The 58,472-nt window shown below is 51.0% G+C and overlaps 1 protein-coding gene and 2 long non-coding RNA genes across 6 annotated transcripts; 1 reads left to right on the top strand and 2 right to left on the bottom strand.

The window, feature by feature from the left end:
- Positions 1-14,885: 14,885 nt before the first annotated feature.
- On the bottom strand, positions 14,886-33,772 carry ST6GALNAC1 (ST6 N-acetylgalactosaminide alpha-2,6-sialyltransferase 1). The gene is made up of 9 exons (XM_047081321.1): positions 33,282-33,772; positions 17,898-18,549; positions 17,316-17,484; positions 16,976-17,147; positions 16,611-16,749; positions 16,263-16,366; positions 15,981-16,070; positions 15,795-15,894; positions 14,886-15,556 (listed from the first exon to the last, which is right to left on the bottom strand). Exons 1-9 carry the CDS (start codon positions 33,410-33,412, stop codon positions 15,365-15,367), a joined length of 1,749 nt encoding a protein of 582 aa, XP_046937277.1. The 5' UTR covers positions 33,413-33,772; the 3' UTR covers positions 14,886-15,364.
- A 554-nt stretch (positions 33,773-34,326) lies between these two features.
- On the top strand, positions 34,327-40,839 carry LOC124513380 (uncharacterized). 2 transcript variants are annotated; one of them, XR_006962372.1, is made up of 5 exons: positions 34,327-34,571; positions 35,292-35,367; positions 35,464-35,567; positions 39,439-39,514; positions 40,351-40,839. It is a non-coding gene; the product is annotated as an uncharacterized LOC124513380 (long non-coding RNA). The 2 variants fall into 2 exon arrangements; XR_006962371.1 differs by having other exon boundaries at positions 34,327-34,575.
- On the bottom strand, positions 37,283-58,179 carry LOC124513381 (uncharacterized). 3 transcript variants are annotated; one of them, XR_006962375.1, is made up of 4 exons: positions 57,980-58,179; positions 39,388-39,518; positions 38,805-39,194; positions 37,283-37,962 (listed from the first exon to the last, which is right to left on the bottom strand). It is a non-coding gene; the product is annotated as an uncharacterized LOC124513381 (long non-coding RNA). The 3 variants fall into 3 exon arrangements; XR_006962373.1 differs by lacking the exon at positions 57,980-58,179 and adding an exon at positions 39,667-40,274; XR_006962374.1 differs by lacking the exon at positions 57,980-58,179 and adding an exon at positions 39,667-40,274 and having other exon boundaries at positions 39,392-39,518.
- Between the last annotated feature and the right edge of the window lie 293 nt (positions 58,180-58,472).

The raw sequence follows: 58,472 nt of genomic DNA, 5'->3' as shown, positions 1-58,472 counted from the left end.
AAGAGATTAGGACCTGTATGGTTGAGAGGTTTTGTGTGTGTGTGTGTGTGTGTGTGTGTGTGTGTGTGTGTGTGTGTGTGTTTTGTTTTTTTATTGTTTTAGTAAGCTCCATGCCCAGCATCAAGCCCAATGCAGGCTTCAACTCATGACGCTGAGATCAAGACCTGAACTGAGATCAAGGGTCGGACGCTTAACCAACTGAGCCACCCGGGCACCCCAGGACCTATGCAGTTTATAACCTGCTTCCGTCTCTGGCCAAATCTCTGAGCCGGGGCTCTGGAGCTGGGGTGGGGGGCGATGGTGTGATCATCTCTCTCTGAGTGATGCCCTTGTTTAGGATTTGAGCACGTGACAGATGGGAGGCAGGAGGCCTCAGGTCTTCTCAGCTTGCCCCTCCTGGCATGAAACCATCACCGTATAAGCCAGGACGGGGACAGCCAAGCCCTCTGCATCCTCAGTGACGTCACGCTCAAGGTAGAGTCTCCATTCCGTGAGTGGGAGCTGAGCAGAAGGGAGTCCCCACCGCTTGGCCACACTTGCCCAGAACTTAGCCTCAGCCACAGGTGGCTGGTGCAGGGTGACAGATGCTGATGGCCTGCCCTTCCCTGGAAGAAAGCCCCGTGACAGGGAGCTGAGGGGAGAGGAGCCCTGTGTTCTCAGCTGCACCGATCTGGAGTGGGGGTAGGGAGAGAGGGAGCAGTTTGGGCTCAAATACCACACACCCTTCTCAGATTTTAGTGGCTTTTCTTGAAGATATTTTATCATTTGTGTATACCCTTAGGACCACTTCTAGCTACTGTAAATGGTTGTCTTTTTACACTGTTCACCCATTTCATTGGAACTGGATCTGTGGAGTCCCTCACGTCATGCTGAAATCTTTATTTTTTTTTAATTAAAAAAAATTTTTTTAGTGTGTATTTATTATTGAGAGACAGAGCATGAGCATGGGAAGGGTGGAGAGAGGAGGAGACACAGAATTTGGAAGCAGGCTCCAGGCTCTGAGCTGTCAGCACAGTGCCCAACGCGGGGCTCAGACCCACAAGCCATGAGATCATGACCTGAGCCGAAGTCGGACGCTTAACCGACTGAGCCACCCAGGCGCCCCTAAAAATTTTTTTTTAAATGTTTATTTATTTTTGAGAGAGAGAGAGAGAGAGAGAGAGAGAGAGGCAGAACGTGAGCAGGGAGGGGCAGAGAGACACAGAATCCGAAGCAGGCTCCAGGCTCCGAGCCATCAGCACAGAGCCCGACGGGGGGCTCAAACGCACGAACCGCGAGATCGTGACCTGAGCGGAAGTCGGACACTTAACCGACTGAGCCACCCGGGTACCTCTACAGTCTTTGTTTTAAAGTCTGTTTTGTTTGCTGTAAGTACTGCTAGCCTGACTTCTTTTCCTCCTTTCCATTTCCGTGGTAAATGTTTTTCCACCCTTCGCTTTCAGTCTGTCTGTGTCTTCCATCTTGCAATGGTTTTGAACTTAACGTTGGCTTCACTGTTGATTTGTTACCCCAAAATTCTATTGCCGAATCAGGGAAATATGAAATACAAACTGGGTGTTTGGTGGATCTAAGGAAAATTGTTAACGTTTTTAGATACGGTCATAGTATTGGGCTTATTTTAAAGAGTTCTTACCCGTTCGTAAGACATACTGAGGTATTTACAGACGGACAATATGGTGTATGGGGTTCGCTTAAAATAATCCCGTCTGAAAAAAAAAAAAAAAATCCCGTCTGAGCTGTAAGTGGGGAGGGCACGAGAGCACCGGTGAGAGAAGATTGGCCGTGAGTCGACAATTATATTAATAACTACATTAATTTTTGTTAATACGCGTTACGCAATAGGGGTTTATTCCACTATTCTTTCTACTTTTGTGTATGTTTGAAATTTTCTAAAATCGGTTAATTTATTTTGTCTACATGTGAAATATACCTCATTAGATTTTGTTTTCTACAAATATAAGGTCATCATTAAGTTGAGTTAAAATCTTGAAAAGTCGGGTTGCCTGGGCGGCTCAGTCAGTCGAGCGTCTGACTTTTGATTTCGGCTCAGGTCGTGATCTCATGGTTCGTGGGATCGAGTCCCACATCAGGCTCTGTGCTCAGCTCTCTTCCCCTCTCCCTCTCTCTCTCTGCCCTTTCCTCCCTCTCTCTTAAGATAAATAGACTTAAAACAATCTTGAAAAGTATGTATAACATACTTTTCACTTACGACGTGGATTATGGCTTCATAAAACCAAGAAGACTTAAAAACTTCAAGTACTCTGTGTTCTGAAACAGTCTTGTGTAAGCATCTTTGTAAAAAGACATTCTTACCAAAAATCAGTTTTTATTTTTCGGTATCTGAAGTGGCATGCATTTCAGGCAAGTTTCTAATCAAAATTTATTAGATATTCTAATTATGCATCAGAGGCTGGTTTGTCATTTCAATCAAAACCACTTTCAGATGATTAAAGTGTTTTATGGAAGAAAAAAAAAAGCCATGATGAAAATTGCCCCAGTTGTATTTCAAGAATTTATAAAAAGACAAATTGATGCACTGAATTGAAGCTGAGTAGAACCGAGCCTGCGAAAAGAAAACACATTTGATGACCAAATTTTAAACATCAGCCGGGATGTTCTGAATCAGTCAGAGTATGAATTAGCACTCGTGACTCAAACAATTAGAGCCTAATGCTTTCCGAGAGTTAAAAGGTTTCTTTTTTTATATTTATTTTCTATAGACCTATTAATGGGAAGGGTTGGGGTTTTTTTTCCAACCTCTTGAAAATGTCAACTTCTTGAAAAAAACAAATGTCATTTTGTAAGAAGTGAGAAACTAGTTTTGACAATAGATAATTTGCCCACTTGTATCGCACAGCGCAACTGATAAAATTTTGCACAATTGTAATTGGTCTCAGTAACCGTAGGAAACAAAAACGTTAACATCACAGAACTTAAAATGATTTTATCATTCATCTTAATTGTGCTGCCATAATATTGTTTTTTTTTTTTAATTTCTTTCAACGTTTATTTTTGAGAGAGAGAGAGAGAGAGACAGAGCATGAATGGGGGAGGGGCAGAGAGAGAGGGAGACACAGAATCCAAGGCAGGCTCCAGGCTCCGAGCTGTCAGCACAGAGCCTGATGTGGGGCTCGAACTCACAAACCGCGAGATCGTGACCTGAGCCGAAGTTGGACGCTTAACCGACTGAGCCACCCAGGCGCCCCAATGTTGTATTTATTTTAACCCATTAACTATTTCAAGATAGATCATAGTGATTCATGACTTTTCTGTCCATCATGTTTAAAACTGTTCGCAGCGACTTTTTTTTTTAATTAGTTTGGAATCCAGATGGAACTCATTCGCCATCTTGATGCTAAATATTTTTGCAAATCTCCGCTCCTTTCTCCACCTCCACTGCAAGTGGCCAAAAGCCGTTTGGATGATGGTTGGCTTCTAATTCACTTCCCTGCCACCCACTTTCAACCGTTCACTCAGCTAGCTGCTGATGTGATTTGTAAAGTCCACTGGTGTGTTTGCTAATACCTGACATCAGTGCCACGGTGGCGTTGGCCCTAATGGACGGTTCCGGGGGGCAAGCTTTGGACACGGTCTCAGCTGCCTAGCAACGTGACCACCTATTTGGACTTAACTGTATTTGTTGGGAGGGAACCTTCTGAGGGCTGGGCATAGGAAATGAAGATACACTGAAATGGAATGTGTGTGTGTGTGTGTGTGTGTGTGTACACATAAGGTGTGTGGTGAGGGAAGTGGGAACCAGTGGCCTTCAGTCTGTCCCTCGGAACTGCGCATGCCTGCCCCGTCCTCCTGTCTCTGGCAGAATCCTCTTTGGGAACCCCTGTGGGGTGCTCTTTCTCCCCGAGCACAAGATCAGGCGAGTTCTCTTTGAGGCCGGTCCCTGGAGACAGCTGGCACCTCAGCCCTGAAACAAATCAAACGCTTCCTTGCTTCCTTTCCCAGTGAACCCCAGGGGTTCAGATGTCCTTGCCAAGCCTCGCCTCCTGGCCTCAGAGTGGCAGCTGGGGAGAGAGAGAGAGGCAGGGATGTGTGCTCCCGCCTCTATCCCCCCGAATTCCACGGAGTAGACAAGGAAGGGAGGGGGAAATGCCAGAGAAGGGAATACCTCCGGATGCCTAGAACGTTCCAGAGGGTGGATCGCAAAGCCACGATCTCAGTTCTGCTGTGTGGACTGGGACGAGTGCCTTAAGTTCTTCATTGCTTTATGCCTTGGTGTCTTCATTTGTAACAGGGGAACGATGACAGTACCGACTTCGTAAAGCTGGCTGTGCCTGCTAACTGTGCCTGCAGCGGTTTGAGGAACGGAGGAAGCCCCGTGCGAAAGTGGGCTGTTCCCGCCCTGCGCAGACTGTTGGGGACCGACACCGGGCCATGAGAAAGACCGAGTCCCTCTCGGGGAAGCCCTGCGTCTGCGCATACCGCCAGGCACCGGACGGCGTAAGAGCAGCGCTGTACGCCTGGGATGCACACACTCCCTCCCCCCCTCCCCCCCCCAACGAGAGGGCACGTCTGTCTCCCCGCGCCTTGACTCTGGCCTGGCCTTGTGACTTTCTTTGGCTCATAGAATGTGGCCAAAATGACATCTGCCTTCTGATAATGGGCCTCTAGTGGCCTTGCGGCTTCTGTTCATGTGCTCTTGAGTCCCCTGCAATCACGTCCAGGAGCTGGCCGTAGCCTCCTTGAGGAAGAGGACGGAGACGCCCAGCCGGGAGCCAGCATGACCTATCAGACAGGGGAGAGAGGCCATCGTGGACCGGAGCCCCAGTCCAGCCCCCGGAAGTCCGCAGCTGCGTGGGTCACCGCGGGCCAGAGCCGAAGGAAGCTGGTCCCCAGCCCCAGTGGCCGGTCCATAAAATCATGAGCAAATATGTGGCCATCTTTTAAGCCTTCGGATTTTGGAAGACCTGGAAGGCGGCTTCACAGGCAGGTGTGATAAGGCTCGGCCTTTGGGATGGCGCCACTGAGAGCCCCGGGAGCTGTGTGCTTCTTCCCTGGGCTTCAGAAGAGGGCTGGTGGTGTGCTGGCGTTTCTCCCCTTGCCCCCAAATGTGGAAACTGTCATTCTTGCCTCACTTCTCAGACCCTAGATGGCCGGCCTGGTCGCTGAGAAAAGACAGAGCTCCACGCAAGCCGAAGAGAGCGGCTAATTTGGAAGAAGGATTGCACAACCAGAGAGGGAGGAAGGTCAAGCTCAACAGCTACCACCCACAGCAGGAGAGCGAGGGAGGGGCCGGTGGGAGGGCTAACTCAGTGGTAACACGGTAACATGAGGCTTTCCATGGAGATTCTATTAGAACATTAAAAATAAATAAATAAGTAAACAAAGTCTTGGGATTCAAACCAAGCAAAACAAAACACAAAACCCATGATTTATAAATTTAAAAATTCACTAGAGAGTCTGAAAAAAGATGCTAGTCTTTGCTGAAATGCAAATAATTAGTACACAGGGCAGAATCCTCCGCCCCCGTTTTTAAGATGTGATTTATATGGGGGCGCCTGGGTGGCTCAGCCCGTTAAGCATCTGACTTTGGCTCAGGTCGTGATCTCTCGGTTGGTGAGTTCCAGCCCCACTGTGGGCTCTGTGCTCAGAGCCTGGAGCCTGCTTCGGATCCTGTCTCCCGCTCTCTGCCCCTCCCCCACTTGTGCTGTTTCTCTCTCTCTCTCTCTCTCTCAAAAAAAAAAAAAAAAAAGACGTGACTAACAAAGAGCACAGAGGTGGAGGACAGATCTGGGGGAGATAGCACCGGAGTAGACAGCGAAAGGTACATTAGCCGGTGAATGATAAAGTGTTTCCGGATCTGATAGAAAGGGAGCTGGGCTGGGCTTGCAGATTAGAAGGGCTCTCAGACACCCAAGTGGGATTGCCTCTGCGAACATAGGCATGGAAACCTCCCCCCTGGCGACACTCCGGAATTCCAGGGACAAAGACGTTCCCAACGACGACACGAGAACAGGTTGTGCCCAAAGAAGAGAGAGTTAGCCTAACGTGGATTCTCTAGTTGCCAGCCCCCGGAGGCTGGGAGACAGGAAGACAGGAGAAGGAGGCTCCCGAGGGCTGTGGGGGTGTATTCGCAAGTCCATAAATACCCCCAGTGAGAGGTGAGGTGCATGTCTCTACATCCAGCCAGGCGCTGTGATTGACGCTCTTGCTTGTCGAAGTCAGAACCCTACCTGTTCCCTCGCCCCAACCACCTTTCTGACAAATCTCTCTTGGCAAATCCTATCACCCCAAGTGATTTTTTTCGTTAGCCCCCGACTCCGAAATACTGACCATCACTGCAGTTTGGTGAAACCCCCAAACCACAAAGCAGTGCTAGATCAGTAGGCCTGCCTCCGTGGGCGAGAAATTCCCCATCCATGACAAGGGTTCAGCTCTGCCAAGTTTGTCTTTCATTCGAACGGAACGCGGTGCCCACACGAAGTGCAAAGGCGTGCAGGGCCATGTTTTTTCCTGCACTTACGATCAGCTGATGGTGGAAACTGTCATGCATCACCCCGGGTGTGCTATGGGCTTTGAGATCGCGAGGAAGCATGTGTGTGCATGCATGAGTGCGTGTCTGTGAAAGGGGTTGGCGCGAGGCCTGTGGTTTCCTGCCTTCCAGGTAGGAAGTTGCCCAGTGTGTCTGCCCAGGATGTGACGACCCAGAGAACGCCATGTTTCCGTATCAACCGACTTGCCCACGATTTTTGTGGACAAGTGTAAATCCTTAGGCGCGGTAAGGTGTACTTTTCTCCTTCTGGGAACACACGTGTTTGACTTTAACCTTTGCATACAGGTCAACAGGATATGTGAGGACCACTGTGGGGAGAAGCGCCAGGAGCCGACCGTCCTCTCCTAGGTAAACGTCAGACCCCCCCATTCCTACGCGAACCTCCATCCTGCTTCTTAATCTCTCCTGATCTCTGTAGCAAGGGGGTGGAACAGAGGTGGACAAAGCAGAAAACGGTGTGCAGCGTTTAGAGTTCCCCCTTAGCCTTTTACATCCCCTAAATGTGTTGACAGAGAAACACGAGCCCCAGGAAAGTGGGAGAGGAGGGACAATGTCGCCCGTGGGCAGGGGTGTTAGTAACACAGTACCTGATCAGTGACACACACACACTCTCTCTCTCTCTTTTCTTTTTTGAATTTGAGAGAGAGAGGGGAAGAGAGAGAGAGAGAGAGAGAGAGAGAGAGAGAGAATCTTAAGCAGGGGCTACACTCAGTGTGGAGCCCAACGCTGGGCTTGATCCCACGACCCTGGGATGGTGACCTGAGCCGAAATCCAGAGTCGGAAGCTCACTGGCCTGAGCCACCCAGGGGCCCCCTGATCAGTTGACTCTTGAAAGACGAGGGAAGGAGGGAAATTGGGATTCATGACGGATGGCGGGCGCCAACCTCGAAAGCACCAACCCTAGCTCCGCCCACTGATAAACCAACCGCTCCATTCCTGGCCCAGGCTTGGTGTTCCTCCCAGTTTACTCCTGGTGGGAAGAGGCCTTGGGGTTTGGAAGTGTGAACTTGTACTTGGGGTTCTTGGCCCAAACTGGAACAGGTCAAGGAAGAGGGTGGGAACTACTGAGTATGACCAGATCTCTCATGGAACTGTGTGTTCCCGTCAAAATTTTACTCCAAATTTGTGAGAGAGCTAGGCTTTCCAGAAAGCCAGTTTTGGAGGGGAGCCTGGGTGGCTCAGTCGGTTAAGCGTCCGACTTCGGCTCAGGTCATGATTTCACCGTGAGTTTGAGCCCCGCGTCGGACTCTGTGCTGAAGGCTCAGAGCCTGGAGCCCGCTTTGGATTCTGTGTCTCCCTCTCTCTCTGCCCTTCCCCTACTTGTGCTCTGTCTCACTCTCAAAAATAAATAAACATTAACAAATTTTTAAAAGAAAAAAATAAGAAAGAAAGCCAGTTTGGAATGTATTTCTGGCTGAGTGTCTTTATAGCGAGAAAGAATGCCTGGATAAAATTGTGGGACCAGTTATAACAAAGTAACCTCTGCTTAAAGGTGTTAGATTTATCCCCAGAATTAGAGTCAGTGCTGTGGGCTCAAGACTGTTACCTTTCCCAGATTCATGTGCCTTCTTCCCCCTTCCTCGTGGGCTTGTATGTTCCTTGAACACACAAGTTTTACACTTGGCTGTAGCTGAGGAAAATGCTAAGGGGTAATGGTTTTTGCTTGCCTTCTTTCCCCTTCCTCCTTGAATGTAGGTTAATCTTTTATTTTTTTTAAAGAAAGATTTTTTTTTTAATTTTTTTTTTCAAAGTTTATTTATTTTTGGGACAGCCCAGAGCCTGATGCGGGGCTCGAACCCACGGACCGCGAGATCGTGACCTGGCTGAAGTCGGACGCCCAACCGACTGCGCCACCCAGGCGCCCCGAAAGATTTTTTTTTTAAAGTTTATTTATTTAAGCAATCTCTACACCTAGGGTTCAAACTCAACGACCCTGAGATCAAGAGCCACATGCTCTACTGACTGAGCCCGCCAGGCGCCCCTGGACTCAAGCATTTTTTATTTTATTTTATTTTATTTTATTTTATTTTATTTTATTTTATTTTATTTTATTTTATTTTATTTTTATTTTTATTTTATTTTTTTAATGTTTATTTTTGAGAGAGAGAGAGAGACAGAGTGTAAGCGGGCAAGGGGTAGAGAGAGAGAGACACACACACAGAATCCGAAGCGAGCTCCAGGCTCTGAGCCATTAGCACAGAGCCCGATGCAGCCCGATGAAATCGGGTGGATTTCATATTTATCCTGCCTCGTATACGTTGTGCTTCCCGTACAGATGATTCATATCTCAGTCACATGTTGGGAATTGTCAGCCTTTATCTCTCCTAATGTTATCTTGATTCAGTTCTCTATGTCTTTATTTTTTAGGGGGCAGGGAAGAGAGGACTCTGTTTAAGCATATTTCTTTTTTTTTCCTTTTTTTTTTTTTTTTTTTACATTTATTTACTTTTGAGAAACAGAGACAGCGCGAGCAGGGGAGGGGCAGAGAGAGAGGGAGACACAGGATCTGAAGCAGGCTCCAGGCTCCGAGCTGTCAGCACAGAGCCTGACACGGGTCTCGAACCCACGAACTGTGAGATCATGACCTGAGCCGAAGTCAGACGCTCAACCGACTGAGCCACCCAGGCGCCCCTCTGAAAAATTTCTTTAGGTCTATCTCTGTTTACTAATTCTCTTTTTTAAACAATATTTTACTTTATTTTCCGAGTAATTGCTACATGCAACGCAGGGCTGGAACTCATGATTCCAAGATCAAGAGTTGCACACTCCACTGACTGAGCCAGCCAGGCATCCCTAATTCTTCTCGTGAACTGTGTATAATCTGCTGTTTCACTCATTCATTGAATTATTTTCTCTAATGATCATATTTTTTTATTTCTAGAAGATTCCATTTAGTTCTTTATTTTTTTATTTTTTATTTTTTAAAATTTACATCCCAATGAGTCAGCATATAGTGCAACAATGATTTCAGGAGTAGATTCCTTAGTGCTCCTCCCCCATTTAGCCCACCCCCCCTCCCAGAACCCCTCCTGTAACCCTCAGTTTGCTCTCCATATTTGTGAGTCTCTTCTGTTTTTGTCCCCCTCCCTGTTTTTATATTATTTTTGTTTCCCTTCCCTTATGGTCATCTGTTTTGTCTCTTAAAGTCCTTATATGAGTGAAGTCATATAATTTTTGTCTGTCTCTGACTAATTTCACTTAGCATAATACCCTCCAGTTCCATCCACGTAGTTGCCAATGGCAAGATTTCGTTCTTTTTGATTGCCGAGTAATACTCCACTGTATATGTATACCACATCTTCTTTATCCATTCATCCATCGATGGACATTTGGGCTCTTTCCATACTTTGGCTATTGTTGATGGTGCTGCTATAAACATGGGGGTGCATGTGTCCCTTCGAAACAGCACACCTCTATCCCGTGGATAAATGCCTAGTAGTGCGATTGCTGCGTCGTAGGGTATAGAAGATTCCATTTAGTTCTTAATCAAATCAGCCTAATCATTTTTATGATCAGTCTCTTGTTTATTCATTTAATGTTTATTCATTTTTGAGAGAGAGAGACAGAGTGTGAGCAGGGAGGGGCAGAGAGAGAGGGAGACACAGAATCCGAAGCAGGCTCCAGGCTCTGAACTGTCAGCACAGAACTCGATGTGGGGCTCGAACCCGTGAACTGTGAAATCATGACCTGAGCCGAAGTCGGACACTCAACCGACTGAGCCACCCAGGTGCCCCAGTATTTTTTTTTTAATGTTTATTTATTTTGAGAGAAACAGAGAGAGTGAGCATACGAGCAGGATAAGGGCAGAGAGAGAATCCCAAGCAGGCCCTACATCCCTGGGTAGCATTATTCTTTTTATTTCTTTTCAATTTTTTATTTAAATTCTAGGTAGTTAGCCTACAGGGCAATATAGGTTTCAGGAGTAGAATTCAGTGATTCATCACTTACATACAAACCCAGTGCTCATCACAAGTGCCCTCCTTAATGCCCATCACCCCTCTAGCCCATCCTCCACCCACCTCCCTCCATCGACCCTCAGTTTGTTTTCTATCTTTAAAAGTCTCTAGGGTCGCCTGGGTGGCTCAGTCGGTTAAGCATTTGACTTCAGCTCAGGGCATGATCTCGCAGTTTGTGAGTTCGAGCGCCACGTGGGGCTCTCTGCTTTCAGTTCAGAGCCTGGAGCCTGCTTGGATTCTGTGTCCTCCCCTCTCTGCCTTTCGCCCACTCACTCTTTCTCTCTCAAAAGTAAATAAACATTAAAAAAAAATTAAAAATCTCTTACGGCTTGTTTCCCTCTCTTCTCTCCACCCCGCCATATGTTCATCTGTTTTATTTCTTAAATTCCACATAGGAGTGAAATCATACGGTATTTGTCTTTCTCTGACTGACTTATTTCACTTAGCATGATATACTCAAGCCCATTACCGGACTGGAACTCACAACCCTGAGATCAAGACCTGAGCTGAGATCAAGAGTCAGATGCTTAACTGACTGAGCCACCCAGGCGCCCCTATGAGTAATAGTTTAACAGGTTCAATTTTTTTTCCAATTACTTATCTTTGTATTCCATGTGAGGATCCCCCCTCCGCCCCGTTCCTGCTGATTTTAATATTTTTTTTTTTTTAGTATTAAGCTTCTGTTAAAGGAAAAATGAGACCACAGGCTCAAAATAGAGTCACTTGTGCTAAGCCACATCCGCAAACCAAGAGGTAACATCTAATGTAACGGCAGTTTTAGCTTCTCCCAGGAATGTGACCTGCGACCTTTAACCTCATTACCCGGATGAGCCCTAGTGAGGTGATCTGCGCGATAGATCCCCACCCCTCCCCTCCAACTGCCTTCTGCCTTTGCTTCTCATTTCCTCTAGTTCCTGGGAGTTCCTTTCCATTTGTTGGATGGGATGCTTCCCAGTTCCTGGCTGCCCAGTAAAGCCAATTAGATCTTCAAATTTACTCAGTTGGGGTTTGTTTTGTTAAGAGTACCAAGGCAAAACTATGCCAAAAGGTATACTCGGAGAAATGTCACTCCCTCCCCCACCCCATTCTACACCTTCACCCCCTGTTTACTCCTCAAGAGGCTTAGAACAAGTCTTTCCAGAATGTGCCACTTTGTGGACTACTTAGAACTGAAGGCAGTCAAGATCTGTGGCTGGAGAGAAATTGGTGACCTTCCCTTAACTACCTAGAAGAATCTACATTAGTTCTTTCCCAGAATAAGAGGAACTACCAGAGATAAATTTTACCGGCGTGTCCCGTCTGTGTGGCAGGGCAATCGTCTAGTGACGAGACCACTGCTTTTCTTACTGTCCTCCTTCCCTGTGAAGCCCAGGCTCCCATCCCATTCCTCAGCTCAGAATGGCATAAGCACCTCTTTACTTTTCTGTCTGTGAACCGCTCCTGTATGTGGGGTTCCCGTATGTATGAAATTAAATTCGATTTCCCCCCATTAATCTGTGTCATGTCAATTTCATTCTTAGGCCAGCCGGAAGAACCTCTGAAGGGTAAAGGAGAGCTTTTCCTACCCAACACCCCGCTTAGGTAACCAGTCTCACTGGTTTTTGGTGTCTTTTCCTTGACTTTCTTTCTGCAAAGATAAGCAGAGACACGATTACTTTCTTATTTAATTATTTCCTATGTAAAAGGTATAAATACTATAAATACTCTTTGTCTTTTGTTTTGTTTTTTTTAAATTAATAATATACCCAGAGGGGCACTTTGGCTGGCTTGGTCAAAAGAACATGAGACTCCTGATTGCAGGGTCCTGAGTTTGAGCCCCATGTTGGGTGTAGAGATTACTTAAATAAATAAGTAATTAAACATACACACACACACACACACACACACACACACCCTTGAAACCACTCCATGTCAGTCCACAGAGATCTTCCTCATTTTATTTCTGCCTCGTCCTCTGTTGTATGGATGTACCCTTCTTCATAGTTTACATCTCTTACATTTAAGTGCCTCAGCAGTTCCCAATATTTTGCACTTTTGAACAATGCTGCAGTTGAATAACCTTGTGCATATTTATTTTTGTATTACGGGAGATCTGTATTCAGGGCAAATTCCTACATCAGGGATTTGTTTGGTCAAGGCGCTGTTGATTTCCATTGTATTCTACTACAAGGACTTCCAAACCTACTTTCTCAGATTTAAATTCAGGCTACCCAACCATAAAGGCTGAGGCTCATTTATCTGGATCCAAAGTGGGGCAAACTGTTGTGTTGGCTCACTCCGGACACACCGGTCGAAAGACTTGAGAAAGAAAAATAAATCAGAGGCATGAAGAATTTGCAAATAATCTATGTGCAGGTAATAGGACAGTATATCACAGCCTTCACAAACATAAATAATAACCAGGGAGAGGATATAACATGTTGTAACATGCTTTGTTACAACAGCAACAAAGAAGATAAAATACTGAGCAGTGCGTTCAACAAGGAATGTTCGAAATTTATATGAGGAGAACATTAAAATACTGAAAGACACAAAAATGGATTTGGACAAATGGAGAATTGTCTTGCTCTTGGAAAAGAGAACTCAATGGGACACTTCCATTGGTTTCCCCAAGTAAATTTATTTATATAAAAATATTTTTTTAATGTTTATTTTTGAGAGAGAGAGAGACAGAGCGGGGGGAGGGGGAGGAGGAGCAGAGAGAGAGGGAGACACAGAATCTGAAGCAGGCTCCAGGCTCTGAGCTGTCAGCACAGAGCCCAATGTGGGGCTTGAACCCACAAACCGTGAGATCGTGACCTGAGGGGAAGTCGGACGCCTAACTGATAGAGTCACCCAGGTGTCCCTCTCCCCCAGTAAATTTATAAGTCTAATGCAATTCCAATTAAGCTACCAAAACATTTTTTCTAGATCTTAAGCAGATACTAAAATTCACATGGAAGGATAAACACGTAAGAATAGGTAGGAAAACCTGAAAAAGACAAGTTGAGCATCCCAGACAAGGGGTCCCAAGATGCTGCCACCTGCTGCCCAGAGATGGTACTGCAACCCTTCTGAGCAAAGCAAATCCTGTCCTATTGGTATTAAATAGCTTTTGAACACGGTGCGAGAAGTCTAAGACATCTTGCGTTTGTTTTTTGGTTTTGTTTATGTTTTTGCTTTTTGCCTTCCATGTCCTCCTTCATCAGGGCCTTTATGCGGTTTAGCATCTTTAGAATTCTTTCTGGGCTTCAGAGTCCAAATCCTAAAGACAGAGTTCGGGGGGGTAAGACGAACTGAAATGCCTTGGGCTTGGTCCAAATTCTCAACGTGGGGTTTGAGAAAATGCAGGACGATAGGAGGATAGAGAATGAAAGGGGAGGAAACTGGGTCCTTGTTGTATCGGGCTTTTTACATACAGTAATTTTTTAAATCGTTGCGAAATGGACACCCTAAAAGTCGTGTTACAGATTAGAAAACAGTGGCCTAAGGACATGCTGAAGGCTGTGCGTTTAAGGGTAAAATCGTGACTGTCCTACAAATGTAAAATGAACACACGTCAAGGATTTTATTTAACTTATTAATTGATGAAGGAACCAGGGAGAGGGAAATACTGGTTCAAAGGACAGCCCAAAGCACAGACACATACGGGCAACGAGGAATGCTAAATGAACTTGCTTGTACATATAAAATGGGTCACCATCCACAAGGGAGTCATTGTGTCTTCATTGTACAAAACTTTCCGCGTCTTCGTGGACAAGACTCATTTTTATTACTATCAGTTGTCTACAACTCAGAGAGTTGCCAAATAGCTCAAAGATAAGGAAAGGTGCAGATCCTTCTAGAATCTGATAAGCCCCGGAAGTGTCCTCTAGACAATCTACAGTGAAATTAAGTAACGCCTTCAAGATTTCACAGCTGCTAAGTACAAGATTTGGAATTCAAAACCAAATCTAGGGGCGACTGGGCGGCTCAGTCAGTTATGTGTCTGACTCTTGATCTCAGCAAATGTCTTTTTTTTTTATTTTTTTAACATTTTTATTTATTTTTTTATCTCATTTTTTTATTATATGAAATTTATTGTCAAATTAGTTTCCATACAACACCCAGTGCTCATCCCCAAAGATGCCCTCTTCAATGCCCATCACCTACCTCCCCTCCCTCCCACCCCCCATCAACCCTCACTTTGTTCTCAGTTTTTAAGAGTCTCTTATGCTTCGGCTCTCTCTCCCACTCTAACCTCTTTTTTTTTTTCCTTCATTTTTACTTATTTTTGAGAGAGACAGAGCATGAGCGGGGGAGGTGCACAGAGGGAGACACAGAATCCGAAGCAGGCTCCAGGCTCTGAGCTGTCAGCACAAAGCCCGACGTGGGGCTCGAACTCACAGAGTGTGAGATCATGACCTGAGCCGAAGTCGGACGCTCAACCGACCGAGCCACCCGGGCGCCCCGATCTCAGCGAATGTCTTGATCTCAGGGTCATGAGTTCAAGCCCCTCAACGGGCTCCTCGCCCATTGGGTTTACATAAAGCCTACTCAGGCAAAACACCAAAAAAAGGCCAACTCGACGTGCGTCCGTAGGTTCAGGCTTCTTCCCCTGGTGTCAAGCATCTTCTGGACAGTGAAGGGTGAATTTCAGCAGGGATCTGTCGTATTGACCAGTCATCACGCCATTTCGTTCAAATTCCTTGGTCTCCAGACCGGAGTCCTCCCTTTGAACGGAACCCGTAGCGATGTTCTGAGGTCTCCAAAACCTCAGTCATTTGCCATCTTGGGAGTCTCTCCTCAGTGGTCCCCGGGGGTGTCTGGAGGGGCTTGGAGCCCAAACTGAGCCCTGGGAAAATGGCGGAAGGCCTCAACACCCCCCACCCTGCCCCGTGCCCCGGAAAGGCCGAGGAGACCGCTGCTGTCCAGGCTCCAGTCACATCTTTGGTTTGGAAGTTACGGAACGCTGGTACAGCCGGATTATACCTTCATCGTGCAGCCGCTTCCAGAGCGTTCTCTCTAACTGGAAGTCGTGGTTGATGTAAAAGACTGTTTTTTTCCAGGACTTATCGTAGTAGTGATCGGAGAATTGCTCGTGGCCCTCGGTGATGAAGCCATAGGCACTCACCTACATGAAGGTCGGAAGAGAGAGAAGCCTGAAGTCGCTCGCTCTCGTGGTCTCTGTGTGTCGGGGGAGGGGGGCCGTATCCTGGCTCTAGCCCTAGGGCTCCGGACGCAGGCCCCTGGACGGACACTTACGGGGCCGCACTCCCCCGCCCTCCCGGCCGTCGTCCGGTGCTGGGCACGTCCAGGAACGGCCGGCAGCTGTTTCCCCAGGTGGCCCCGCTCTCGCTCCAGAATCTCACCTGGTCACAGAGCTGAAGGGCTGTGAGCAGGAGGAGGGCGCCGGTCGTGGGGCGGTAGATTCTCCAGTGCACAGTGTCCAGGGTCTTGGACCTCAGGAACCTGGGAAGTGCCCCGGCCCCGGGCTGTCAGGAGGCTGCAGGCCTGACAGGGGCCCGGGCCTCTCCACACGCCTCAGCTGCCCTCACCTGTTTTTCATGTACCGCAGCGAGTCGGGGTGCAGCAGCAGGTATCTGTCCCATGGCGGGTCTCCCTGGAAAGCCACCTGGGGCCTGTGCCTGTGGGCAGGAAGGGGTCATTCGCGCTCCGTTCTCTCGCCGCCTCCTGTGTGGGCCAAGTCAGGGCACCTGGTACCCCATCTCCAGGTGACAGCGGAGGCTGTCCCCACCCGCCCAACCCCCTTCAGAGCCGCTCCAGACACAGCTCCGCGGGGGGCCGGGGGGTGGGGAAGGAGGGGGGGCCGGGGGTACCTGAACCAGGAAAGGCTAGTCTTCACCAGGCTCTGATTGAGAAACATCGCCTCCAGCCACTCATAGTCTCGGGTGCCTTCCAGGAAATGCAGGTAGCGGACGTCCTGAGGACCAAGGACAGTGTGTGGTCCGAGTCCCGCCTTCAGGACCAGGTGCGGCCTGGCTCTGACTCCGGCCCGCCCCCTTGCTCTTTCCGGCTCTGTCTGGCCTTCGTCCGTGTTCTCGCCCCTCGTACGAGCAGACCCTGCACCGACCAGACCCCAGACCCAGGACACCCGGCTCCCTCTCTTGCCTCGTGCGCCCTCATTCAGATTCTGTGTGAGGCCGGGCCCGTCCCTCCTTGCTCACCTTCCCCAGAGGCACGTGCCGGAAACCCTGACCGTCCAAGGCCATAAGCGACTGGGTCAGGGAGAAGGCGGTGAAGCCGTAAAACGACGTCCGGGTGCCCACATCCTGTTCGTAGCCCTTAGTGACCGCTCCACTCAGTCTACACAGAAAGAGGCAGACGGAACCCGTGAGTGCAGGAGGGAGCGCACAGAGGTGGGGGGCGATGCACAGAAATGGTGGGGGGCGCGGCAGCTATGTGGGGAGTCTCCGGAGAGCCCAGGATTCCACCTTCCAGGTACAGGCAGAGAACGCCCGATGAGACCTCTCAGAAGAGCCCGTCTCTGTAGGAGGGAGTCCGGGCGGGAGCCCGGGGCCGGACCGCTTACCGGAAGACGTGATCATGGCTGTCTATCTCCTGGCCCACGTGAGAGTTGTTCAAGATGCCCCCGTTGCCCACCACGGCGCACGTGATGCACTGGGAACTCCCGGCGGGGAGACCGGCCAGGAGCAGCTGTTGCTGGGGCACCGGAGGGAAGCGGGTCACGACCTTCTGCACCACTGAAACAGGGGAGGTTCACGTTCAGTCCCCGGAGGGGCCCGGAGGCAGCCCATCATTTCTCCCGGGGCTGGCGGCCTCCAGGGAAGAGGCAGGCCAGAGGCAGAGGGCAGCTGCCGTGTGCTGTGGGCCCAGGCCCTCCCCGCGCCCCCCCCCCCCGGAAGACTTACACGAATAGTTGAGCTCCATGAACCCAAACGGTGGCGCAAAGTGCTCCAGACGGTCCCACTCACTCTGGTTGAAGTGGCTGGAGTCCAGGAAGAGGGTGAGGTTGGCCAGAAAGAGTGTCCGCAGCCAGGGTGACTTGGAGGCCTTGACCTTCACTGAGTCGGGGCAGGTCTACATGCAGGAAGGCGGGTCAGGCAGGGACAGGCCCCGGAAGGCCACGGCCAGGGACGGGGCTGGGGGCAGGGGCAGAAAGTGGGCCTGAGAGGTTGGAAGGCACTGCGGCTTCTGTGGTGTTCGGGGTGCAGATTTGGCTGTCTTGCTGCAGAGCGGGTAGATTCTCTGACCCTGCCCGGTGACCCTGCCCGGTGACCCTGCCCAGGCCTTCTGGGAGCTCCAGGGCAGGCCCGGGCCAGGATCTGGGCCTGCCTTCCCGTCCAGCCTCCAGCACTTTTGGAAAGAAGGATGGGGAGGGCACGGGGTGGGACCAGGCAGGGCCTGGGGGCGGAGCCCGGGAGGTCAGAGAGGTGGGGTGGCCTGTCTGTCTGCAGGGGCCTTCAGAGCAGGGAGCCAGAGGGAGGACTCACCGTCTGTAGGGCCCCCACGTCAAAGCTGTATTGTTCCTCGAAATCCCACCGGGGCTCAGACTTGAAGTTGGCGGCCCGCAGACTTCGGCTTCTCTGTGTGGTGCGGGCCTGGCGAGGGGTGGAGGGTGGCTTGGCCCGGGGTGTCTCCCGGCGGGGCATCACGGCCGAGGCCACTCCTTTCATTGACCCTGCTCCCCGGGTGGTCAGCGCCTCGGCCTGGCTTTCTGGCACAGGTGTCCTTGCCGTGGTGGCCGCTTTGGCCCGAGGCTTCGAGGGCACCGTCCTGGTGGCCGTGGGCTCCCCATTCTGGTCCTGCCTTCCTTTGGTTGTCCTCACGTCCTGACTCCTCAGTGACAGTGCCTCTGAGGCCACTCCCCCATCCCGTGCCCTCGGGGGCCGCGTGTCCAGCACGGTGTCCTTCCTCTTTCGACCCCTCGGTGGGGCCGGCCCAGTCGAGGTGGCCCCACCGGTCTCTTCTCTGATGTCCCCCTTGGCAGGGAGGGCTGTGGCCTGGGCCGGGGGCACCTGCACGCTGTTCCCTCGCACGGACGATGATGCAGGAGCCGCTGTCCTTCCTTCCCGTGGGGGAGCCTGCCGTGCAGACTTGTGTGGCGACCCTGAAGATCTCTCCTCGTCATCCATGTGCTGACGCCTAGGGACGGATGTGCCCTTTGATTAAGGTCCAGGATCGTATCAACAGGTTGAAGCATAAATGGTATTTCTTTTTGTGCCTCGGGTAGACTTCAGACCGGTTTCCGCGAGACATGAGTATCGCCATCTATGCCCCAAATTAAGCTGTTGGCGTTGGGTCTGGAAACTTACCCGTGACCTCTAAATAGCAGGCGGTGGTGGCTTGGAGTTTGTTATGGGAACTGGCGTCAGGAGTGCCGCTGACAAGGCTGACCTTGGACAGCGCCCTCTCTGCGCTGGCTCCGGGAGGACTGTGACTCCGCCCTGTTACTAATATCTGTAGGATGCTATTGACCTTTTCTCCTTTTTTTAAATTTTACTTTTTTTTAAATGCTTGTTTATTTTTGAGAGAGAGAGAAAGAGAGAGACAGTGTGAGCGGGGAAGGGAGGGGAGAGAGAGAGGGAGACACAGAATGCTGAAGTAGGCTCTAGGCTCTGAGCTGTCAGTACAGAGCCCGACGCGGGGCTCGAACCCACGAAGCGCGAGATCATGACCTGAGCCGAAGTCGGACGCTCAACCGACTGAGCCACCCAGGCGCCTCTCTTTTTTTTTTTTTTTTTTTTTTTTTAATGAAGGGTAGGTAACAAAGGTAACCTCGTTCATAAGGGAGTAGGAGAATATACATTCATGTCAAGACTATAGCTGCCATCCTTGATCGAAAGATCGGCCTGAAATATTTACTTCAACCCCCTGCCTAACAACAAGCTTGCCTGTTGGCATTGTTGGGAAAAAATCTCGGTACTCAGCAAGTGTTCACTCGTCAAGAGCCCCCATCTCACGTTAGATGCCGGACATCCCGGATGCGAGGTGTGTTTCCCAGCCACCTGCAAGGGGAACCCTAGTGAAGACACATTTGTGTGATTACGGTACAGAACATGTCTCACCCCGGGCGGGGGGCACGCGAGCTTGGTGGGCACGAGGGAAGGGTCTGTGCCTGGGCAGGAGATGGTCCCAAGTGGGTAGACAGAACCGGATTATTATCTGCATTGTAGGTCCGACTAAGGAGTTTGGACTTCATCGTTGGTCTTCTTGTCCGGGAGGAGCTACTGAAGAATTTCAGGGGGGAGAGGGGGGTGGGGAGGGTGCCGAAGCAAGGGGGTGGGGGCCCATAAGCTGAATTCCACTGCACGGTGCTTGGTCTAGCGGTGGGAGAAGATACATTCAGGGTGCCTGGTCTGGCTTGGGGCACTCAAGGGTTTTGACTCCAAGGGTTACGTTTAGTTTCTTTTCATTCTCTTCTTTTGTGTGAGGCCGTCAAAAGTATCACTTAATTTATGCAAATTAGCGTCGGGTGTTCTGAGAAAAGCGCGGGTCCTCCGCTCAGCGCGGTTCTGTAATTGGACTTTGAGGTGGGGTCTCTGTGCTCACAGGTTTTGGGGGGCGATTCCTGGGAGGCTTGGGAGAAAGAATCATCCTCTCTGGTGACCTAGCCATCATCCTACTGGATTTCCAGGTGTCCTTAACTCCTGCTCTTTACCCTGATGTCCTGGGCCTCCCTGGCTCATCGTGGTCACTCTTGTCCCAGGCAGCTCCCTTGTGTCTGCTCTCATTCTTCTTCCAAGTCCCGTATCACAGACTCACTGAGGCCACAGAGAGAGAAGAGAGAGCATGACAGGTGCAGCCAGCCAGACCCGAGTGGGAGTTTGCCAGCATGACTGGGAGAAATCTTCACCCCCCCCCCCGGCCCTCGGTTTTCTTATCTGTAAAATGGGCTGCTGCCTTTTGCCTCTGAGAGAAGTCAGCTGTGGGCGTTGACTCACAGCCCGTGTTTAGCATCTGGCACAAAACACCTGCTCAGCCAATAACACCCGCCCTTCTCTCCCCGACCGCGGGGCTTCATTCATTCTTGATTTGTCGTGTGCAAGTTGGGGCGGGGGGAGGGTCTCCTGAGTCCGGTGTCCCAATCCCCTGGTTGCAGCTTTGACTTCTGCCCGCCTCCCAACTCCACCGCCCGTAGTTTGTTCTTTTATTCAGCCACGACTTTTGAGCGTCTCCTATGAACGCTGGGCTGGTTACTGGAGCCTGGGTGACGAGCTCAACCAGGTCTGGTCCTGCCCCCACGGAGCCCAGGATATATGGGGGACCACAGATCATCACAGATAAAATGCCAAGTCGTAACTCGGAGGTGTGCCGGGGAAATGGGTGATCGTGATGAGCCACGGGAGGTAGCCTGACCCAAGCTCTGTGTCCGTGACAACGTGAATGCTAAACCCCTACGTGGCATCGAATTGGGCGTGTTTTGGGTTGTAGTCGTTCAACGAGATGTCAGCTCTGCCCTAGATCGCAGGCTCCGAGGGGGCAGAAATCACTCCAAGCAGCCCTTACTGCAAAGCCCCCCCGGGGTGGTGCCATATCACATCAGTGCTTTCGAAAGGCTTTCTTTTAAACATTTTTTTTTAACGTTTATTTATTTTTGAGAGACAGAGCGTGAGCGGGGGAGGGGCAGAGAGAGAGGGAGACGCAGAATCCGAAGCAGGCTCCGGGCTCTGAGCTGACAGCACAGAGCCTGACATGGGGCTCCAACCCACGGACCGTGAAATCATGACCTGAGCCAAAGTCGGATGCTCAACCGACCGAGCCACCCAGGCGCCCCTTGCAAGGCTTTCTGAGCCCCCCGGGAAATGGATTTAAACAAACGTGGGAGAGAATTTGAAATATGTACTCGCAGAAGAACATCTCATTCAACAGCTGTTCACTGTCTCCGTGCAACGTGCTTTGTGGGTCCCAGGAATACAAATTTGAACAAGGCACAGACCTCGAACCCACAGAAAACACAGTCACTGTTGTTACAGGTGGAAGACAGAGGAGACTTTGATCCCTAGACCAATAGAGGGCTGGCCCAAGGTGGTACGAGCAATAAGGAGATTACCCATGTTAATCCTTCCTCGTGTGGGGCCTCCCTCTGCATTGTGGCCGTGTTTCCTGCTTCCTGCGCCCCAGGGAAGAATGCTTGTTCAAGTGCTCCAAGAAGGACACTCTCTGTTCTGACATTCAAACTTCTCTGGAGGCTGTTAGGAAAGGCTGGCAGTGGGGGTCCTTCCTCCTGGGAACACTTACACATTGTTACCTGGGCTCAAATGCCCCTGCCTTTGTTTTATGGCTCAGAGAAGGGACTCGAACGAGAGCTATCCCAGCCCAGAAAGGAGAGAAAGGCCGCGAGGCAGGGCTGGGCTGTGACACGGAACAGCCTGGAAAAGATAGTAGCCTTCAAGGTTTGAAGCCTTTATTCTTTTTTTGTTTTCCATTTTTAACTAAAAAAAAAGGGGGGGGAAGGGGTGGGGAGATTTATCATAAGGAGAGAAAACATCTTGAGCCCAAGGCCAGGACATGGTTGGGGCTCTAGAAGGTTCTGGAACCTGGAATCTCTCTTTGAGGCCTGTCCCTGTTCCTACCTATCCTGTTTCCCTCTCTGCTCCTCAGCCCGCATGGAGGATGGCAGCCCCGAGTCACCTGCCCCAGGGACTCTTGACTCTCATTCTGTCTCACTTGGGTCCCTTCTCCATCCCTGGCCACATGGTAAGTGACACGGGTCTCATGGCAAGTGGCCTCCTGGGGTCCACCCTGTGCACGGGAGGAAGACAGTCTCAAGAGAAAGAGGGGGTTATTGGCTCATGAGCTGGGCAGACACCCCTAAAGTATCCATTCTGAAAGAGGACCATCCACGCGGAGTGGAAAAGCTGAGATAGTTCAGAACATACACTTGATGGATTTGGGCCACCTTTGTTTCATAGAAAGGTTTGAGGCCTTGAGATTCACTCCTTCCCTTAAAAAAATTTTTTTTTAAATGTTTATTTATTCTTGAGACAGAGAGAGACAGAGCATGAACAGGGGAGGGGCAGAGAGAGAGGGAGACACAGAATCCCAAGCAGGGTCCAGGCTCCGAGCTGTCAGCACAGAGCCTGACGCGGGGCTCGAACTCACAGACCGCAAGATCATGACCTGAGCTGAAGCTGGACGCTCAACTGACTGAGCCACCCAGGCACCCCAATTTTATTATTTTTTTAATGTTTATTTATTTTTGAGAGAGAGAGAGAGAGAGAGAGAGAAAGAGCACGAGTGGGGGAGGGGCAGAGAGTGAGAGGGAGACACAGAATCCCAAGCAGGCTCCAGGCTCCGAGCTGTCAGCACAGAGCCCGACAGGGGGCTCGAGCTCAGAGCCGTGAGATCATGACCTGAGCCGAAGTCAGATGCTTAACCGACTGAGCCACCCAGGCACCCCTTCTCCCCTTTAATGTCACAACTGAGCTGAAGCCCCAGGCTCGGGGCACAGGCGAAGGCCTAGGTGTTAGCTCTCATGGCAAACAGCTCTCGTCACTCAGCCTTGAACCTCGGATTCACCTCCACCCGCATTTCCCATGCCCAAACCGCAAGAGGCATCTAGAAGTTTCCCTTCCAAACTGCGAGCACCTTTGCGTGGCTGTGATCGGGGAGCTGGTGTGGCAGGGCGGTGGGCGTGCAGCCCAGACAGCTGGCCCTCTGCCTCGTGGTCACGCCAGCCCCTAAAGAGGGGGCACCAGGCACTCCTTCCTGCAGCCCCTTCCAGAAGCGGGAGCCCCAGGGCCCCGTGCAGGGCTGTCTGCCTGCGATGCTGGCAGATTACTGATGACTCTTTTAAGTTTTACACGGAGTTGCAGCAGTGACCCAGGTACTGACAAAATTATGTAATTAAGTTCCATTTCAATTCCCTATAATTAAACACAACTATGATTGCTAGGAATGTGGGTGTTTTACGTAGGCATTTCCTTCTGTTCCTGCCTGGTATTTACTGAATGCTCAAATTCCTTCCGACCATATGGTGAATGCCCTGCATTCGGTCTTGTCCAGATCCTATGTGATCCTGAATGTAAACACCATGGGCAAGGCCAGGGCGGGGGGAGGGGCGGGGGGTGGTGAAGGAGGGGACCCTGTTTTCTGTTAAGGGTTCCGGGGGACAGGCAAGTCATTTACGGATCGCATCCAAGCAAAAAGCAATTCCATATCCAATTCTGATCTCCCGGGGAGGTAAAAACGTAAAATGTTGCACTTTAAAAATAGATTTATCAGCGGGGATCACATAGCTCTAGTCAATATGTGAAACGGATACGGAAGAATAATGGTCTGACATCTTCTTCCCTCCAAATTCTGAACTACGCAACACTCAGGGGGACCTGGAAGCAAAGAGGTTCAAGGTTTCTTTGTCCTTGGCGCCATGAAACAACGGTTGGCAAGCGTGCGATAGCACAGTGGATCCTTGAATGGTGTGTGGGTTGGGGGGGCGCCAGCCCACACACAGTCGAAAATCTGCGTGTAACTTTTGACTCCCCCCGGACTCAACTCCTAATAGTCTGCTGGTGACTGGAATCCTTATCAAGAGCATGCACAAGTCAATCAACACATGTTTTGTGTGCTACGTGTATTGCATACGCGTTCCTCCAATCAAGTCAGCCAGAGAAGACAGAACGTCTTTCAGAAAATCCTAAGGAAAATAGAGGGTGCCTGGGTGGCTCAGTCGGTTAAGCGTCCGACTTTGGCTCAGGTCATGGTCTCGCGGTTCATGAGTTCAAGCCCCGCATCGGGCTCTGTGCTGACAGCTCGGAGCCTGCTTGGGATTCTCTCTCTCCCTTTCTTTCTCTCTCTGCCCCTCCCTCACTCGTGTATGCTCGCTTCCTCTCTCTCAAAAATAAATAAACTTTAAGAAATTAAAAAAAAAAAGATTCTTTTATCCAGGAAAAGAAAACATCTCAAAACACCTCCTTGATGATCTAGCAACTGCACATCTAGGTATTCATCCGAAGCAAACGAAAATGCTAGTCTGAGCGGCGCCTGGGTGGCTCAGTTGCTTAAGGGGCCGACTTTGGCTCAGGTCATGATCTCAGGGTTCGTGAGTTCAAGCCCTGCATTGGGCTCTGTGCAGACAGCTCAGAGCCTGGAGCCTGCTTCGGATTCTGGGATTCTGTGTCTCCCTCTCTCTGCCCCTCCCCACTTGTGCTCTGTCTCTCTCTCTCTCTCAAAAATAAATAAACATTAAAAAAATTAAAAAAAAAAAAGAAGAGAAAATGCTAGTCTGAGAAGACACACACACCCCTATGTTCATGGCAACATTACTCGCAACAGCGGAGATACGGAAGCGACCCAAGTGTCCATCGGTAGATGAATGGATAAAGACGCGGCCAATGTGTACATAATGGAGTTGCTCAGCCGTTAAAAAGAATGAGATCTTGCCATTTGCAGCAACGTGGATGGACCTGGGGGGTATTACACTAAGTGAAATGAGCCAAAGATCTTCCAGTAATAAATAAGACACGGGGGTGTGAAGTCCAAGCATCGGGAATATAGGATAATATCGTAACAACTTGGTATGGTGACAAGGGGTAACTAGCCTTATTGTGAGCATTTCATAATGTCTGTGAATATCGAATCATTATGTTGTGCACCTGAAACTGATATACAATTTCGTATATCAGTTATTCTTTAATAACCTCCCCCCCAAAGCAAAACCCTTTGATTTCCCTGAATAATTCTGGGCTGTGCCATTCAGTGGAGCAGATGCTGAAGAGGCTGCAGGCTAGGTGTGCCTGCCTTGTGATAAGTGGCTGGCCACATACAGGCCTCTAATCACGTCCTCACGACCCGGACCCCCTTCCCCGGAATCCCCACCATTAGCTTCTTCGCTCACTCTTTTATCTTGAGCCTCTTCAGGGTCACGCATCTGGTTCCCCCACCTGGGTTTTCATGATGCCTGCCTCTCCTTGGAAAGGGGAACCGACTGTAGGGTCCCCACAGTGTCTTTCCTCACCCCCTGCTGAGGACCCTCTGTGATGGGCGGCTCTCCCCTCCAGTACCTGATTTGTATTAAGCATTCAGGGGGACAGGCAAATCATTCAGGGATCGCATCCAAGCAAAAAGCAAATCCAACATCAAGTTCTAATCTATTGGAGGGGGGGTGGTTAAAAATATAAAATGTCGCACTTTTGGGGCGCCTGGGTGGCTCAGTCGGTTGAGCGTCGGGGTTCGGCTCAGATCATGATCTCACGGTTTGTGAGTTGGAGCCCCTGTGTCGGGCCCTGTGCTGACAGCTCAGATTCTGGGTCTCCCTCTCTCTCTGCCCCTCCCCTGCTCACACTCTGTCTTTCTTTCCTTCAAAAATAAATAAATATTCTTTAAAAATGTAAAGTAATTCAGTAACAGTAGGGCGCCTGGGTGGCTCCGTAGGTTAAGTGTCTGACTTCAGCTCAGGTCTTGATCTCAAGGTCTGTGAGTTCGAGTCCCGCGTCGGGCTCTGTGCTGACAGCTCAGAGCCTGGAATCTGCTTCAGATTCTGGGTCTCCCTTTCTCTCTGCCCCTCCCCGACTCACTCTCTCTCTCTCTCTCTCTGTCAAAAATAAACATTAAAAAAAAAAAAACAACAACTTATAACCCAGCCTGGAGCCTCCCCAACTCCCTTGGTGCCGGCCGACATAACTCTTTAGGGGCTCTGGTCTTCTCTGAGATGAAAACCAATCATTCTGCTTCCCCCTCCCCCAGACTTTGAAGTTTATTTCCCCCAGGAAATCCTGACACTTTCTTGCATGATTTACATTTTAGAACTTCACTTTGAATCTTTAGACGCGTCCACAAGTTGCTTCAGTCGCTAAAATCTCTACTTTGCCTTAATTCTCTTTATAGGCTCGAAAGAAAACACCCAGAAATCCGTATTCTATTGTGATTCCAAGTGTTCTCTTTTCAAATCAAAGCCAATTCTCTTATTTGTGTAGTTTCCGGCCAATTAAATCCTAATGGGGAACAACAGAAAGAGGGAGAAGAAGAGGAAACACATCTAAGCCACTGCTCCTAATGCTTCAGTAGCGGGATCCAATTTCCAAAGCTCTCCCCCAGCAGGGGAGCCCTGAGCCTTCTCTGGGATCCCATTCACCTCACTGAACTCACTGTGGCCCAGGGTGGGTGGGAGGCTGGTTTAAATGTTGGACGATTTCCCTCCCTGGGATCCACAAAAACAGACACAAGCCTACACCTCTCCCCAGACCCAGAGGCGTGAGTCTTGAGATTAGTTAAGGAAAGTAGGGAAGACCTTGAACGGGGAGGGTGGTGGGTGTGACCGAGGTCATTGTTGTGAGCAAGAATGGCAGGTATGTCTGGGTCAAGAATCACAGATACGAGATGAGACCCTGTGGCCCGGTGGCTGGGAAACGATCCTTGTGAACCAAGACTTTTTAAAGCAGAGTCTATGTTTATCCCCTGTGTCTGGTACCTAGCTTACCTCTCTTGGGGATAATCACAGAAAACTAACTTCCCGGCACTGGGCAAGAGGACAGCGGAGCTCACTGCGGTGGAAAGTCACCTGCTTGAGTTCCAGCCCGGCCACCAAGTGACCAGCTGTGGGATCTTGGGCAAGGTGCAGCACCCTGAGAGCCCCTGTTTCCTCATCCATTAAATGGGACTCTGTTTTCTTTTTTAAGAACTCCAAACTTACCTTTATTATGATATTTAGGGAAATATGTCATTAATGTTGAATGGCTACCGATGAGGCACTTACATTTTACTAAGATTTCATTTAAACTACCTCAAATCAAATAAGTTTAGCTCTCATTTTGCACATTATTGATAAAATGTATTGGCCTCTTTTGGTTTTGTTTTGTTTAAATTTTTTTTTAACGTTTATTTATTATTGAGAGAGAGAGAGAGAGAGCATGAGCAGGGGAGGGGCAGGGAGAGAGGAAGACACAGAATCTGAAGCAGGCCCCAGGCTCTGAGCTGTCAGCACAGACCCTGATGCCGGGCTCGAACCCACGAATTGCGGGATCATGACCTGCGCTGAAGTCAGACGCCTAACCAACTGAGACACCCAGGTGCCCCAGTAAGAACTTGAAAGTAGAGGACACCCTGAAAGACCTTAGAGGGAGGAGAAGATTTGGTGAAATAGATCAAATGTCTCAGAGAAGGACTTGTCTGTTTCCTCCCACCATCGCCCCCTCCCTAGAAAGTTTAGTCTGGGTGAAGAGGACGGAGAGGAGAGAGGGGCTCTGGGTCCCAAGTTCGGAGGGCTCCTGCGCCCTACTTGTCGTGTTCCTAGGGTCTAATAAGACCCCTGACAGACAATGGCTGACCCCTGAACCCAGGAAGACAGAACCGTAATTCCGACAACATCAGGAAATTCTCACACCTAAGCCAGGTGGACATGAAAAGGCCAAGAGGCAGGGACGACGGTTGTCTCCACGGCCACACAAGGGCTAAGAATCAGCCACCCCTACCCGGGCGCTGGCACGGCGTGGCCATCCGGGAGCCCTTGACATCATCCTGGGGAGGCGGCAGAGGAGGGAGGACGGTCCCGACATGAAGTTTCCCTGCAGCTCCATGAATGGGGGTCCAGGATCGGAAACCAGGAAGTTATAGAAAAGAAAGTTCTGTGTCTTAGACCAAAATAAGATAAAAAAGAGAATCCACAGAATTGTTGAAGACAAATTCATTCCAGACCAGGAAAACCAAGCAGGTAGAGACATGGTCTTAGCTGGTATCTACCTATCCAGGGGCACAATGGAGACTGGGACCAAATGAAGAAGATACGAGTAGTCCAATAACCCAGGTTTGAAATCATACAATTGTGTCCCAGTCCTTCCTCTCTTTGTTGCCAAATCCAGCCGATCTGAGTTATTCAGGCCTTTCTTCCGAACACCGTCCGCCCAGGGCTCTTGGGCCCTAAACCATTGCAACAGCCTCTACCCTAGCCCCCCACGGAGACCACCTTCCCCCCGCCGTCTGCCGTGCAATCTAGTAACCGAGGAATCTGCACAATGCACAAATGTATTCAAGTTACTCCGTTCCTGTAAAGCTTTTCCTAGCCGTGGAATCTAACTGTTGGTCCCTCAAGGGCCACGCATTCACTCTTTCATCAACAAGCGTTTAAAAACCACCTCGCAGGGGCGCCTGGGTGGCTCAGCCGGTTAAGCGTCCGGCTCTTGACTTCCTTTCAGGTCACGAGCACACTATTGGTGGGATCGAACCCCGAGTCAGACTTCTTCGCTGAGAGCTGGGATCCTGCTGCACATTCTCTCTCCCCCCCCCGCCCCTCCCCTGCTTGCGCTCCCCCCCCCCCCCGAAATAAATGAATTAACTTTAGAAACAAAAAATGAAAAAACACTGCTGAGGGACGGGGGTGGGGCTTGTGACACCAGCCTGGGTCGTGGCTTGGAGCACAGACTCCGGAGCTAGCTGGCCTGTGTCTGAACTTAAGTGACAAGGGTGACCTTGGTAGGGAAAGTTGCCTAACCGCTCTTATCTGTAAAAGAGGGGTGTTGCTGATAATAATATCTACCCAAAAGCCTTGATATGTGGTCAGTAATCATGGGTTCTGGAGACCAGTGCCTGGCATGCGGAGCCCCTATCAGCCTTGCTCACATTAGTCATCAGTCCCTTGAGGAACACGCCCCGCCCCCCCACCAGTGGCCCTGCTTCTGCACCATTCCTTCTGTTGCCTCCTTAGTGCGCGGTGTCCCCCCTGCTGCCATGTCGCCCAGCCCGCCAGCGCTCTGCAAATGCCACCAGGATGTTGTCCTCACCCTGCCCCCTGGATGTAATTACTCTTCTCAGTCTCTTCCCATAGCGCTCGTCACCTTGGACTTAAATCGGGGGGTGGGGGGGTATTTACCACTATTAATAATGTCACCCTCCCTCTCTTGCTTCTTGTGTGGCTCTCCCCTCCGTCGGACTTTTGAGTCTCCTGAGAATGAACGCATTCCGGGTAGTGGAGCCCAAATCCCGTGTTCACGTCTCTGTCTTGCTCCTTCCTGGCTGGGTGGGATTAGGCTTAACCTTTTGGAGTCTCATCTCCCTCATTTGTGTAAAAGAATAAAAACGCTGATCTTGGGCGACGATTGCGAAGATTGGAAATCACCCCCAGAAGAAAAAAAAAAAAAAGGGAAATAACCCCCAGAAAGCTCCTGAGCATAGGTGCGGGTCTGGGGAAATCTCCAGCTCTGAGATGATATTGAGGTGTCATTAACATGCAGACTGGGGAACAGGGACCTTCAGAAACCGCTGATCCTATACTTGGGTTGGCATTCTACGACTCCCTTTTATGTCTGATGTTACTGTCACCCTTTGCCCAGGCAGCACTGTGGGGCGAGGTGGGCCACCCCCACCCCCACCCCAACCCCGTCTCTATCTAACTGCACACGTGCCTCCCCTCCCCCCACTCTTCTTCAAAGTGTCCCCTGATTTTCCGCTTCTTCCTACCCCACCCCTCCCAGATCTTCTGCACCTTACGTTTCACTGCCTAAGTCTGCCAGGGAGAGCATTTGTCAGCCCCGGTCCTTCCCTTCACCACAGGATAATCGGCTGTCGAAGTCCCTCCCTTGGTTCCTGCCCTGGGTCAGGCCAAAGCGGTGACTCACACCTCCCTTCCGATCTATCCTGTTCCCTCCTGGCAGACCCATCGTTGCACAATCCTGCTTTGCTGAGGTCGCCTCCCTGCCTGAAAAGCCTCTTGCATCAACCCTCGGCCCCACCCTCCTGAAATGCCCTCCCTGGGCTCCCCAGAGCAAGCCCCTCATTTCTGCAAGGCGGATTCGGATTCGCCCGAGGCTCAGCCAAGAGGACACTTCTGCAGGTTGGCCTCCTTGTTTATGCTATCCTCCCCACAAGCCTTTTCCAAGCCCTCCCTGCCTCCGAGGTCCTTCTTCTCAACGAAGCTTTCAACAGACACACAACCTTTCCTCCAGGGACCTCTGGCTCAAGGCGCTCAGTCTCTGCGGTTGATTGGCAGTGTAGTAAGGAGAGACTTTCACTGAGAAGTCTCAGTGTGTGGCCCTTTCCCTATCTCTGATGCCTAGGGCAGATTTACTCACTTCACAGTCACCTTTGATGATTCAAACTCCGTCCACACACAAAACAAAACAAAACAATTACAGAAAAGATTTAAAAAAACAAAGCAAAACACCTAAACCCCAAATTCAGTCTCATCCATTTAGAATTCCAGGTGTCCCGCCTCCCCCAGAGACCCAGGCTTGGCAGGGGTGAGGCTGGAGGGGTGGGGGAGGTGGGGGCAGCTAGAATCCCTGGTCAGGCACAGAGTAGACCTTCCCTTCCTTCTGAAGGCCTAGCTCTCCTGTATTATTACTCAAGTCTGGGAAGAGTGGGGAGCACTTGGTGTCCCCGCTCGCACTGAGGTTCCAGTGGCTTCTGTCTGCTGACGTGGTGCTCTCGGTAGGGTCAGTAAGTGTGGCTTCCCTGGGGCAGCGCTCTCCTTTGCATTGAGGATCCCCTCATGAATGCCCCTGACAGTATTCGGGGTCCCCAAACGCTCCTCTGGAGTGGATGTCCCTTTACTTGGCCCCAGCGGGTGACTGGGGGGTTCTGGGGCCGTGATCCCTCCTGGCACCACAGGAGTGCTGACCTGCCGTCCACAGCTTCCTGGGCTCTGAAGGCCCAGGCCAGAGCCTTCTTCCCATGTACATTACACCATGGACAATTCCCACCACCTTCCGCCTTCAGAAATCTCTAGACCAGAAACAGGCACCAGTCTGCTTATATCTCCCCCTAACTCCAGGACATGTGACATCGGCTGGGGAAGGAGACCAGGCATCCGGGTCACTATGAGTGACTCCTGCAGCCCACTCCTACCCCAACGTGTCTCTCCAGGGACACTGTAATCCTCTGACCTTGTCTCCTTCCCTGGGCTTCTTTTATTTTGTACAAACTTTCTTTAATGTTTACTTATTTATGAGAGAGAGAGAGAGAGACAGAGCACAAGCCAGGGGAGGGGCAGAGAGAGAGGGAGACACAGAATCCAAAGCAGGCTCCAGGCCCTGGACTGTCAGCACAGAGCCAGACGTGGGGCTCGAACCAACGAACCGTGAGATCATGGACTGAGCCAAAGTCGGATGTTGAACCAACTGAGCCACCCAGGCGCCCCTCCCTCCCCGGTCTTCTTGTTTAAGCCAGATTGCGTTGGGTTTTTGTCACTTGTGGCCAAAAGAGTTCAGCCTATGCAAACCCAGATTCACACCGTGCACAAAAATAGGCTTCAGGTAGGTTAACGATTTAAGCTTCAAGAAAAAAAAGTACAAAAATATTAGTAGACAATATAGAAGGCAATGGGAAGGGGAGGAACAATAAGATAAAAACGGAGGGAGGCAAACCATAAGAGACTCTTAAATACAGAGAACAAACTGAGGGTTGCTGGAGGGGAGGTGGGTGGGGGGATGGGCTAAATGGGCGATGGGCATTAAGGAGGGCACTCGCTGGGATGAGCACTTGTAAGTGATGAACCACTGGGTTGTACTCCTGAACCTAAGTCTGCACTGTGTGTTCACTAATGTATATATATTCACTAATGTATTTATATGTATACATCACTATATATATATGGCAATTTATAAAATTTTGAGGTGGGACAGACTTTCCCCCAAATTGCACAAAGTCCAGTGGCCATAAAGGAAATGATAAATAGATTTCACCTACATAAGAAGGAGTTGTGTCACGTGAGATAGCATAAACAAGGCAATAAAAACAAACATCAGCCTGAAGAAAACATTTCAAGTATTGTTACATCTACGATAGAAAAGGGTTAATATCCCTAATACACAAAAAAACTCCTATCTCCTATCGTTAAATAAAAGAGAAATAATTTCGCTTCCTTTTTTGGGGGGTGGGGAAGCAAGAGATATGACCCAGTCATTCCCTAGAAAAAGACAAGCGGCGGTGACAGCTGGCTGACTTAGAAAAAATGCAAACGGTCAGCACACGTCAGAGGATCCTCAAATTCACGGTGGCCTGAGAAGTGCAAAGTCAAAAGAGAAACATATTTTCACCTCTCAGTTTCTAGAAACTTCAAAAGCATTAGTGATCTAGTGTGGTGACCGAGGAGAGAGTCAACGTTCACACCTGTTACGGTAGCCTTTTCAGAGTTGATGTGATGGCGTCTGATGGGACTAGATTTGTATGTAAGGATGAACTTGGGGGCCAGAATTAAGCGAAGGGAGGGGTTCTTTTCTTTCCTTTTCTTTTCTTTTTTCTTTTCTTTTCGTTTTTTTGGGGGGAGAGGTCATTTTCTGACAAACTCCACGGGGAGAGTGTGATTTTGAAGTGCATGGAATCAGGGCGCCTGGGTGGCTCAGTCGGTTAAGCGGTTGACTTCGGCTCAGGTCACGATCTCGCGGTCCGTGAGTTCGAGCCCCACGTCGGGCTCTGTGCTGACCGCTCAGAGCCTGGAGCCTGTTTCGGAATCTGGGTCTCCCTCTCTCTGACCCTCCCCCATTCAAGCTCTGTCTCTCTCTGTCTCAAAAATAAATAAAAAAACGTTAAAAAAAATAAAATTTGAAGTGCATGGAATCCACGGGGTAAATCTTGTACTTTAGGACACAGCGAATGGCATGTAAGAACTCACCCCCAAGCTGCTATTATCATTCACGGTCCCAGAGGGGGAAGGCATTTTCTGTCTATACCTTCCGGAGACCCAGACTCCTCGTTCTCAGACTCCTGCCCACGTTTCCCCTCTACCAGCCCCAAGGCATCCGGACCCCTTGGTTTTCCCACCCCTGACACCTGCTTGTCCCCCAGAGGCCCCCTGGGATCTTGCTTGCCAGTGTTTCTTGACAACATCCCTGACCCCCGCCTACCCCCGTGTGGGTGCAGCAGGTTCCCCAGGCTTCCCTGGACGAGAGGCTTTCAAGTTTCCTCTAATAAGTTCTGAGGCATTGGGAAAGGGGCCAGAACCTTACCTGAAAGGTTTCGTATCGGGTTCCTTAACGAAGGAGGGCAGGACAAAGAATAAGGAGATCAACACGGCCAAAAGCAAGAGCCATTGGACAGCTTGGTCCAGACGACTGGGTCTCCGCAGGCAGGTCCTCATGGTGGTGGCCTGGGTGCTGCGAGAAAGTTCTGCATATCCTGGAGCTTTGATGTGGACCGCAGGTAGTTTAAGGGCTTAGGGCTCCTGGCCAGGGAGTGCACGCCGTTTGTCTTGACGGTGAACCACTCTGGTAGGCACGGAGTCTATCAGTGTCTGCGAGCGAAAGGAGGAGCTGCCTTCCCTGCTTTGTGGAGGCTTATAAGCTGGCGTGGCTCGAAGGAAGAGAAACTCCTTTTGTTCAAACAAGTTTGCTTTCCTTTTCTTTGTCGCTGAAGCCAATTTCTGCATGTAGAACTTTATGAGAAACATGCACACGTCACAGGGAACCTCGCTTTTATCAGGTTCCAAACCCTTGGGGACCCTGGACAAGTGCAGACGCTGGGAGAGCCTTGAACGGCCCCCAAGTTCAACATGACCTTTATAAGGAAGGTACAGGGAATCTGGTTGGCTTTAAGACCTTCCAGCAGTCTCTCCTAAAAGAACGTTCTGCAGCCGTAGACCAGAGCTGCGAGAACATCTCATTTGCAAACTGTTCAGGGTCGTAGCTCTCAGTCCTGGGTGCGCATTAGAATCACTTGGGAGCTTTGCTACATCCAATGCCCAGACTGCAACCCCCACCAACGAAGCCGGAACCCCCAGGGGTGGCTCTTCTCCCAGGCAGGGGTATTTTTTTGAGTTCCCCCAGGTGATCCCGACACGCGGCCAAGTCGAGAACCGCTGATTTACCGTCAGTCGGCTCAACCTTCCCGGCTTCTCATGCGGAGTCATGGCCGTGACAGCAACGAGTGGTGTGGGTGCAGGCGAGAGCTCTGAGCCAGGCACTCTGAACGGTGCGCACGTGGGACCGCCCTCACAGACACCCGAGCCGCTAGGCGTTGTTATCAACCCCCTTTTGCGGTTGGGGACATCGCCTTTGAGAGCAGGCGGCTTGCCCCAGATCGCGGAGGGAGCCCTCAGCTCTCGGGGACCCATCCGACTGACCTACAGATGGCATCCTTATCTGCGGAGTAACGACACCTCTGAGAAATCATTAACTCTGTTTTGATAGGAAGAACAAAAGGCGTGAGGCCTAGGGGAAATGTGTAGCTCAGAGAAGTGATACCAAGACCCGGTGTAGAAGACTTAGAAAATTCAGAGACGCAGCCCTCGGTCAAGTACGGTGGGTTAGTACTTTTCAAACTCTCGCTTACAGGATGTTGAATCACACAGGGGTTGTCCAGCAGCCGAAATGGCTCGCGATCCTCAGCTCTGAAGGTCGCGGGACCCGGGTTCATGGCTCACACACGGCCGGGTGCATTCGGAGGAATCGGACAGCCTCCCATCCTGTACCCAACGTCCTTGGCCTTCACCCAGGGCACGCACCAATAAATGTTTAAACCACCTTCCCCAGGCAGGATGAAAAGAGTAAGAACATGCTTCTGAGTGGCTGCCAGGAATAGAGACGCAGGATGGGCTTCCTCTGTCCCTTGCCATACGCCGGGACGCATGGCACTGTTCCAGGGGAGGGGCTGGGAACGAGGAGACAAGTGCCTCTCAGTGCTGATTCAGTCTCTCTCTCTCTCTCTCTCTCTGAACACACCTCACCTGCAAACGACCCTATACACTGATTCTATAAACATTGTCTGCATAGACCCGGGTTAAGTTCTAACTCTCCGCCTTAACCGACCCTTAATTGACCAGAGTTCGCCTGTGAACTTGGCGCGAGCAATCGCCCGACGCCCTGGTGCCTGTTCGCCATGCTAGGCAAACGGACCGCGCTTGGGGAAGGCGCTGGCTTACCCTTGGCACTGGTCTGATTGCGACGAAGCATCTCTTACATCTCGCCCCCTGCTCTTGGAGAAGGTTCTGGCTGCTAGTGTTTTCTCTCTGCCTTCCACAGCGCGGAGAGATCTAAGTGGGCTCCTGGGCGCGAGCTGAGCCACCGAACAACGGTCTTGCTGCTCACCCCCTCAGCGGTGGGTGGAACTGGGAGCCCTCGAAGCCCGCTGAGGGGGTGGGGGGTGGGGTGGCAGACAATCCAGACTTCTGGCTTCTTCGTTCTCGGGTTCCAGACAACGTCGCCGCCGGGCACAGAGCGAGATCCAGAGAAACACGAGTTCTAGTGGAAACAGACTTTCCGAACGGGTTTCCGGCCATCACCACGGTTTCGCATTAGGTAAGGTGGACAGACTTCCCTCTCCTTTTAAAAGCCTCTGACTTTAGAGTTTATACGTCAGCGGACAGGATGCACGAGATCTTCCGTGCAGATAAAGTTGGTAAAAGATCATTCTCGGTAAAAGGTAAGATTGCGACGCTCCCGCGGATATGAAACGCGAACATGTGTTAAAGGTTTTATTCCACTCGTAAGCAAACCGGGCAGATGTAATATTGATCTCCAAGAAGTGCAGGGGCACCTGGGTGGCTCAGTCGGTCGGGCGACCAACTCTTGATTTTGGCTCGGGTCGTGATCTCACAGTTGGTGAGTTCGAGCCACCCCCACGTCGGGCTCTGCGCCGGTCGCTCGGAGCCTGCTTGGGATCTTCCCCGTCTCTCTTTTTCTCTGTCCGTCCCCCTCCGTTTGTACTCTCTCTGTCTCTCTCAAAATAAATCAGCTTAAATAAAAATAAGCAAATACATGAAAGAGAAGCGCAGAGGCACAAATTAAAACAGAGTAAGGATGGTTAACAATGATTGCAAATGGGGACAAAACTGGTTTTTCCACGAAGAGGAGGAGCATCGGATAGACAGGACAGAATCTGCATGACTATCAACTCCCTACAATTTACCGAGTTGTAAAATAGTTCAAAGACCCGTGGGAGGCTGAAATCAGCTAAGCTGGAGAGAGGTCTTGTAGACAATGCGCCCTTTTCCACTGACGCACGACAGTGTTTCTGGAGTGCGTGTCCCTTGGAATCACTCCAGGATTAGAACTGTTGACCTCAACCTTTGGATCCTCTCTGCTGGAAGAGACTCTTGATGACTTAGAGGAATGCTGGGTTAAATGGGAAGAGGTCAGCTTCTTAGGGGCGGCGGGAAGCGGCATTCAATGCCCCAGTATATGTCCTGCCTTCTCGAATTCCATTTTCTGTACCAGGCCCACTCCAAACTTTGTTTTTAAAACAGTCCGATTGAGATATAATTTATAGATAGTGTCTAGTTCACCCACTTAAGTGTACAATTCAATGGGTTTTAGTATATATATATATGTTTTTTAAATTTTTTACGTTTTATGTATATTTGAGAGAGAGAGAGAGAGACAGTGAGTGAGCAGGGGAGGGGCAGAGAGAGACAGACACAGAATCCGAAGCAGGCTCCGGGCTCCAAGCTGTCCGTACAGAGTCCGACGTGGGGCGCGAACCCAGGAACCGTGAGATCATGACCCGAGCCGAAGTCGGACGCTTCACCGACTGCGCCACCCAGGTGCCCCCCAAAAATAGAGTTTTAAGTCCTGAGCCTCTGTTGTCTGATGAAGGAGTTGATGATTGAGGGTGCCCTGGGCAAGCATTCACTCTCGCGCTCAGATAGCGGTCACGGTCAGCGGTGTGCTCGTCTTGGAACACGGTCTGGATCAGAAGCTTGGGGGGAGCTGTCTGGGCTACGGCGGTATTTGTGGAGGCGGCTAGAAAGGCCAGGTGGACCCCGATGGACCTCCGCGACGTTTCTTTAGTCTCCGGGTGCAGGGACAGTATTTCCTGTTCTCCGGAGACTCACTATCAAAGAAGAATCTTCCTTCATTTCCTAAGATCACAGCCTACCCTTCCTCGGCACATGGGAGAGCGTCTAGCCTTCCCACGTTCTCTCCTCGTGGAGAAATTCGTCTGGTGGGAAGGTGAATGTGCCCTGCGGGGCCCGGCGTCATGGTGACAAGCACTATCTGAAAGAAACATGACATGAGAGCATTTGTTTATTTCACACTTGCTGAGAGATCACCGTAGGGCAACACACACAGGGCCTTCCCTGGGGGCACGGGGCAGGGTTGACCAGCCTGAGCACAAAAAGGTTTCCCGGGCAGTGCTCCCAACATGGCCAGCGAGGCCCCCAGAAAACGTGGGACACGGACAGCACAAAAGACAGTGCCAGGGCGGGGAAGGGGGGGCGGGGCGCCTGCGTGGCTCAGTCGGTTCAGCGTCGGACTTCGGTTCGGGTCATGATCTCACGGTTCGTGGGTTCGAGCCCCGCGTCGGGCTCCGTGCGGACAGCTAGGAGCCCGGGGCCCGCTTTGGTGCTCCGTCTCTCTGTCTCTCAAAAATAAATAAACGTTAAAAAGGCAGCGCCAGGAAGGCTGAGGATGTGATGTAAGCGGGAAAACTCCGTTCTGCCCTCCGCCAGCCCAGAGAGGAGAGGCTGAGAGGTAATGGCCAACCGCCATCTGCAGCCTTAATCATCGCTGTGTAGAAGGTAGCTTTGTGGAGAGGCTTCTCTGGGTTGGCAGGAGACTGATCTTTGACGACAGTTCCCCAACACCAGGCCCTGTTGGTGCTGCAGGCGTGCAGATAAAGTCCTGACCTCCCGGAGGCTGCCTGGCGGGCAGAGAGGCTGATGAGACTCTGATAGCCAGACAGGGGTGGGTTCTGTGAAGGGAAAACATGGGGGGTGAGAGCTGTGGTCAGGGACAGCCTCTCGGGGGAGGGAGCAGGTGAAGGAAGGAGGCAGGCCCCCAGGAAGATACGGGCAGACACCGGGCTGAGCCGAAGGGACAGGAACCCGAGACCCGGAGTCGGAAGCTGCTTGGCACAGAAAGGGACCAAATGCCTGGCTGGGGCTGAGCCAACAGAGGGACGGGTGGGGGCGGGGGTGCAGCTAGAGTTGGGAAAATGGAATTCAAAACAATCTCCCCGCCCAAAACCCTCCGGGCAGAGATGCACGAGAAAGAAAACACTTTCCCTGTTGAATAACCTGACACCAGGATTCAAAGGGCTTTTGTAGGCAATCCGCTAAGAGATAGCAAAGACAGAGAGAGAAACCCTGCCCTTGGCTGCAGCCGAGAGAGAGCATGTCCACAACATAAACAGGGCCGAGTCCTCCAGTAAGAGGGCTTCGCAGTGCATCTGGCCCGTGGAGTTCATCCTAACTCCCTTCGGGGGGTCGGGGGAGACCATCTGTGTGGGCTCACTGGCTTTAAACAAAGCAAAATAAACTAGGCTCCTGCCCGCCCACAGAAACCGGGCGCTGGGGGTGCTATCTTCCTTGATCACATTTCAAAGAGATGCTTCCAGAGTCTTGGAGAAAGACCTTCCCGGGGCTGGCAAGAGGATTCTTTAGCCTTCAAAAGACTCACGTACGTTTCAAACAGACAAAGAGTTTACATGTTTTCTAAAGCAAATGCCCTAAGACAAGAGAGGGGGAGAGGACTCTCTATCCTTAGTTTCCGCAGGGGAATGAAGCCTTATTTTTCCTTTGTATTTGCTCTTACCCTGGAAAAGCAAAGCATGTGGGTGTTGCAAGTCTCGGTGAGAAGGTTCGGTTCATTCCGAGCTTGATGGACAGGCCCCGGGAGGACTGGAGCTGGACAGCCTTCTACAGGCTCACCACTGGGGCCCCCAGGCTCGGCCTGACCGCCGCAGCCAGGAGGGGACTTTGGAGGCTCCAGAAGGTGGAGAGAGATACTGATTTCTTTTTATGGTTTGTGCCAAGTAAACCAGGCAGATCTGCTTAACTGCCCCACTCTTTTCGTCGCTCTGCCGGAGCCCTGAGTTCCTGTGTAGTGAGTGCCATGTGGTCATTACGGAACACATTCAGCATTCTTCCACTTTTCCTGGTCTTTTCTCTAGGACGCGCTCTCCCAAACATTTCAAACTTCTCCCTACGAGGCGGAAATAAAGTAGAGACTCGGGAAACAAAATCTGGGGAGCTATTTATGGGAAGAGAAAAGAAATAACGAATGAGGACAGTGGCACAGCAAAGTCGAGGAAGGTAGACAGTAATGCGTGCAGCCGTAGGGCGAGGCTTTGAATGTGCCCCGCTCCTGAAAAGCAAGCAAAGAGAGAGGGCATTACCCACATCAGACCAAAACAAGTTGGTTTTTTTTTTTTTCTTCTTTTTTTCAGGTTCTCCACCTGGATCCTTTGTGCTCCCCTCCTCCTTTATGTAACCGTCAGTAGAATATTCCAGCGAAACAAACAGGTCTCTGAAAAGAAGCAAACTGATGACAGGTTCTTTTATGCTTGTAGCGCCGAATCTTAAATAGACTTACGCCCTGACAGCGCTCTGAAAAGTTTCCTCTCTGCCTGGCGGGCTGGGAGCTGATGTTTAAGTGCGGAGATCAACCCACTCACCTGAATGTGTGTGACATTTCCGTTTGCTGTTTTTCTTGTTTGTTCTCTGGCTATCTGCTGTTGTTGTGTGTTTGTTGGAGAACACTCTCCCTATTTCCGAACCGCAGGCTGGCCAGAAACGAGGAGCTGATTAGATCTTTTCTGTGCCTCCACGGGAAGGTTTGTTTTGTTCTTGTTTTCATACCTTTGCGAGATCTTGGCTCTCGGAAAGGCACATGTGACTTCACGCCGTACATGATGCGTTTACCACGGAGACCTTTAGCACCTAACTGTGCAACTGCCTCCAGTAAAGGCAGCTGTTTGCCAGATGATATGATAAGAAGGACCTTCGGGTGACTTTGGGAATGCGAGTCTTTTAACCCTTGGGGAGTCCTCCCCCTTCTTGGGGTGGCAAGGCTGTTTTCCCCGAGGCTCATGGCTCTAACGGGGCCTCGGTGGGTTCCACGGCCGGCAGGCTCCTTCTGGCGGCCAACGTAGAAGGCGTCGCACCCGCCTCCCCGTCTCTCTCGTTACGCCCTGCCTCGATTTAGCCGCATAACCTTGAGCAAATCACACATTAGCGGTTATAAACATAACAGCTCACAAAGGCACAGACTCTGTTCTAAGCAGTTACACATACTGTCTTATGCCTCATAACAACCTGATGAAGGTGGCAGTTAAAATCCCCGTTTTACCATTTTACAGATAAAGTGAAGGACAGTAACTTCCCAGAGGCCACTCCGCTGGGAAGTTGCTCGGCCAGGATTCGGGCACCCGCACCACTCTGCTGTGTGGCCAAGGGCTTTGTGAAGATGAATACGTCGTCCGTCACATCAGCTAGTTGACCACGTGTCCTCCAAGGTCCCCACGAGCCCCGCAAGTGTCCGTGATGCTCAGTGGCTCACTAGCGTGCGTGCAGAAGAGGAATTCTCCATGCTGGCTCTGTTCACGCCCCGGGAACTTTCGCCAGCGGACGAGGGCAGAAACCACTGCCGGCGGGAGAAACCCAACGGGACTCATCTTCATGGATAAGTCGTTCATGGAGCTCTACTGTGTCGGACGGTCAGGGTCTCTTCCCCTAGGTCGTCATTCACATACTAGATGACAATTCTTGTGTCAGATGGAGCCCCGAAAGCTTCTGGAACCCGCTGGTTCCTGGGCTGTGCAACGAAATTAAAGTTAAGCCCTTCTGCACCCCAAGTGGAACTGGCTTCTCTGTCCTTTGCACTCGCATACGTCCTACCAAGATTTGATCAATGACGTTTATGACGTGTCTTACTGGCTCCTCCCTTGACAATACAGTGAGGGGGTTTCTGAGCCAGGGACCGCCGCTCATCTCTAGGTGCTTCCCTGGCACTATTGTTATTGCGTCGTAGGCATTTAGCGAATGTGTGGCAAATCGAGGGAAGGCAAACAAAACACATACACGATGACATATGTAGTGTAAGCCCCGGCAGGCTTTTTTCCCTCTGTCTTTTTGGTAATCCAAGTGCTTAATTTAAGCTTCACTTGCCAAGGCACCCGCTTCAAAGAGCATTATCCACTTCTAAGACAGCTCTCTCGAATAAACACGATAAAGAGCCGGCTGTCCCCGCGCCGACACCCAGCCCCGCACCCCCCACCCGCCCCCGACTCCTCAGTCTTAGAGATCTTGGTTGATTTCAGTAACTGACCATCGAGGGTGCTTTTTCCTGTTCTCGTCCCACCCTTTATAAAGTCCTGCTGTTAACCTTTTAAAATCACTGGTAAAGGCTGGGCCCCCCCAGACCCTAGGGCCCTACCCTCCACCCCAATAAAAGCAGAGCCCCCGGCCTGCGCACGCTCTCTCTCACTCTCCCTGTGACCTCGCGGTGTGGGCCCAGGTGTGCGGTGTGATTTCCAGATCCTGTAAGTCACAGACCCTCTGTTTTTCACAATTTCCTGATGGTTGTTGCTGAAGGGCACCTTGTGATCGGAGTAAGAACCCCCAGGGCTGGTCCACTCGTCACATTGGTTTGGAAGGTGGAGAGTCTGAGGGAAGCTCGCTGGGGCTGGGCCTGTATAAGACATTGTAAGACCCTTGTTTTTCGGCCCAGATGTCAGGATTCAATGCGATCAAACAAGCGCTCAGTCTAGTCCGGGAAAAGGGCTTGGGAAGAGAATGAACTCAAGCTCTTTGGGGTCTGTTATCATTACGGTGGACACCCAAAACGGCCTGCAAAATGGAAATTTCACATTAGTTATGTCGGTGGCCGAGGGCAGGCCGCCCCAAGGGGGACCGCTTCGGTGTGAAGATTATTTTTGATTTCAAAGTAATCAAAACCCCGCAGATTCAGGAAACGCTCTTAATCTCCTGGTGCGCTCCCCCACCCCCCACCCCCCAACGGACTAAAAAGAACTTAGACACCGGACCTGCTCCAGGGACAGAGCTGTCACCATAGGTAACTGCATTAGGATACGAACAGGGAGGCTAGACAGGGAGGAACCCAGCGAGGCCTGTTTGATCAAAGACCTCTCTGTCCCATTGTTCCCGACAGGCCCCGCAAACGTTTGTGCACCGAACGTTTGCTGGTTTTCATCTTCCCGTGAGTGAGTCGAATCCCTTCCATTTGAAGTCCCAGATCCCTGGGGCGCCTGGGTGGCGCAGTCGGTTAAGCTTCCGACTTCAGCCAGGTCACGATCTCGCGGTCCGTTGAGTTCAAGCCCCGCGTCGGGCTCTAGGCTGATGGCTCGGAGCCTGGAGCCTGTTTCCAATTCTGTGTCTCCCTCTCTCTCTGCCCCTCCCCCGTTCATGCTCTGTCTCTCTCTGTCCCAAAAATAAATTAAAAAACGTTGAAAAAAAAAATTTGAAGTCCCAGATCCCAACCCACTCCTCCTTAGTTCAGGGTGACAAATACACCCTCTGGCGCCTGTCTTTGGAGTTTCTATGTCTGTGTGGATTCCCCACAGACGCGGTCTTCCTATCCCAAGACCCTTAACAAGCAAGCACTCACGAGAAAACAGCGGGCAAGTCGGGGTCTTCATCTGACAACAACCTAGGAGGATGTCCATGAAAGGGGAGAAGGGACCCCTGCCCGTTTTTGCACCCCTTTGGAGCCCTGCCTGTTAAGAAGAAAATGCCATTTCTCTAGACTCAAAATGCCAGCTTGTTTTGGCCTAATATTTGAATCTTGACTCACCTTCCTCTCAGGGTTCAAAGCTCAAAAACGAGGCCCTCAGACAGACCTGTATCTTGAAAATGGGAAAGCTGGACTTCCTCCAAAGGCTCAGACAAGAAAGACCACCAGTGGGGTGGGAAGGGGAGGGTGCACCTCCTGCTTACTGAGCGTGGCAGCTGCAGCCGGGCCTGCCGCCAGCGTGCACCTTTTGGGGGACGGGAGCTTTGGAGAAAAATTGACGCACGTTCCCTAGGGGTTTGGAGTTCACGCAGGTGACCACTGCATGACTGTTCACACTAGTGTGGCTCTTGTCTCCAGTCTAAGGATTTCTGGAGGCGGGACCCTCAGTGGAGTGGCCCATGCCGATGGAGTCTGAAAACACTGTGTGGGTCTGGGAACGAGGATGGGGGTGCCCCCGTGCCGGTCTCCCGTGGCCCCTGGACGGTGCACAAAAGCCTGGGCGTTTCCTGAATTTTCCTAAGAAGCACAAAGGTCAGAGGAAGGGTGGGCCCCGCGGGCTGTCCAGGTGGCCTCCAGACCAGACCGTGAGCCGGCACGGACAGGCTGGAAGCAAACAGAGAACCGTTTCGTGTCGCTACCCCGACCCACCGAGGCTCAGTGAAACCACACGTAGATTCTTGTCCGGAGCGCACGCCGCCTGCCCCTCTGAGAGGACAGTTCTGTCCCGAGGCCCTTTTCTCAGCCAGCCTGGAGCGTTCGCCACTACCCTTCCCTTTGGGAAACCCGGGAGCCCAAAGTGCACGTTCCTTAGCACGCCAAGGGTAGGCCTTGAACTTCAGACCTCCCTGGTTGTGGCGACCCCGCGGAACGGTGTCGGTCAGAGGCATTCGGGACAAAGGGCATTGCATACCACTTAAGAAGTGTGTTCTTCTAGGGAATTCACGAGAATAAGAGGGAGGTTTGCTGATAGTGAAGGCAGTTCCGGGTGAGTCGGGAGCCCTTCTGACCACAGAGGGAAGGACCTCGCAGAGGACAATTGCCTCCGGGGATAACCGGGGGTGGGGGGGCTGGGACAAAGCCGGTCCTCGGGAGTGCTGTGTGTTTATTGTTTCCTTCGAAGCAGCCACCTCATGCTTCTAGGTACCCGGTCACTTCCCTGACAGCCTCTTGAGGCCTCGGTTTCTGTTTGCATTTCCGGTGATTACAGTAAATCAATAATGTTAGATAAGAAAAAACAAGGAGATCTTCGAAGCTGCAAGACACCATAAAGTCTGTCATAAAAAACGAGTAGGTAAACACCTCAGGGAAGCCACTCCAATGGACAAGCGTCACAGGTCCTCCTGCTTTTCCTACTGGGAAAAGCTGGTCTACGGAGGCCGGCCTGAAACCACCGTTCCCCTCCCCCCACCTCCTCCCCCCCCCCCCGCAGGGATCTGGGTGCCACTGGAGAGTCAGCCCCCTCTCCCCCCACCCCAGCTGCTGCCCACGAGCCCACAGCCCCCACCCCCCTCACATCTGGCCTCCGCCACCAGCCAGGGCACCGGAATTCAGTCCTGTCTCTAAATCCCATTTTCCACGGAAAGAAACCAGGGATGTCTGGACAAGCAGCCCATTAGGCTCCAGAGCAGGAAATGTACAGATGGATTCGGGGCATCGTGTTATGCCAGAAAGCAAGGAAGCTATCAAAGAGGAATCACACTAGAAGTTCACAGAGTCTAGTGAAGAACTGGCCTGTACCCTTCAGAAATGTCAAGGTGACGAAGGACAAAGAGACCGAGGAGCCCGTCCAGATGAAGGGAGACAAGAGAACCAAACACAGCGTTTGATCTTGGATCGGATCCTGGTGTCGTCGACTCTGAGTCTAAAGCTGTCTTTTGTCTAGCAAAAGAGCGGACGCAGGATTCAAACGAGAGACGGCTCGTGTCCGGCGGGGGGGGGGGGGGAGACAAGAGTGTCCAGGGGGGAAAAAGACAAGAGCCCTGAATAACGGTCCTTGACCCGTATTTATTCAGATCAGAAGGCTTGCAGATGTGATGGGCGTGTACAAAGAGACAAAGAAACTAGGAACATTAACTTGGGGACGAGGCAAAGGGGGTTTTGAAGATATACGGTGTTTGGGGTTGGGGTCAACCTAAAACAAAATCCAGGTGCCGGGCAGATGGGTAGATGGTTAACAACAGACAGGAGGCACCGTGCCTGTTTACCTTTGCCAGCCTAGGGGATGAGACAGACAGGAGGAATAACCTCAGGGTTGACAAGGCACCTTTTCTTTTGTTAACCGTCTCCCATCCGGGCTGCTTTGCCTGCAGCCCAGCGGTCCAAAGTCCAATCCACCAATTTTTACCTACCCTGGCCCTATTCTCCTATGAAAGCAGCTTTTCTGCTATAGGACTAAACTTGGGGTGCCTTCACCCTGAATATCTAATCTTGTGATTCCTATGTGTGGGGCACCTTTCCACTGATTCTATTTCAGGCCTTTGCCTCTCTCTATTTTGGGGGGGTTCAACACCCCCTCCCTATTTGGGGGTGCCTTTGCACCTCCCTATTTTTGGCACCTTTGTGCCTCCCTATTCTTTGTTTTTAAATTTTTTTAACGTTTATTTATTTTTGAGACACAGAGAGCCAGCATGAGTGGGGGAGGGGCAGAGAGAGAGGGAAGGAGACACAGAATCCCAAGCAGACTCCAGGCTCCGAGCTGTCAGCACAGAGCCCGACGTGGGGCTTGAGCCCATGAAACGTGAGATCATGACCTGAGCCGAAGTCAGACACTTAACCGACTGAGCCACCCAGGCGCCCCTGTGCCTCCCTATTCTTGGAGTGCCAATCTGGTTACCCAAACTCGGGTGTGAGCATTTTATGACTCTGTGTTTCTTTGTGCCTTGTTAACCCATTGGTGTAGGCCCGGGGGATTCCTAAGCTTATCCCCCACATCCTGGAATAGGTTTTTGTTTTTTTTTTTTTCTTTTTTAATGTTTATTTATTTATTTATTTATTTATTATTTTTTTGAAACGTTTTATTTATTTTTGAGACAGAGAGAGACAGAGCATGAACGGGGGAGGGGCAGAGAGAGAGGGAGACACAGAATCGGAAACAGGCTCCAGGCTCTGAGCCATCAGCCCAGAGCCTGACGCGGGGCTCGGACTCACGGACCGCGAGATCGTGACCTGGCTGAAGTCGGACGCTTAACCGACTGCGCCACCCAGGCGCCCCAATGTTTATTTTTGAGAGAGAGAGAGCAAGAGTGAGAGCACGAGAAAGGAAGGGGGCAGAGAGAGAGAGGATGAAGGATCCGAAGTGGGCTCCCAATTTTTAAAAAAACTAAATACTTTGGGGGCGCCTGGGTGGCTCAGTCAGTTAAGCATCTGACTTCGGCTCAGGTCATGCTCTCACGGTTCGTGAGTTGGAGCTCTGACATCAGGCTCTCTGTTATCAATACAGAGCCTGCTTTGGGTCCTCTGTTCCCCTCTCCCTGCCCCTCCCCTGCTCACGCTCTCACTCAAGAATAACATTAAAACAAAACAAAACACTGTGTTGGGACAACTGGCAGAGTAAGACTGAGTCATAGATTATGGCCCCAAACACTGCACTTGAACAACTGAGCCTTTAGAGCAGTTTGCAGTTTCCAGTTTGCAGGAAATACGGGGTTTAGAAGAATAGGGAAACTGTACCTTGAGAGCACCATCAGCCAAATCCGGAAGGTGAACTATTCTAGAAAAGACATATGAGTGACCTGGTTTCTCTGTCAAATCAATGTCATTTAAAAAAAAATTTTTTTAACGTTTATTTATTTTTGAGACAGAGAGAAACAGAGCACGGGGGAAGGTCAGAGAGAGGGAGACACAGAATCCGAAACAGGCTCCAGGCTCTGAGCTGTCAGCACAGAGCCCGACGCGGGGCTCGAACTCACAGAACTGTGAGATCATGACCTGAGCCGAAGTCAGCCGCTTAACCGACTGAGCCACCCAGGCGCCCCAAATCAACGTCATTTAAAACAAACAAGAAAAAGGGGTGCCTGGCTGACCCAGTTTGTAGAGCACACACCTCTTGATCTTGGGGTTGTAGGTTTGAGCCTCATGTTGGGTACAGAGATTACTTAAGTATAAAATCTTAAAAATAAAAAATAAAAAATAAATAAATAAATAAATGAAACAAAATAGGAAGGTAGACTGTTATTAGCTAATAAAAGAGACTCGAAAAAAAATTAAAAATTAAAACTAAAAATAAATTAAAGAGACTCAAAGGGTGCCTGGGTGGCTCAGTTGGTTAAGCATCCAACTCTTGATTTTGGCTCAGGTTGTGATCTCATAGTTCGTGGGTTTGAGCCCCACGACAGGCTCTGAGCTGACAATGTGGAGCCTGCTTGGGACTCTCTCCCTCTCTCTCTGCCCCTACTCCACTCGCGCTCTCTCCCTCTCTCAAAATAAATAAATAAACTTACAAAAACAAAAAAAGAGGTAGACTCTCAAAGGTCTTCTTCTCTTAAGCTACACGGTTCACTCCTCCCTGGGTGATAGACTCTTTTGCTATCCATGACGCCAGAAACCAAGATGAGACAAACAAACAAAAAAGCAGAAGAAATCTCGAACTATGTTAGAAGCGGATTAGCTTCCCACCGGCAAGTATGATACAAAGAGAGAACATGTGAAAAACCAGATAGCCCCTGCCCCCTCCCCCCACACCCCCAAACAGAAGCTTTAAGCATCATACTCAGGTCTCAAGTAACAGTTTGGACATACGTAGGACAAATTTAAATTCTGCTAATGTTTGTCCAATAAACATTTACTCTTTAGGTCTGATCATCTATTTGCCACGGGAATGATTTTTAATATCCACCTGTCGCAGGGTGGGCTTTTCTTCTCCCCGTCTTTTCTCCCCTCTCCCCTCCCTGAGTGGGAGTCTTTGATAAGGGGAGAAAAAAAGACAGTCACGTCGTAAGACACGGGCGCAAAGGAAGAGCAAAGTGCGTTTGTTGCGGACGTGTTTTGCCCTGACGAACCGGGTAGATTTCAAGCCCAGCTAGGTCTCCCCCAAACCACCACCCGTGAACCGTGGTAAGAGTGTAGTGCATCGCCGTGGTGCTGCCCAGATTCCCCTTCAGGACTGGGGCATTCCCCCCACAGCGGCTGCGGGGTTGGCTGGTAAATCATTTTCTGGAAATTTCCCTCCGTTGAGGGTACCACCCTGTGCCCAAGCAGGTTACAGCTACTTCCTCAGGAGCAGCTTGTATTCGGTGACTGGTCCGAGTGGAATCTCAAGGAACTGGTTCTCTCTCCTGCGCTTGGGATCCCGGTGAAGACCATTCCAGCTTTGGAACTCCCTATCTGGGGCCTCTCTGCAACTCCGTGGGGGCCCCGCTTCTCCTCCCGCCGTGTTCCGCTTCCTTTGCTCCTTCCTTAGCAGTGGTGTTCCCGGTGCTCCCAACAAACCTGCCGAAGGACACTGGTTGTTTTCCGTTTCCTCATCTTCTGTTAAGATAATTGCCATCTTAATGGGAGTAAGGTGACAGTATGTTTCAAATGTCCCTGTTTTGTCATTTGGGCTTCAGCTACACATGTTGTTGGGGAAGAAATTTTTTCCTCTGTCATTCACAGGTTCTTCCAGCTGGTCTCAGAATGAAATCGAGGGGCGCCTGGGTGGCTCAGCCCGTTGAGCGTCTGACCCTTGATTTCGGCTCAGGTCAGGATCCCAGGGTCACGCGATGGAGCCTGCTTGGGCTTCTGTCTCAATCTCTCTCTCGCTCCTTCTGTCCCTCTTCCCTGCTCCCGTGCTCTCTCTCCCCCTCAAAATAAAATCAAATAAATCTTAAAAAAAATAAGGAAATTGACGTGATACGGATTAATAGGGGGAAATCGAATTTAATTTCATACATATGGGAACCCCACATACAGGAGAGGTTCAAAGACCGAAAAGTAAAGAGGTGCATTGCCATTCTGAGCTGAGGAATGGGATGGGAGCCTGGGCAGGGGAGGAGGGCAACTCACAGGCAATGAGAACAGGTGCTTGGTAATTACATGTTTGCCCTGCCGTATAGACGGGTCACTCAGATAAAATTAATTTCTGTAAAAACTCCCATTCTGGGATAGACCTCCAATTTAAATTCTTCTAGGTAGTTAAGACATGGTCAAAAAAGTTTCTCTTGAGTTTTCAGGTCTTGATTGCATTTGGCTCAAAATAATTCAACGGCCAACGCGGAGCATTTTGGGGAGACTTGTTCTGATCCCCTTTCAAACGTTTCTTATAGACACAAACAACCCTTCCAGTTTAAGCTGAAATCTTCTCTGTTCACCATCCTGATTCCATTCTTCCTCCTTCCGATCTATCAAGAACAGGGTCGTATCCAGCCCCGATTTTTGTACCTTTAGAACGCGGGCGTCGCGTCTCGGTCTGTGGTCCCCAGAAAGCAGAGCCGAGATAGGACTTGGGTGCAGGTTTATTGGGGAAGTGTCCCTAGGAAGCAGGCACGAGGAAACGGACTGAGCCACTGACACAGGGCAGGAGGAAAAGCCCGTGTGGGAGCCCTGTTGGCCGGCTGCCACGAAGATGGTAATCTGGGCATTTATCCAACACTCCTGTTTACCACTGATGGAGGGTCGCCCTTGCACTTCCGGGTTGCCCTAAGGGCCGAGTCGAAACAGAAAAGAGAGAATGTGGAAGGTGCCTGAGGAGGTGTCTAAACACAACGGAGGTCCTGGGGGGGTGGGGGGCAGCCAGCCAGGTACTAACCAAAGGTCCTGGGCTGTGATTTCATCTAGTCACCTGCAAAGTTTGGGTGCTCGACGCCTCGCTGCCCCCTCAGGCCCAGTTCTGGTTCTCTGGCCCTCGTGGTGACTTGAGCTCCCAATGTCCTTTTAGCATAACTCCCCTTCCTCTCAAATCTTCCAGAAGTGGTTTCTCATCCTGGCATCAGTGCTGACAGATACGGTGTGGAAGTGAAAAGCGAGAATTCCGGCATTTGTAGAAATGATTTCCTCTGTTTGACCCCCATCTTTGGCGTCTGATATCCGTATTATCGGTGGGAAAGGAGGCCGTGAGAGGCTCCTTCTAGCCTCCTCTTACAGTCCGCGGTGTGCCCACCTCCCCTGTGAGATTCCCTGTTTGCATTTATGTTAAGGGCTGCAGGGTTGCCAGGGGCATGGGAAGGGGGGCGGTCAGAAGCCGTAGGTGGCTCTACTGGGTATCTTCCTGGGGAGGGGGGCTTGGTGCTTCTGGGCCGGTCCGAAAGGGTGTGGGGGTCAGAGGACCCACCAGCCTGACCAGTCCCGGGAGGTCTCTAACAGGTCGCCTGGCTCGTTGTCCCGGAGGGCTCCATGCTGCAGGGACCATTCTAGGCCGTGCAGTAATCCTGGAGGGAGCAGTTCTCTGCAGTACCCTGGGCCGTGTGGTTCTTCTTCACTCCAGCCACTCAAGGCGTCTCAGGGCAAAGGCAGTTCAGCTACAGCCCCCCCACCCCACCCCCAGCCACGCAGCTTCCCGTAGCTTCTGTACCTGCACCGTTGAGCTACTTAGCCTCTCTAGGCCTCAGCGTTCTTTTCTGTAAAATGCAAACGATACTCACGGTGGGTGCATTGATGTGCCACCCAGATTCCCCAGGCCTGGTCCTCACACTCCGTGGGATGAGCTCTGCATGTCCGTCCAGTCTTCAAAACGCCCTCCGGAGTCTGCCGCGGGCCCTCCCCTCCTCCTGCAGGGGCTGACGCGGGAGCACTCCATCCTGAACGCGGGAGCACTCCGAACTCTCAACTTTTTTTGAGACATAATTCACATACCATGCAAGGCATCTATTTAAAGCGGACGGGTCAATGGCTTTTAGCGTATTCACGCAGTTGTGCGAACATAGCCACGGTCGATTTTAGAATGCTTTCCTCGCTCCCCCAAAGTACCCTGTACCCATTAGCGGGGACTGCTCTTGCCTTCTACCCCACCCCCAGCCCTAAGTAACCATGAATCTACTCCCTGTGTCTCTCGATTTGCCTCTTCAGGACATTTCATATAAATGGAATGGTACAATATGTGGTCTTTCGTGTCTGGATTTTTCACTTGGCGTATTATTTTCAAGGTTTATCCATGCGGTAGCATGTCAGTACTCTGTTCCTTTGCAGGGCTGAATCATATTCCATTATATGGTTGGACCACATCGTGTTTATCCATTCACCAGGGTATGGACATCTGGGTTGTTTTTACCTTTTAGCTATTATGAATAATGCTGCTCTGAACATTCACGTCAAAGTTTTTCTGTGGGCATGTGTTTTTTGGTGGGCCCCCCCCCGAGCTTTATTGAAACATAATTGACATACGACCTTGTGTAAGTTTCAAGTGTATAATGCGTTGATTTAATACACATATACTGCGGGGCGCCAGAGTGGCTCCGTCGGTTGTGTCCGACTCTTGATTTCGGCTCAGGTCATGATCTCACAGTTCTGCTGAGCACGGAGGCTGCTTGGGATTGTCTGTCACCCTCTCCCTCTCTCTCTCTCTGCCCCTCCCCTGCTTGTGCATGCTCTCTCTCTCTCAAAAAAAAAAAAAATTTAAAAAAATAATACAAATTAAAGATTTAAAAAATACACATATATTGCAAAATGATTTCTACCATGGTGTAAGCGAAACCTCCATTACAACCTATGATTACCATTTCTTTCTTTCTTTTTTTTTTTTTTTTTTTTTGCAACGTTTATTTATTTTTGGGACAGAGAGAGAGACAGAGCATGAACGGGGGAGGGGCAGAGAGAGAGGGAGACACAGAATTGGAAACAGGCTCCAGGCTCTGAGCCATCAGCCCAGAGCCCAACACGGGGCTCGAACTCACGGACCGCAAGATCGTGACCTGGCTGAAGTCGGACGCTTAACCGACTGCGCCACCCAGGCGCCCCTCTTTTTTTTTTTTTTTTAATGAATGCGGACATACGTGTCGATTTCACTTGGGTGTATACTTTGGAGTAAAATGGCTGAGTCATGTGGCAATTCTTGAACCTTTGGAGGAATCGCCCCTGTTCCACAAAGCAGCTGCATCGATTTACATTCCCGTCAAGAGCGTAAGGGTTCCAACTTCCCCACATCCTCACCAACACTTAACATCTTTTCTGTTTAATTGTTTTTAATGTTTATTTCTTTTTGAGACAGAGAGGGACAGAGCATGAGCAGGGGAGGGGCAGAGAGAGAGGAAGACACAGAATCTGAAGCAGGCTCCAGGCTCTGAGCTGTCAGCACGGAGCCCGACGTGGGGCTCGAACCCACGGACCGTGAGATCATGACCCGAGCCGAAGTCGGACGCTTAACCGACTGAGCCACCCAGGCGCCCCTCCTTTGCTCATTTTAAAACCGGGTCATCGCCGATAGTTTTGGAGTCGTTTCCTTCTCCCATAAAAGAAGAGCATTACTGCGGCCTTCACAGATTTGCTGGGACGATTTCACACAGTGCCCTGTGCTTCGCGCGCGTTCCAGAAAGTTGGTGAACCTTCATCTCACCTTGCCTCAAAAGCAGAAATCAAGTCAAATTCATCCTGCACGACATCACCCAGCGCAGCGCTTCGCAGGAGGACGCGTGAGGACGGGCGCAATAGACGTCTGGAGGCATAAATGTGCCAATTCACACGACTCAATGTCCCAATTTGCGTCTCCGGTGCCTTGCCCCCTTGCTCCCATTTCTCTCGGCGAACCTTTTCTTCTGGGAACAATTTTCTTAATTTTATTCCCCTTGCCAGCTGCTTCCCGGCCTGAAATTTCGCTGGCAGCGGCACTGAAGCTGATTGCAAGACAAGCGAGGGCACCACCCCACAGGGCTGGGGGGAACCCGAGAAACTTTTGAAGGCACCGAATGCCTGGCGGCACAACATTGTCCCCCTTGGGAGAGCGCAACAGAAAGCAATGAAAGGCATTACAGAAGCGGCTTGAGATTTTCAAAAACAAAACCCTGACTGCAGACTGAGTTATTGAACGGTTCAGTAACCCTTAACGTCCCCCGCCTGGTCTGAGGCATAGCCCTCGTTCTCATTTGTAGAGAACCAGGCCACTCACTGGCAGGTCCAAAGATTCGCGATTGGGGCTTGGGGGTGGCGTCCCCGCTAGGGTGTGGACGGATTTGGGTGTCGGACAGGAAACAACTGAATCACTCAGGCCAAGTGTGAGTTCTGCCTGATTGCACACTTACTCAGCGGTGCTTTGGTAAACCCGGCTGGATAATCGTGTTTACCAGGTGAACCCGCCCGGGGCACGGTGGGAAAGGGCAAGCACAGGTGAGGAAGGTGTCTCATTCCACCTCGCCCCTTCTTGAAGGGAAGCCCAGTACCAGAGGCACCACGGGTGGGAACGCGGGTGCGTGCGCTTGTGCGATCAGAAGCTTCTGCTGGATTGTACCTTAGGCCCGGGTATAACCGGGGAGGTGAAAAACAAGGAGTGCGCGTGTGTGTTGGATTCAGCTGCAGAACAGGGGTCTTAAACCCTGGGCCACTGGACGGCGGGACGGGGCAGTGCTGGGGGAAGAAGGTGGGGATAGTGCGCTCCGGGGTGCAGGGACCAGAGCGACTTCGTATGCGGGGAGGCGGGTCCTAGCACGACGGACCGTCCTGTCCGGGCCCCTGGCCCTGTCGCGGGAGGGAACTGGAAGCCAGCCTCTGGCCGTCCAGCTCACCAGGCCGTAGCCGGAAGCGGCGGCGCCCGGGCGGGACAACGGGCACCCGGGGAGCCGCAAACACCTTGCAAGGTCCGGGCGGAGCCAGACGCCAGACGCCGCCCTGGCAGCCCTTGTGGCGAGGGCGGGGCCTGGCGTGGGCGGGACGGACCGTATCGCGCTTCTCATTGGACAAGTGCCCCTGTCCATCACTGAGGAAATGAGACCGGACGTCCGGGACTTTCCACCTCGAGGGAAGGAGGGCTCTGGCTAGATGGAAGGATGCGGCACCCAGTAGCAGTCAAGATGTTTGCCTTCGCGAGAGATTGGCATTTGCTCTAACCACCGAGGCGTCGCGGAGGGATACCGGTCGTGGAAGGGGATTGGCTGCGGCACTTGGATGTTTCCAGGCGCCGGGAGCCTCATAGTCTATAAGAGGGACGCCTAATGCGCAGGTGAAAGGGTTTGGGCTGCTTCGAGTTTTTTGCGTTTTTTAGGCTGGTAGTTAGGGTTGCGGTTTTCATGAAGGCTCCTGAGTTTGGTAGGCTTTTCCTGGAATTACCGAGATTTTGTGGACTCATTAATAAAGCACCCCGTTTCACGTTTAGGGTCAGGACTGGACACTAAGGGGCGCTGCGCCCGGAGCGATGACCGAGACCCTCGGAAAGTTCCGTGTTCCCCGGGTTAAAGCGAAGGTTAAATGGAGGGAATTCAGTAGAAAACAGGAAGAAACAAGAACGGAAGTTTGCAGGGGGGAAACAATGCAAGGAGCCCCTAAATATTTGAACGGATGCTCAGCCCTTCTCGTAATAAGAAAGATGTAAATTAAAACTTAGCTGTGAGCTGGCCATTGGCGGGGGTTGGGGTGGGGAGTGTCCCCAACGCCTGCACCGGGCACCAACCCCGCCGCGCCCACCCTGAGTCCTGCATCGTGTCACTTGCTGGCAATGCCGGAGACCCGTCCACCCGTTCCCCTGATGGGGACCCCTTCTTCTCTTCCTCCCTTCCCCCACGCCCTTCATCATCACATCCCAGGCTTTCCTAAGTTGCCTCCTTCTAGGGCCCTTCACCCTTTGCCTTGGCAGACCCCCTCGTAGCTCCCACTGCTCTGCCGACCCCCTACCATCTGGACAACACAGACTTTCCAGAAACCAAAGGCATGTCCTGAGGGGCTTCCAGTCTGGACAAGATGGCATAGGCTTGTCTGTCCGCTCCTCCTGACTAATCTAACAATAAATGCAGGAAATAAGAGACAATGAAAACGGGCGCCTGGGCAGCTCAGTCCATTAAGGGGTCCACTCTTGATCTCGACTCAGGTCATGATCTCAAGATTGTGATTTCGAGCTGCACATTGGGCTCTGCGCTGATAGTGCTGAGCCTGCTTGGGATTCTCTCTCTCTCTCTCTCTCAAAATAAACATTAAAAAAGAAGAGGGAGAGAGGGACGCCTGGGCGGCTCAGTTGGTTAAGCCTCTGACTTTGGCTCAGGTCATGATCTCGAGGTTCATGGGTTCCAGCCCCGCATTGGTCTCTCCGCTGACAGTTTGGAGCCTGCTTCGGATTCTGTGTCTCCCTCTCTCTCTGTGCTCTTCCCCCCACTCGCACTCTGTCTCTCAAAAATAAATAAGCATTAAAAAAAAGAAAAAAGAATTTTAAAAAAACTTCGCTCAGCTAGCCTTTCTGACCTGTCAGATTGGCAGGGACTTTGACAGGGTACTGAGTTAGGCATGAAGCTGGCGGTGGGCAAACTGGCCCAGCCCCCTGGAGGCCATGGTGGGGATCTTACAAAATAACATGTATTCACCTTCGGCCTAGCAATCCATTTTTACGGACCTACTCTGAAAATACACTTCCACACACAGGATACAAACCGTGTGCACAAAGCTTTATTCACAGTGGCATTATTTGAATTAACAAAAGATGGGAAACTACACGAATGTCCATCAGCAGGGAATGGATGGACAAACTAGGCTGTCAGCACTATGTAGCATTATATGTATATATATATATATATATATATATGTATATGTATATATGTATATATGTATATGTATATATATACATATATGTGTATATATATATATGTATTTTTTAATTTACTTTTTTTTTTAATTTTTTTTTAACGTTTTTATTTATTTTTGGGACAGACAGAGACAGAGCATGAACAGGGGAAGGGCAGAGAGAGGGGGAGACACAGAATCGGAAACAGGCTCCAGGCTCTGAGCCATCAGCCCAGAGCCTGACGCGGGGCTCGAACTCACGGACCGCGAGATCGTGACCTGAGCTGAAGTCGGACGCTTAACCGACTGCGCCACCCAGGCGCCCCTTAATTTCCTTTTTAAAGTGTTCTCTCTTTTTTAAATTCCTTTCAAAGTTTATTTTTGAGAAAGAGAGAAAAGGGGAGAGAGAAGGAGACCCAGAATCCGAAGCAGCTCCAGGCTCTGAGCTGTCAGCACAGAGCCCCGATGCGGGGCTCGCACCCACGAACTACAAGACCATGACCTGAGCTGAAGTTGGACGTTTAACTCACTGACCCACCCGGACACCCCAGCGGCATGTAGCATTACAGAGCGGACTATGAAGCATGAAAAAGAATGAGGACACCAGGGGTGTCCTGGGTCCTGTGGCGTGAGCTCCAGACGCTAAGCAGGCTGCTACCTTTAGCAAAAAGAAATGCGGCAAGGACAGAACCAGCACGATAACAATAGTTGCTCCTAAGGGGTAGAGGTGGTGGTGGTGAGTCTGGTGGAAGCCGTGGGGGGTGGGGGGGGGGATAGAATACAAATAAAGTGATAGTAATAATAATAGTAAAAGAAACCCAAAAATAAACCAAACAAAAATCTGTGACAGTAGAAATTTGCCAAGCTTGGCCCCTCTTCTCCCGGGACCCAACATTAGGTCTCGAAAGCGCAGGCATGCTGGGTGGGCGTCAAGGTCTCCCAAGTGGGGCCACGCTGCAGACTGCCCTAAGGATTTCCAGCATCCTGCCCCTCTCCGGGGCTCCTGGGGGAGATGAGGAGGGCAGAAAGGAAATGACTTGTCTCTGCTTCTAGGTAATACAAACCTCCCCTCCACCGTGAGAAGGAGACACTGGGTGTGGATCCCGGACAGTGAGGATGAGGGGCCCAGGGGAAGAGGGTGGGTCTCAGCACGCCCAGGCAACGGCGCGCGCGCGCGCACACACACACACACACACACGCGCACGCGCTTGCGGGTTCAGAGGCGGAGCTTCTCGACGCTCCTCCCCAGCACTGCCTGGTTCCACGCACGGGATGCCGCGGCCTTCCAGAAGCACGTGGCCTGGCCTGCCTGCACCTGGCCAAGCCTACACCCGAGTGTACCTCCGGGTCTTCCAGGCCCGGAAAGCTGCCCAGAGGATAAGCTTGGGCTCTGTCAATCGGAGGTCCTTTGGACAAATGTATTTTCTCACAGTGAAACTGGGAAAAACAAAACTACTCAAAGTGATCTGTTCTTAGGAAACTGATTTACATTTTCAGATTAAAAAAAAAAAAATGAGGGGCGCCTGGGTGGCCCAGTCGGGTAAGCGTCCGACTGTGGCTCCGGTCGTGATCTCACGGTTTGTGAGTTTGAGCCCCGCGTCGGGCTCTGTGCTGATGGCTCAGAGCCTGGAGCCTGCTTTGGATTCTGTGTCTCCCTCTCTCTCTGCTCCTCCCCCGCTCGTGCTCTGTCTGTCTCTCTCTCTCTCAAAAATAAATAAACATTAAAAACATTTTTAAAAAATTAAAAAAACAAGGGGGGTGCCTGGCTGGCTCAGTCAGTAGAGCAAAGCAACTGTTGATATTGGGGCTGTGAGTTCAAGCCCCACGTTGGGTGTAGAGATTACTTTTTTTTTTTAACGTTTACTCATTTTTTGAGAGACAGAGTTGAGAGCCAAAGTTGACTGCTTAACCAAATGAGCCACCCAGACTCCCTGAGATTACTTTTTAAAAAAAAAATCGAGAACAAGAACAAATCACCCAAAAAGGGGGGAAAAAAGAGCTGTGTGCACAAGGAGTTCACAGCAAGTTTACTTTAGGTTTTAGGCTACTCTTAAAGCTGCTTAGATTGCACATTTTCTTCACCCTGGCCATTTTCGGTGCAGGAAGGGAGGAGACACCTAAGTTTGTCTCGATGGTGGCAGTTACAATGGACATTTTGAAGGAAGGTAGCCCTGAAAGGTTTCTAGCAAACGGGGTTTGGTAAATAGAAGTGAACTGTCTGTGGACTTGGTTTTGAACCCACTGGAGGTGGTGATGGATGCGATGGGTGACAAGCCACTGCTATTTGTGACAGGTAGTAAGGCCAGCCTGTGCGCAGGGCTCCAGGGCAGAGTGGCGAGGGGGTGCAGGGGGAGGCACTGAGAGTGGCTGGGCAGACACTCTGGGCGCCGAAAGTCTCAAGCCCCAGACTGGAGAGAGTTCTTCAGATTGGCCTCTGTCAGCCCCTGCGGCTCTGGGCCCTGCGTGGCGGTGACACGCCGGCAGTGTCCTGCCTCCCCGTCCGCCGCCCCCCCCACCCCAGCCCAGTACCTTCAACTTTTTAGTGGCGCTAATGGCATCAAGGTCATTTTCTTCCAGCCACCACTGCGAGCAAGGGGGGGGTCTCGGCTTCAGCTTGCAGGGTGGGGTATTACCTTGTGGGTTGTGCGTTATGTTCTCGCCATCGACTCCGGGAAACTTCTAAGAGCGGGTTCCCAATCTGCAGGTACATTTTGTCAGAGGCATTTTGATTTTCCTGCCCCGGAGCAGTACTGACCTCTGGTGGGACAGATGGGTGTCCATTTGAAATGGGTCCTAAGAGGATTCTTCTGGCCACAGATGGACTCGAGGGTGTCCCAGTGAGGCAGAGGAGGTGACGGAAATGGTATAAACGGAAGTGGGCGCTTATCTGGAACTGGCGTCGGAGCCAACAGTCGCCAGTGAGCCAGTGGTGTTTCCTCAAGGCACCAGGGGCCAGTGTGGACCCTGGGCTGCAGAACCACCACCCGGGAGGTATGCAGGGTGTATGCAGCATATTCAGAGGCTCCCAAGTCCCCAGCAGGTGACAGTGGTCCTGGTGTCTACCCAGTAACCACCCACCCTACCCAATCCTCACAGAGCCCTGATGGGGTCTACTCGTCTGCTCCT

Source organism: Lynx rufus, unplaced genomic scaffold, assembly GCF_022079265.1.
Source record: "Lynx rufus isolate CCGP_SWC_20201006 ecotype Redwood Valley unplaced genomic scaffold, mLynRuf1.p SCAF_18, whole genome shotgun sequence".
Lineage (NCBI taxonomy): Eukaryota > Metazoa > Chordata > Mammalia > Carnivora > Felidae > Lynx > Lynx rufus.
Note: the sequence above shows the minus strand (reverse complement) of the source record. Positions and strands in the feature narration are given on the sequence as shown.

Bases quoted from the DNA above. Each gene is read 5' to 3' on its own strand.
- ST6GALNAC1 (XM_047081321.1), bottom strand. From the start codon at position 33,412: ATGAGGACCTGCCTGCGGAGACCCAGTCGTCTGGACCAAGCTGTCCAA. The intron at 18,550-33,281 runs GTAAGGTTCTGG...ATCCGTCCCTAG, and splicing joins CCCGATACGAAACCTTTCAG to GCGTCAGCACATGGATGACG. The intron at 17,485-17,897 runs GTGAGTCCTCCC...TCCTGCATGTAG, and splicing joins ACGTGGGGGCCCTACAGACG to ACCTGCCCCGACTCAGTGAA.